Source organism: Schistocerca gregaria, chromosome 5, assembly GCF_023897955.1.
Source record: "Schistocerca gregaria isolate iqSchGreg1 chromosome 5, iqSchGreg1.2, whole genome shotgun sequence".
NCBI classification, from domain to species: domain Eukaryota; kingdom Metazoa; phylum Arthropoda; class Insecta; order Orthoptera; family Acrididae; genus Schistocerca; species Schistocerca gregaria.
Window position 1 is genome coordinate 185,873,256 of NC_064924.1, and position 72,089 is coordinate 185,945,344.

General features: G+C 43.9%; 1 protein-coding gene across 1 annotated transcript; it reads left to right on the plus strand.

The window, feature by feature from the left end:
- The first annotated feature begins 5,820 nt into the window (after window positions 1–5,820).
- LOC126272942 (trypsin alpha-4-like) lies at window positions 5,821–20,822 on the plus strand. The gene is made up of 2 exons (XM_049976241.1): window positions 5,821–6,228; window positions 20,221–20,822. The coding sequence occupies exons 1-2, from the start codon at window positions 5,854–5,856 to the stop codon at window positions 20,617–20,619; spliced, it is 774 nt and encodes a 257-aa protein (XP_049832198.1). The 5' UTR covers window positions 5,821–5,853; the 3' UTR covers window positions 20,620–20,822.
- The last annotated feature ends 51,267 nt before the right edge of the window (window positions 20,823–72,089 follow it).

Genomic DNA, 72,089 nt, shown 5'->3' on the forward strand with positions numbered 1-72,089 from the left:
TCAAGCCTCCGTCCTCTCCCCCCTTCTGTACCTTTTGTATATGGCGGACATGCCGCCGCTGTCACCCTTGTCCACCTTCTCCAGTTTGCCGATGACACCGCCTTCCTTGCCCTTGACCCCACCCTGCAGCGCTTCCAACACCTTCTCCAAGCCCATCTTGACCGGTTCACCGCTTGGTGCAACCATTGGTTGCCCAAAGTCAATCCCTCCAAAACCCAGGCGATCATTGTAGGCAAAACCATCCCTTCCTTCCGCCTCCTTGATTTCTATCTCACCGTCTATGGCTGTACTATCGCCATCACTCCCACCCTCAAGTACCTTGGCGTCACCCTCGACTGTCGCCTCTCCTGGACCCCCATCTCCAGACAATCCAAGACAAGGCACAATCCCGACTCCATCTCCTCAAGCTCCTTTCGGGCCGTACGTGGGGTCTGGACCCCTCCACCATCCTCCACACCTATAAATCCCTCATCCGCCCTGGATCTCCGCCCCCCTACCTTTTATAAATCCCTTCAAATCCTTGAATGCCATGCTCTCCGCCCGCCTATCGCATCCATCTCCCCTCCCCCACGCAGATCCTGTACGATCTCATTCCTTCCCCCCACCTCCTCCTTTTCCTTGAAAGGATACTGATCCTGTACACCTCTCGCTAACTCGACCCTCCTCACCCGCTTGTCTCGCCCATTGTCTCCCACCCCCGCCCACTGCTGCGCCTGTATTCCCAAGTCCCACCCGGTCTCCATCTCTCCACCCTCCTTACCCTCTCCCAAGGGGGCTTCCGCCAGCTCCCCCTCCGTGATGATGTCCTCCTCTCTTTCATCTACCCCTCCTATCAACTTTGATCCTCCCCACCCCCACTCCCGTGTCCTCTCCTCTTGGCACACTCCCTCCTTTCTCTTTCCTTTTCCCCAGTCCCCTTACTCCACCCCTCTTCCCCCAGGCTCCCTCCTTTTGTCCTCCGCTCCTCCTATCTCCCTTGCCCATGGCCTCTGCCCTCCCCTCTCCCTGTCCCACTCCCCTTCATCCTCCCCCTCCCTTGGCAGGTCCCCGGACTCGCACACGCTCAGTGAACATTCGCGCGTCGGAGCTCGACACCTCGTGTTTCTGTGTGTGCCGTCGTTTTGTGCTTAAGTGGTTCAGTGTTACTCGTTTTGTGCACCTACGTTCACGTGTGACTATTTCTCGTTTATGTCTGTGTCCAAGTATCTGAACACCTATTATCTTGGACTCTACACCTGTGAACGGCTCCATGTATTTTAAAAAGTGTTTGTCTCCGTTTATATGTCCACCATCTATTTATCTCACATTGTCATCATTTCTGTCTTGTATGTTTCTCTGCGACCGAACAGCGGCGTAGTATGCTGCTGCAGGCCTGCCTGTAAACAGGCTTAAAATAACAATAAAGGAAAAAAAATTCAGCCACATGTGTAACGTCAACCACAACGTGCAACAAATGATGATGCCCAAGTAGGTGTTTTAGCTGCTGTCGCGGCTAATCCGTACATCAGTAGCAGACAAACTGCGCGAGAATCGGGAATCTCAAAAGCATTGGTGTTGATAATGCTACTACATCTATATCGATTGCAACAGTACTATATTTCTATGTACCAGGAACTGCATGGTGACGACTTTGAACGTCGTGTACAGTTCTGCCATTGGGCACAAGAGAAATTACGGGACGATGGCAGATTTTTTGCACGCGTTCTATTTAGCGACGAAGTATCATTCACCAACAGCGGTAACGTAAACCAGCATAATATACACTATTGGGCAACGGAAAATCCACGGTGGCTGTGACAAGTGGAACATCAATGACCTTGGCGGGCTAAGTAACAGTAATTACGAATAATGTACAGACAATAACATCTGAATACTTCAGAGCGTAGTAAACAACTGAAAAAGAACCCAAAATTTCACTGTGTAAAATACGAAGCGTGAGCCCATGTTCACCACAATTGTTCATACACTGATCAGCCAGAACATTATCACCACTAGTACAAACCAGTTGAGGCGACAGCAGCGTCACATGTCGAGGAATGACTGGTAGTCAGACACACGCACGGCGAGCGTGCTTTCCAAGTATAGAATGGTGAAGGGGTCCGAACGAGGACAGATGGTGATGACCTGAAGGACTGCACAGCTTGTCGGGTGTACGAGAGAGCTGTGGTGAGAAGATGAAACCAATTCAGACGTCCTGGGGTTGGATGGCCACCCCTCATTACAGATCTCGGACGTCGTAGGCTGAGCTGACTGGTAACACAGGGCAGGCGGCGAACTGTGGCCGGACTAACATGGCCATCCGTGGGTCCAATGGAGGAGTATCGCACATTGGTTGCAGACCGCGTACACTCCTTCACGACCATCATGTTTCCCGACGGCAGTGACATTTTCAAGAAGATAATGCTCCATTTCACAAGGTCTGGAGGGTGATGGAGTGTTTGGAGGAACTCGGTGGCGAGTTCCAGGTGATGTGCTGGTCCCCAGCTCGCCAGATCTGAACCCGATCGAGCACATATGGAATGTGGTTGAACGTGACGTCAGAGCTCATAGCACCCCGCCCCGGAATTTAAGTGCATTAGGTAACATATGTTTGCAGATATGGTACCAACTCTTTCAAAGAATTGCCAAGGCCTCACTTCTTCCATGCCACGGTGCACTGTCGCATCCGTGCCAACACTGGACGTATGTGCTATTACGTAATACGTGATAATGTTCTGTCCAATCACTGTAGACATCTGAGTTGCGCAGTTTATTTAAAAATAAATGTCTGGCTTAAACCAGAGAACAGTACAGTTTACAGTCATTAAATAATAAGCAGCTGATATAAACCCCGTTAAGTTAATGTTGATAGTGCCACGTCCTCAGCGGCACTAACACTGCATTTGAGAACACTTTGAAGTTACTGCAGCTATTACTACATAAATCACTGCATTTTAACATTTCATTAATCAATGGAAATAGTCAAATGATCATCAGGTGGCATTTTCAAGAACTATCTCGACTAGTACAACAAACAGGCACTGTTCCAGTTAGTTCATAAATGGTAGAAATTAACTACAGAACCAGTACATATCTCTCTTGGTGAAATGCCTGTCTCTCAAAATAATGTTCTCTGTATCTATAGATTAACACTGATACATTGCACTGTATTAGATTCACTGGAAGAATATGTTCATTAAATTACTGAAAGTGAAGGTGTGAAGTCTTTTTCAGTTAATACTAACACTTATTACACGGTCGAGTTAAATACCTGATCAAATATCGTCAGTTAACTTCCAACAGGGAGGTCAGTAGTAACAAACCTACCGTCTGCCCTGTATGTTCAATGTTGACTTTTACTCGATCCTCTTCCTACTCTGCTCAGCTTCTTCTTCTAAAAAGGATACCCATTTACATTACTTCGATTTCACATTTTGTTGCTTATAGTATATCCATCACAGCACATCTGGCTACTTCTTCACCCCATGATCAAGCTATATTCGTGCCAAACCATTCTCGACAGTTCTTTGTGTTCGGTATCGTTGAGATTTCCTGCCAATTACCGTGCAGTAAATACTCCTTCACATTCTTTATTGTTATTTGATACCCCCCCCCCCCCCTCCTTCCCAATGTGTGGAAGCAGGCCAGGCTGTCAGGGTAAGTTCAAAACGCTCTTCAGCGAAGGACAAGTAACATGAACTAAGATAAATAAAGCACTAAATTAAATGATGAGATATTTACAATAATTTTATAAATTTCCGAACATAAATTTTATGGGTTTTCTTCGTTTTAAATTTAAAATAAATTTAAAATAAATAATAATAAAAATGTAAAACGAAAACAGTAGGTAAATGTTTAAGAAACGAAATAAAAGACTCAAGGGTGTGTGAGCTGTCCTGAGAAACTCAGTTGTTGAATGGAAAAATAGTTGGGCATTGAGGAGGGTAGGTCAGAGTGGATGTAAATAAGGAACGCTGATGGCTAGTGTCTATGGAGGAGGAGCGGATGTTGTCGATGTTGTAGGTTTTACAGAGGTGTTTAGCGTGAGTGAGAAGCAGAATCTGGTGAGAGGTCATGTGAGAGGATAAACGGATACGTAAACCTCAAAGATACTGAATGTTAATTTTTTTCTTTTATTGTTATTTCATCGCTTCTCACCCCCAAGCGGTGGCGTTAGGAATGTGCTGGGGGGGGAGGGGCAGGGTCTGGCAGCGGTAGAATCAACACACCTGTCAGCCGGTAGACATTACTCACTAAATTAGATACTAAGCGCTAAACAAGGAGACAGATTTACCATGAATTTAATGTTTTAAATGCGATGTTAATGGGAGAATGTAAGAAATAATGCTTTCTTCCTGAATAGTTTAAAAACAGTGATTGATAGGTATGTGGACGTAGAGTATAGTTAAAACCACATGAAAATCATTGAACGTGACAAACAGTGACGGTTGAAAGCAGAGCACCGTACACTTCCTCTAAAACTGGAGAAAGATCTGACCTGGAGTGGTGGATTCCTGGCGAAAAAAAAAGACGTATTGAGGGAGAGGAGTGGTTATGAGGACTGATAGTGGGTGGTGATGAGATAGGGCTGGTAATTGGGAACAAGGAGAAAGCGATTGATGGTTTTGGGATGGCTAGATTTCAAAGCAGAATGGGGTGGGGAGTGAGAGTAAAGGGGAAAAGGAAGAGGTGTGATGTGGGAACGAGAATGTAGCTCTTGCGGCGTGGGGGTGGGGGGGGGGGGGTGGTACTAGAGTTGGTACGATGTGTATATATAATTACTGAGTTCGTGACCTGGGAGACAGTTGAAATCCCTTTGGAAGAGGACGTGAAAATGGTTGTGGTATAGCGTTTGTGGAATGTGTAGGCTGAGGCGCGGCATGACATTAGGGTTCGAGAGGAGAAGGAACACAAGAGGACTGTTGTCGAGTAGCGGATGGTGTACGGTATTCGGAGCTATAAAATGGGTGTGAGAAGAGGTGAGATGTTGTTGAGTTAATAATGCATTCTCTAGGAGAGAAAGGTAAACGGGTGGGGGAAATGAGGTGGGCAGCCTGGCGTTCGAGGATCCTGCATTCCCTGCAGAGAAAATTCTTATACAAAATGTTTTTCCAAACATCTCATGCAAGCTAAAACCTTCTGAAAGTTATATCTCTTGTGTTACGCGTAATTAACCGCAGTTTTCTTACGAAGATTAAAATATATACAATGTGTTCAGATTACAGACTACAAAAGGGCGTAAATAAAGTTTACGCATATTAATATAAATTATTGCTGTCTCAATCTTAGGGAAAGTGATGGATTGAGAAGTTTGAGCAGTAGTGCCATCTGGGCGTAGCAGGCGAAATTACGAACTGCGCTGGTTCGCCAAGAGATAGCGCACGTATCAAGCAAGTTGACGTTTGAATACCGTATCCACTCGTTTAAACTACTGAGCACAGACGCGTTACAAGTTAGGCTGACTCAGCGACGGATGGCGATGCGCTACAACCACAGTCACTTCGCACTCATAATTCGCTCTTACTGGATACACAGATGCGTTTCAAAAGAAAAGGCTATCAACTACCGCAACATGAGAACAGCGAAGTTATGATTCGAATGCCTTCTAAAGACTGACGACCTCAGTCCAATAGTGCTTAGAGCCATTTTAACCGTTTTGCTTTCTAAACGCGAACTGCTCGTCATCTAGGATAAGGTCATACTACCTGTTTTTCAAAACTGTGGGCCACTCTCCGAGAGATAAAACGCAGCAAGTAGCCACTTCTTGGGCGTCATGATAGCAGATCTTAGCCGAGCAGTTTGGAGGACGGAGATAACAGTACGAAGCGAGCAGACATATACGACTTGCTCGCTCACTGGGACGTGAGACCGGCAATGACAGGCATCCAGCTGGCCGCGCTGTGGCTGCTGGTGACTGCGCAGCTGCAGCTGGTGGCGCCGCGGGCGCTGCGCCTGCAAACGCGGGACCACGGCCGCATCGTCGGCGGCTCCGAAGCCACTATCGAGGACTTCCCGTGGACGCTGGCCCTGCTCTACGCCGGCGGACAATCGTGCGGGGCCTCCATAATCGGCTCCCAGTGGGCGCTGACCGCAGCCCACTGCTTCGTGTTCCCGCAGGTCGAGGTCTACAGCGTGCGCGCCGGCTCCTCCAGCCGCGGCAGCGGCGGCACCGTGCTGTACCTGGCCGAGCTCTACGAACATGAACTACACGACGACACCTCTGGCGACTACGACATCACAGTCATACGGGTGAGTGATCGTTAACAACGCTAATGAGACGTCACGTAAGTCCGTATACCTATTTTTAATTTTTTTTTTTTTTTTTTTTTACTGAAAGCGGCTAGTTTCGGACCACTACGTCCATTTTGAAACCATGGCCTGCAAAACATTTTATGTTGCATAGGTAAAATAACAAGGTACTTCCACAATTCTACATATCTACATCTACATGATTACTCTCCAATTCACATTTAAGTGCTTGGCAGAGGGTTCATCGAACCACAATCATACTATCTCTCTACCATTCCACTCCCGAACAGCGCGCGGGAAAAACGAACACATAAACCATTCTGTTCGTTCTCTGATTTCTCTTATTTTATTTTTATGATCATTCCTACCTATGTAGGTTGGGCTCAACAAAATATTTTCGCAGTCGGAAGAGAACGTTGGTGACTGAAATTTCGTAAATAGACCTCGCTGCGACGAAGAAAGTCTTTGCCTTAATGACTTCCATTCCAACTCGCGTATCATATCTGCCACACTCTCTCCCCTATTACGTGATAATACAAAACGAGCTACCCTTTTTTGCACCCTTTCGATGTCCTCCGTCAATCCCACCTGGTAAGGATCCCACGCCGCGCAGCAATATTCTTACAGAGGACGAACGAGTGTAGTGTAAGCTGTCTCTTTAGTGGACTTGTTTATCGTGTAATCGAATTCCTACGGATTCCATGTGGGTCACCTCACACTTTCCGTTATTTAGCGTCAACTGCCGCCTGCCACACCATACAGCAATCTTTTCTAAATCACTTTGCAACTGATACTGGTCTTCGGATGACCTTACTAGACGGTAAATTACAGCATCATCTGCGAACAACCTAAGAGAATTGCTAAGATTGTCACCCATGTCATTTATATGGATTAGGAACAGCAGAGGACCCAGGACGGTTCCCTGGGGTACACCTGATATCACTTCAGTTTCACTCGATGATTTGCCGTCTGTTACTACGAACTGCAACCTTCCTGACAGGAAATCACGAATCCAGTCGCACAACTGAGACGATACCCCGTAGGCCCGCAGCTTGATTAGAAGTCGCTTGTGAGGAACGGTGTCAAAAACTTTCCGGAAATCTAGAAATACGGAATCAAATTGAGATCCCCTGTCGATAGCGGCCATTACTTCGTACGAATAAAGAGGTACCTGCGTTGCACAAGTACTATGTTTTCTGAAACCATGCTGATTACGTATCAACAGATTGTTCCCTTCGAGGTGATTCATAATATTTGAATACAGTATATACTCCGAAACCCTACTGCAAACCGATGTCAATGATATAGGTCTGTAGTTCGATGGATTACTCCTACAACCCTTCTTAAACACTGGTGCGACCTGCGCAAGTTTCCAATCTGTAGGTACAGATCTATCGGTAGTAGAGCGATTGTGTATGTTTGCTAAGCAGGGAGCTATTCTATCAGCGTAATCTGAAAGGAACCTAATCGGTATACAATCTGGACTTGAAGACTTGCCCATATCAAGCGATTTGAGTTGCTTTGCAACCCCTAAGATATCTACTTCTAGCTAGCAGCCGTTCGTGTTTCAAATTCGTCATCCCTGGTGAAGGAATTTCGGAAAACTATGTTCAATATCTCCGTTTTAGCGGCACAGTCGTCGGTAACAGTACCATCGGCACTGCGCAGCGAAGGTATTGACTGCGTCTTGCCGCTTGTGTACTTTACATACGACCAGAATTTCTTCGGATTTTTCGTTGTGGAACCTATTAAAGGCACCTCACATTGAAGTCCGTGCCAAATTTCACGCGTCTGTAAATTTTAGCCAACATATAAGTTGAACGTTACATAAAGCATTATAAATCGCACTGATCAACCACAACATTATATTTTACACAGAGTACGCGAAGGAACTTGCCCCTCTTCTTGCAGCGGTGTACCGTAGGTCTCTAGAAGAGCGTAGCGTTCCAAAGGATTGGAAAAGGGCACAGGTCATCCCTGTTTTCAAGAAGGGACGTCGAACAGATGTGCACAACTATAGTCGTATATCTCTAACGTCGATCAGTTGTGGAATTTTGGAACACGTTTTATGTTCGAGTATAACGACTTTTCTGGAAACTAGAAATCTTCTCTGCAGGAATCAGCATGGGTTTCGAAAAAGACGATCGTGTGAAACCCAGCTCGCGCTATTCGTCCACGAGACTCAGAGGGCCTTAGACACGGCTTCACAGGTAGATGCCGTGTTTCTTGACTTCCGCAAGGCGTTTGACACAGTTCCCCACAGTCGTTTAGTGAACAAAGTAAGAGCATACGGACTATCAGATCAATTGTGTGATTGGATTGAGGAGTTCCTAGATAACAGAACGCAGCATGTCATTCTCAATGGAGAGAAGTCTTCCGAAGTGAGAGTGATTTCAGGTGTGCCGCAGGGGAGTGTCTCAGGACCGTTGCTATTCACAATATACATAAATGACCTTGTGGATGACATCGGGAGTTCACTAAGGCTTTTTGCGGATGATGGTATATCGATAGGTTGTAAAAATGGAAAATTGTACTGAAATGCAGGAGGATCTGCAGTGAATTGACGGATGGTGCAGGGAATGGCAATTGAATCTCAATGTAGACAAGTGTAATGTGCTGCGAATACATAGAAAGAAAGATCCCATATCATTTAGCTACAATATAGCAGGTCAGCAACTGGAAGCCGTTGATTCCTTAAATTATCTGGGAGTACACATTAGGAGTGATTTGAAACGGAATTATCGTATAAAGTTGATCGTCGGTAAAGCAGATGCCAGACTGAGATTCATTGGAAGAATCCTAAGGAAAAGCAATCCGAAAACAAAGGACGTAGATTACAGTACGCTTGTTCGCCGACTGCTTGAATACTGCTCAGCAGTGTGAGATCCGTACCAGTTAAGGTTGATAAAAGAGATAAGATCCAACGGAGAGCAGCGTGCTTCGTTACAGGATCAGTTAGTAATCGCGAAAGCGTTACGGAGATGATAGATAAACTCCAGTGGAAGACTCTGCAGGTGAGACGCTCAGTAGCTCGGTACGGGCTTTTGTTGAAGTTTCGAGAACATACCTTCACCGAGGAGTCAAGCAGTATATTGCTCCCTCCTACGTATATCTCGCGAAGAGACCATAAGGATAAAATCAGAGAGATTAGAGCCCACACAGAGGCATACTGACAATCCTTCTTTCCACGAACAATACCAGACTGGAATAGAAGAGAGAACCGATAGAGGTACTCAAGGTACCCTCCGCCACACACCGTCAGGTGGCTTGCGGAGTATGGATGTAGATGTAGATGTAGACCCACTTAACAGGCGGTATGTCCACTTTTGGCACGGAAGCTATGGGGCCTTGGGACGTCGCCCGAGGGAGCTGGCAGCACATCTACATACCTAAGTCACTTCATTCCGGGAGGCGATGAGTTCTGACCCTCCGTTCAATCACATTCCCTATGTGTTGTTCGGTTTGTGGGGGTGTTGAACTGCGCAGTTATCAGCGCTAGTACAAAGTCCTAATCTTTACAAAGTCACTTTCACGAATGATGATGAAATGACGACGACAACAAAAGCACCCAGTCCCCCTGCAGAGAAAATTCGCAACCCGGCCTTGAATCGAACGCAGGACCCCGTGATACGGAAGCAGCAGCGCTAGCCACTACACCATGAGCTGCGGACACATCCCATATGAGTTCGATCTGGTTTGGATCTGGCGAGTTAGCAGGCCAGTACACTATTTGGAAATCGCCGTTGTGTTCCTCTAACCACTCCATCACACTCCTGTCCTCGTGAAGTGCCGCATTACCTTTTGAAAAATGCCACTGCCGTCCGCAATCATGATCGTCATGAAGGTGCATGCAGTGTACGATACTCCTTGGGCATCATGGTGCCTTGTACGAGCTCTGCTAGCTCCACTGTTGCCCACGTGAATGTTCGCTGGAGCGTAATGGAACCGCCGCCAGCTTGTCTCGGTCCCGAAGTACTGATGCCAACGAAGTGTTCCCCTGCACGACGACGGATTCAGGCTCTCCCGTCGGCATGATGAAGGGGGTATCTGTATTCATCAGACCATGCAAGGCCCTGCTACTTCTCCGCTGTCCCCTCCCGGTGGTCATGTACCCATTTCGGTCGTTTGTGCCGATGTAATGGTGTTAAAATTGGCACATGCATGGGTCATGAGCTATGGAGGCCCATCGTTATGAGTATTCGGTGTACTGTGTGTTCCGACACACTTGTACTCTGTGAAAAGCTAAGGTCAGATGTTGCTCCCGCCACAGTTCAGTGCGACATCTATAGTGAGTGGTGGCCGCCGGATGTGGCTTCACCTTGGTTTCGACAAGTGTTGGAGAACTCACCATGGCATTCCTTCAACACCCGACAAATTGTGCAGATGCCGAAATGCCCGTGCCGAATCTTTCGGCCATCACAATTTGCACTCTGTCATGCTGAGGTATACTGCGCGTTATCCCCATTCTACACACGGATAGCACGATCACTGATACTACATGCGCCGTGCGTGCGTCTGACTAGCAGTCATTCCTTGTCATGTGTCGCTGCTGTCGACTGGATGGGTTTATACACTCCTGGAAATGGAAAAAAGAACACACTGACACCGGTGTGTCATACCCACCATACTTGCTCCGGACACTGCGAGAGGGCTGTACAAGCATTTATCACACGCACGGCACAGCGGACACACCAGGAACCGCGGTGTTGGCCGTCGAATGGCGCTAGCTACGCAGCATTTGTTCACCGCCGCCGTCAGTGTCAGCCAGTTTGCCGTGGCATACGGAGCTCCATCGCAGTCTTTAACACTGGTAGCATGCCGCGACAGCGTGGACGTGAACCGTATGTGCAGTTGACGGACTTTGAGCGAGGGCGTATAGTGGGCATGCGGGAAGCCGGGTGGACGTACCGCCGAATTGCTCAACACGTGGGGCGTGAGGTCTCCACAGTACATCGATGTTGTCGCCAGTGGTCGGCGGAAGCTGCACGTGCCCGTCGACCTGGTACCGGACCGTAGCGACGCACGGATGCACGCCAAGACGGTAGGATCCTACGCAGTGCCGTAGGGGACCGCACCGCCATTTCCCAGCAAATTAGGGACACGGTTGCTCCTGGGGTATCGGCGAGGACCATTCGCAACCGTCTCCATGAAGCTGGGCTACGGTCCCGCACACCGTTAGGCCGTCTTCCGCTCACGCCCCAACATCGTGCAGCCCGCCTCTAGTGGTGTCGCGACAGGCGTGAATGGAGGGATGAATGGAGACGTGTCGTCTTCAGCGATGAGAGTCGCTTCTGCCTTGGTCGTATGCATGTTTGGCGCCGTGCAGGTGAGCGCCACAATCAGGACTGCATACGACCGAGGCACACAGGGCCAACACCCGGCATCATGGTGTGGGGAGCGATCTCCTACACTGGCCGTACACCTCTGGTGATCGTCGAGGGGACACTGAATAGTGCACGGTACATCCAAACCGTCATCGAACCCATAGTTCTACCATTCCTAGACCGGCAAGGGAACTTGCTGTTCCAACAGGACAATGCACGTCCGCATGTATCCCGTGCCACCCAACGTGCTCTAGAAGGTGTAAGTCAACTACCCTGGCCAGCAAGATCTCCGGATCTGTCGCCTATTGAGCATGTTTGGGACTGGATAAAGCATCGTCTCACGCGGTCTGCACGTCCAGCACGAACGCTGGTCCAACTGAGGCGCCAGGTGGAAATGGCATGGCAAGCAGTTCACCGGACTACATCCAGCATCTCTACGATCGTCTCCATGGGTGAATAGCAGCCTTCATTGCTGCGAAAGGTGGATATACACTGTACTAGTGCCGACATTGTGCATGCTCTGTTGCCTGTGTCTATGTGCCTGTGGTTCTGTCAGTGTGATCATGTGATGTATCTGACCCCAGGAATGTGTCAATAAAGTTTCCCCTTCCTGGGATAATGAATTCACGGTGTTCTTATTTCAATTTCCAGGAGTGTATAACAGGTCGGAGTTCATAATGATCTCGCTGATCAGTGTGTGAATACTGACCAGTTCCTAACAATGGGCCTCCGCAGCGCAAGATCCGTGGATGTGCCAATATGAACACCAGGCCATCTACTATTAAAATTGGCAAGTGACCATCGACCCTGGACGTTGGAGCTGTGTCAGTGTTTTGCATTGTCTGATGAATCCCGATACCATCTTTATCTTGTCGATGAGAATGCGCGGAACCGCCGTCGTCCACGGAAACAGCTCTTTAACACCTGCGGGATAGAGACAAGCTGGCGGCGGCTCGATTATACTCTGAGGAACATTCGCATGGGCATTCATAGGTCCACTGGGGCTCGTGGAAAGACCATGGAGGCCACGGAGTATCATACACATGTTGCAGACCACGTAAACCCCTTCATGGCGATCATGTTTCCCGAGAGCAATGACATATTTTAGCAAGATTGTGCGCTATGTCACAAGACGAGGAATATGATGGAGTGGTTCTAGGAACACGGTGACGGGTTCAAATTGATGTTCTGGCACACAAAGTCACCAGAACTGGTCCTGATCGATCACATGTGGGATGTGATTAAACGTGGCGTCAGAGCTCATTGCTCCCCTCCCCGGAATTTTCAAGAATTATGTGACGTGGGTGCAGGTGTTTTGCCAACAAACTTCAGTGACGTACCAGTGACCATACCACGACGCGAAGCAGCTGTTATTCGCGCCAAAGGTGGACATACCGTCTATTAGTTTGGTCAGTGTATTTACAATGAAAACTTAATTTTTTACTGCCGTATGTAACTGTAAACAAGAATCCGTGCATTTTCCATGATAATTACAATCAAGGGAATTTTATATTTATATGATGTCGGTATTCGAACTGAATGGAGAAACTAAAATGACCGAAACAAGACGTGAAACAGCAACTACCAGTCTTGAGTGCTAACGACTTTTTTCGATCATCATGTACTTCACTCTCCACGGAAATTCTCTTTGCACTTGCACCTTCCTTTAGAAGCTGAGAAGGGCATGTTATCGAACCTAGGCCCACCCACATGGCAGGTAAGCATCCTGCTCTGTGTCACACTGCCCGTAAAAACATCGGTCTTACTTTATTGTATTAAAGACGCTTGAAAATCCTCAAAGTTGATTTTCTCCAGAACTTTTGAGAGTCCAAACGAACTGTTTTGCGAACTTCATATTTTTGTTCTGAACTTTACGTACCGTCAGCATAAAAAAATGGAAAATTTCGGTTACCATGTGGTCTCCTTGTCAGAGAGAACGATGACAAGATATCTATATGCACTCAGTAATATTGTTATATTTTAATACAGGGATTGTTACTGAAGCAGATTGCTTACAAAACAGAAATTTCATACGAGTAGTTGTACCTCGTTTGACGTATGTACCGTGAGACTGATCGTATAGAATCCTCAGTGAAAGCGGCTCAGATACGTAACTAACATTATTACGGAGAAGGTCATTTTACAAACAAACATCAAAGCTGTAAGTCAAACATCCAAATTTTGGTGTCATTTAAGGCATTTACTAGCAAAGAAACCATGCTTCTCCAATGACCTATGTCGCGTATAAGATTAAAAGTATTTGTCTCACATTTTTCCTTATTAGACTGATTTCGGAAGATCTCTTGTTATTTTACAGGCAAAATTACGCATTACACATTACGCATGCAGTAGCATTGTTACATTTCGGTACGATATTGCAGTTACTGTGTTGTTCAGTATTAAGATGCCATATTCCATCGGACATGCAGTCTGCATTCGTTGTGAAATGTATGAAATGTTTTCGTAATTGCGAGTATGGACATCAATTGTATAATAGAATGACACCGATAAAAGTTTGTGCCGGAGCGGGACTCGAGGACGCATTTGCCACTTATCATATGCGGTCGCTTTACTATTAAGCTATCTGAACAGGCGACCTGACCCTAAATTCCATACGCCGTCAGCCATGTGTCTACGGCCAGCACTCGTACATCTATTATGTATACTGCCGTGCAGGGGAGACATTTTATTTGAAAGTCGCATGCTCACTGTCGGCTGATAAATACGATACAGCGTTATTCGACGGGACTTCCATTTCTAAAACCAGCCTTTCGTCTCTCACTTGATGATGTTTTTGCAGTCTGCTGCCAAAGAGTCATTCTCATTACAGCCGTAATCTGGTTACAGTCCTATCCCTTGGGTTCCACCTGTGTGGTCTGGCCACATGCAAAACATCGGACAACCGACCCCTTGAAACGCAGCTACTTGAACGGTGAACAGCCGGCCATATAGCCTTAGCTTTCACCTTCTAGTCTTCATTACCTCGATTAACTGCAAAAGATACGTGCCCACCGACAACCAGGTGTTCACTGCTGATAGCTAATTGGAGATTTTGTTAAGATATGAGTGACAAGCAAACTCCTAAGAGAACCAGTCGGTGCTGCGTGTGCTGATTCCAAGACCCCAAGAACCTTATTCATTTATTTTTCTCGTTGCTTTTTGTTCTAATAAATTGTGTTCTGAGTTCGCCTCTCAACATTCCGATGTTTTGCACTCATCCACAGAAGGGAAACCCTTTGGTCTCATTAATATTAATCATGCCTAGCACCCAGCAAAAAAAAAAAAAAAAAAAAGATTATCATGCTGTAATTTAGGGATTTATTGTTTTACTTAGTATTCTCCCTGAAATTCCTTTTGTATACCTATCAACTTTTTGATGATTACTTTCTGTGCGTCTCATTACCACTACCTTTCCTCCAGTTACAACATTAATGCATTTCTAAATGATGATGTCATTACGTCAACTTGTCGAAGCCTTCCTTAGCCTTCCTTATATGTTGTTACACCATCAATACTGTGTTACTGGTTCTAATTGGGATTTTCTCCCGAGTCTTCCTTCCACGTTCTATATCACGAGGACGAGATATGCAACACTCGCGATTGCATTGTACAATATGTATAATTTATGGGGGGGGGGGGGTGTATTTTGGTGTTGTTAGTAATTTGTTAGCTTCCAATAACAACTTTGGCTAGTAGCAGCTTACAGTTGTTCAACATTTTTCCGTAAAATACGTAAAAGTAGGAGAGAATGGGTGTTCCCGCTGATATTCTCCCCCCCTCCCCCCCCCCTGCATGTGGATTTCAGCTTTGGGATCAGAGTTCTTATCTCAATCAGTTCTTTCTTAGTTTTGCATTATTTAAAGATTTTGCCAGAATGAAAGGCGTGTAGAGACGAATGGGTGTGAGGTGAGGTTGTTGATACAACGAGACTAGAGGTCACGTTGTTTTTGGTGTCACAACTTCATAGTCAATGTGCAAGTAGTTATCACGTCATACAATATTGTCAAGCGGAAACAGCCACAAGAAGTAACACACACACATATGAGCGTGAATCACATAACGTGCGAGGAGTATGGTACGAGACACTAAGATCGATCGTGGTAGCGTGTTGGAGAGCCAAAGTTGAGGCTGCCGGTCACAGGAAGTGGGAAATCCGGGTTCTAGTCCCAGCCTGGTACGAATTTTCATGTTTTTCTAGTAAATGATACAGCTGACGAATCGTCATATTCGCCATTTACGCATAAATTTCAAGTACCTGTTAGAAATGACATTTAACTAAATAGAAAGATGGGGTGTGTAACAGCTTGCTTGCGTCATTTTGTTTAAATTGTTGCCCTTTTGCCCTGTGATATTAAATAAAGAGACACAGTAGTTTTTAACATTTCCCTGTGATATCAAATTTAGGGACTCGGTTATTTTCAAAATTGGAACTGGTCATCGGTATACCTATCTCTACCGACATCATCGTCCCTTATACTAAATCAACACATCTATTGAAATAGTTGTTTTCACAAAACAAAGTAGATGAAACAAAGATTTACCATTTAATAAATGAGTATGGTTGGTGGGTTTGCAGTATAATGGTATTTATCTGTCTCTTCCCTGTTGAGATAGGATCAAAAAATGGCTCTGAGCAGTATGGGACTTAATTTCTGAGGTCATCAGTCCCCTAGAACTTAGAAATGCTTAAATCTAACTAACCTAAGGACATCACACACATCCATGCCCAAGGCAGGATTCGAATCTGCGACCGTAGCGGTCGCGCGGTTCCTGACTGTAGCTCCTAGAACCTCTCGGCCATCCAGGCCGGCCGAGATAGGTGTTTCTATCTCTCTGTCACGGTAGAAAACTTCCACGCTCAGATAACCTGCAAATATAAAACTGTACTTTGGAATGTCCATTGAGGAATGTAATAAGCTATTGTGAAATATGAGGAAGGATTTACATTTAACTTCTAATGCGCGTAAGTTACAGATGATATTATGGCTGGTACTGAATATGTGTGTGCTGAGTAACGGATACCTATTTGAGGAAAAAAGGTTGCTCTGGGTGTTTGTACAGATTGCAGGTGTGTTTCAACTTGTGACCTTTCCATTGACCACAATGACCTTGAGTACGGAACCACAATGACCTTGAGTACGGATTGTTTGCGTCTTCAGTCCGAAGATTGGTTCGATGTAGCTCTCTATACTAATCTATCCAGTGAAACCCTCTTCATCTCTGTCTGACAGCTGCAACCTGCATCAACTTAAAGATTTTTACTAGTCAGGTCTAGGTATCATACTATCATACGACTTACCACCCTACACTTCCCTCTCTAACCAAGTTGACTGTTCCTCGATTTCTCGTGACGCGTCCCTACCAATCAATCACGAAGAGAAACAACACAGTTTTCTCTCCAGCTACGCTGGACATAGGGAAGACACACGACACAGATCTGTAAGTCCACAGTAGTGGTGGTTAGTTGAGAAAACCTTGCCGAAACACATGTGCTACAAAGTGCCACTGTTTTCTGCGCATGTACCCCAACATCAGTATGGGATATGATCACAATGAGAACGTACACAGGCCGCAAAACGTGTTGGCATACTCTGTACCAGGTGGTCGAGCAGCTGCTGGGGTACAGCCTCCCATTGTTGCACCAGTGCATTTCGGAGCTCCTGAAGTGTCGTAGGGATACGTCGACCGAGAGCATACCAGACGTAGTCGATGGGGTTTAGGTCTGAAGAATAGGCAGGCCACTCCTTTCGCCTGATATCTTTTGTTTCAAGGTGCTCCTCCACGATGGCAGCTCTGTAGCGCCGTGCGTTATCATCCATCAGGAGGAAGGTGAGACCCACTGCACTCCTGAAAAGGCGGACATGCTGGTGCTAAATGGCATACCGATACACCTGACATGTTCCTCTGTCAGACGTGCAGGTTTGTACGTGCGCCAATCATAATCCCACCCCACACCATCAAACCACGACCTCCATACAGGTCCCTTCCAAAGACATTAAGGGGTTGGTATCTGGTAACTGACCTTACGACTTATCTTAGAATAAAGATTAAGGAAAGGCAAAAAATGGTTCAAATGGCTCTGAGCACTATGTAACTTAACATCTTAAGTCACCATTCCCCTAGAACTTAGAACTACTTAAACCTAACTAACCTAAGGACATCACACCTGCGACCGTAAGGAAAGGCAAACCTACGTTTCTAGCATTTGTAGACTTAGGGAAAGCATTTGACAATATTGACTGGAATACTCTCTTTCAAATTATAAAGGTGGTAGGGTTAAAATACAGGGAGCGAAAGGCTATTTACAAATTGTACAGAAAACAGATGGCAGTTGTGGGAGTCGAGGGGCTTGAAAGGGAGGCAGTGGTTGGGAAGGGAGTGAGACAGGGTTGTACCTCTCCCCAATGTTATTCAATGTGTATATTGAGCATGCAGTAAAGGAAACAAAAGAAAAGTTCGGAGTAGGTATTAAAATCCATGGAGGAGAAATAAAAACTTTGAGGTTCGCAAATGACATTGTAATTCTGTCAGAGACAGCAAAGGACTTAGAAGAGCAGTTGAACGGAATGGACAGTGTCTTGAAAGGAGTATATAAGATGAACATCAACAAAAGCAAGACAAGATAATGGAACGTAGTCGAATTAAGTCGAATGATGCTGAGGGAATTAGATTAGGAAATGGGACACTTAAAGTAGTAAATGAATTTTGCTATTTGGGGAGCAACATAACTGATGATGGTCGAAGTAGAGAGGATATAAAATGTAGACTGGCAATGGCAAGGAAAGCGTTTGTGAAGGAGAGAAATTTGTTAACATGGAGTACAGATTTAAGTGTCAGGAAGTCGTTTTCGAAAGTATTCGTGTGGAGCGTAGCCATGTATGGAAGTGAAACAAGGACGATAAATAGTGTGGACAAGAAGAGAATAGAAGCTTTCGAAATGTAGTGCTACAGAATAATGCTGAAGATTAGATTGGTTGATCACATAACTAATGAGGAGGCATTGAATAGAATTGGGGAGAAAAGGAATTGGTGGCACAACTTGGTGAGAAGAAGGGATCGATTAGTAGGGCATGTTCTGAGGCATCAAGAGATCACAAATTTAGCATTGGAGGGCACCGGTGAGGGTAAAAATCGTAGAGGGAGACCAAGAGATGAATATACTAAACAGATTCAGAAGGATATAGGTTGCAGTAGGTACTGGGAGATGAAGAAACTTGCACAGGATAGGATAGCATGGAGAGCTGCAACAAGCCAGTCGCAGGACAGAAGACCACGACGACAACAACATGTCGTTTCTGGTTCACGTCAGATGAAAACCCGGCGAGAATCTCTGTTCCGACTATATTTGGACCCGACCGTGAACATAACCTGGGACCACTGTTCCAATGACCATGTACTGTGATCTTGACACCAGGCTTTAAGGGCTCTCCTGTGACCAGGGGTCACTGGAATGCATCTTGCAGGTCTGCGGACGAATAAACAATATCTGTTCAGTCTTATGTAGACTGTATGTCTGGAGACAACTGTTCCAGTGGCGGCGCTAAGGTCCCGAGCAAGGCTACCTGCAGTACACCGTGGCCGTTTGTGAGCACTAATGGTGATATCGATGTTCTTGTGGTGTTGTACACTTGGACGTCCCGTACTATGGCGCCTGGACACGTTTCCTGTCTTCTGGGGTCGTTGTCATAATCTTGAGATCACACTTTGTGGCACACGGTGCTAAGACCGGCTGTGTTAGATCAGCCTCCAGTCGCCCTAGTATTCTGCCCCTCTGAACATCATCAATATGTATTCTTTGAGCCATTTTCAACACAAGCACTCACTATTAGCAGGTCAGGAAACGTCTGCTCACTTACTCGCTGAACCGTACTCTTCACATGCACCAACACACCTCTGCTTATGTGGACTGCTGCCAGCGCCACAGTGTAACGACCACAGGTCAAATGCACAACACTGTCGTACCCCGAGATGATTTATAGCTGCAAACCGCCCACCAGACCGTTGTTTCACCATGTATCACCATTATCCTTAATTTATGAGCATGATTGTATAATGCCTCTGAGCGCTATGGGACTAAACGTCTAAGGCATCAGTCCCCTAGAACTTAGAACTGTTTATACCTAACTAACCTAAGGACATCACACATCCATGCCCGAGGCAGGATTCGAACCCGCGAATGTAGTGGTCGCGCGGTTCCAGACTGAAGCGCCTAGAACCGCTCGGCCACACCGGCCGGCCATTATTGTATATTCAAGACTGTATCCACCACATTGAAATAATCTTCCATGTAGTTTAGCGTCTCTGAAAGCAATATAATATCTTCTGATCTCGTGGAAACTTTCATTTCTGTTCCCTGAAGTTTCATTCATTACCAGATAGTGTCCCTTGGCGTTCTTTACTGCTTAATTTACAGATTGAATGAGATGAGGGATTAAATTACAATTACCGTCTCCATTACTTCGCTGTTACTGTTTCGTCTTTATGTCCTCCGATTCATAACTGCGGTCTGGATTCTGTACAGGTAAGAGACTAACTTTCCGTCTCCGTGTGTTATCGCTGCTACCTTCTGTATTTCAAAGAATGTATCCCTATCGACATTGATTACATCTAGAAACGCAATAAACATAGCATCGTCTTTCTTCTGTCCAGCTAACGCTTAATTTTGCAGACTGCCGATCCGTTCCCACTGGGCACCAACGTGGCTGTCGCGAACCTTCCAGAGGACGGGTACGACCCTCCAGCCGGCCTCGCGGTCACAGTGACCGGTTGGGGAGACACGGAGACGGGCGACACACCGGACACGCTGCGCAAAGTGGACATCAGCGTCATGGACCGCTCCGCCTGCGACGGTATTTCGCCCATCGGTCGCGAAGTGACCCCGCGCATGCTGTGCGCCGGTGAGGCAGGCAAGAGCGTGTGCTACGGGGACTCCGGGAGTCCACTCGTAAGCGGCAGCACGCAGGTGGGCATAGCGTCGTGGGGGAGTAACGACTGCGAGGCTGCGGGCGCTGTCTACGTCAACGTGGGCAACTTGCGCTCCTGGATTACCAGTATCTCTGGCGTCTGACAGCCTGAACAGATCACTTCGAAACTGACCCAGTCAGAGCAGTAGCTTCGGGGGTTCGCTCTCACATACTGAAATATAACTGAAACAAAACAATGGTTTTCGACAGAAACCATTTCTTTGTCAAATTTGTTACACTAACAAATGAACAAACACTAAGCTGTTTTGTTACCTGATCATGTTAGTAAACTATCTTCTGTTGTGGATTTTTCGTAACTAAAACTGTACCCGAAGTCTGTTCTACTGTACTGTATTGAAATGTTCGGATGTCCATCAAGAGAATCCCAATTCTTGACTTCCACAATAATTTCTAGTTTTGTCCTAGTCACGCTAGAACGTGAGCGAGATAGGACGCCCGATACCATTACAGGAAGTGTCCTTGGTACCACGAGCCATCTGCAGCTTCAAATATGGGATCAGTATCGATTACTGAAGCAAAGTCGATGGCGACACCCAGCAAGAGACTCTGTCACATTAACCTAAAATTATACCACGTAAATTCTATTTCTTTGTACGTAAGACATTGCTGACTGCTAGCTGAGTTCATAGATACCACAGAACCCTTCTAAAATTATATTTTATAATTGCTGTAGTAAATGTGTATTACCATTGGTGATACCAATTAAATGATCAACCCGTATTTTGTTACTGAACTATCTGTAGCAAATAAAGACCACAAACATTTGGCTAATTCTAAAATTGTATCGCGTAACATAAAAGTAAGCCTGGCTGCAGTATCAAAATTCAGTTAAACGACTAGTTTCAAGAGTAATAATCATTCAGCTGATGGAAGACACTAGATAATGTTTTGCATCTTCAAACCAAGCGCTTCAGCTGCATTAATATAACTCATATATGTTAATAATGATACAGTATTAAAATCTCCTTTCTTTCTCTTTTTGGTTATCTGTCTTCTGACTGTTTTGATGCTGCCCGCCACGAATTCCTCTTCTGTGCTAACCTCTTCGTCTCAGAGTAGCACTTGCAACCTACGTCCTAAATTATGTGCTGGAAGTATTCCTACCTCTGTCGTCCTCCACAGTTTCTGCCCTCTACAGCTCCCTCTAGTACCATGGAAGTCATTCCCTCACGTCTTAACAGATGTCCTACCATCCTGTCCCTTCTCTTTAATAGTGTTTCTCACATGTTCCTTTCCTCTCCGATTCTGCGCAGAACCTCCTCATTCCTTCCCTTATCAGTCCACCTAATATTCAACATTCTCAAATGCTTCGGTTCTCTTGTGTCCCGGTTTTCCCACATTCCATGTTTCACTGCCTATACAATGCTGTACTCCAGATGTACATTTTCAGAAATTTCTTCCTCTAATTAAGGCCGATATTTGATATTAGTAGAATTCTCTTGGCCAGGAATGCCCTTTTTGCCGTTGCTAGTCTGCTTTTGATGTCCTCCGTGCTCGACCCGACATTGGTTATTTTACTGCCTAGACAGCAGCATTCCTTGACTTCATCTACTACGTGAACATCAATACTGATGTTAAGTTTTTCGCTCTTCTCATTTCTACTACTTCTCATTACCTTCTTCTTATTCCGATTTACTCTGTCCATACTGTGTACTCATTAGACTGTCCACTCCGTTCAGCATATCATGTAAATCTTATTCACTTTCACTGAAGATAGCAGTGTCATCAGTAAACTATAACACTGATATCCTTTCACCTTGAATTTTAATTCCTTTCCTAAACCTTTCTTTTATTTGCATCATTGCTTCCTCAATATACTGACTGAACAGTAGGTGCGGAAGGCTACATCGTTGTCTTACACTCTTTTTAATACCAGAACTTGTGTGTTGATCGTCCACTCTTATTATTCCGTCTTGTCTGTCTCCTCAACTACGGAAATATTGCAAAAACTCAAAGACCAATTACGGAGTCAGCGCAGAAATCCCCTTAAGACGAGACATGTTACACAAATTTTCACAATCATTTTAAAATTCATAAAAATTAGATTTTATTTTCTCAAGACCTCAGAACGGGTTACACAGGGTATTTTAAATTGCTTCAGAATTCCTAAAATACTTTATTTATAAGTGAGGATAACTTCACATGTACAACTCGGTGTAGATATTGAGATTTATGTGAAACAGAATCCTCCACTCACAAATAAATTTTTCACCCTGTGATTTGTACCGTAGGGTATTGTTTTATTTAAATTAACAGATCATATCTGATGGCTTATAGTTAGATAGCCTTTCCCGTGTTCATACTGTGTGTCTTCCTTCTACTGAATGGTTATACTTTGGTTCCATTATGACGATCCAGTGCAGCAAGGCGATACAGACGGAGGACACGGTGAATGGTTTCCTTCTGCGCTACCAGTAAATTCTTTATCGATTGTTAAATTTTAACGTATTAGCGAAAGGATCCACTTCAACATCGTTGGAACGAAATTTCTTTATCTTTTGCATTCTTTGAGACATTTAAGTGAATTTTCTTTACTCGTGTTTTCTGGTAAATTATTTCTGAGTATATTTTGATGAAAAAATATACAGATCAAAGTTTGATATTTGTCGTCGGTGCGGTTGGTGACGCTTGACGGAATAGGTAAGTTAATATTCTCACATACATAAAATATTTTGTAACAGATTGTGGGACTTCGTAAATGCAGGTTAACTCTTAAGAAAATAAACAGCTAACGACAGAACACTAATGCCGCCCGATCGTGGCATCATGAAACGAATCTCCTCCATATCAGTTAAAACACACCAAAATGGATAAAATAATGTCAGTTAACACAGCCAAAAAGAACTGCCACAATATAATTAGTATGTAAGGGATAATCGGTGCTTACATCTCAGTTAAAACACACCAAAATGGAGAAAATAATGTCACTTAACACAACCAAAAAGCACTACCATAATATAATTAGTATGTAAGGGATAATGGGTTTTTTATTTACTGGAATAAAAATGGTTTTAATTTAAATACATTATTATTCACAAAACTGATGTAGTACAATGAACTTACATCGATGTCAGTCGACGTCCATAAAGGGATGAAAGATAATTGAAGAACAATCTAAGATCGATTCCCTGTCTTATAAATAAATTTCACTTGGAAGGGTAATTAGTATAACATTTACTTTACTTTAATAATATGACATTACACTACACATATTCTGCATCGCAATAATATTCGAAATGAGAGGAATTACGGCGAAGAAACACTCTACTGCCTTCTTGAATGTAGGAGGCACTGTTATGTCACTTCTGACATTAAATTACTCTTAATTCCCTGGAATAGTAGAGAGATAGTATGACTGTGGTTCGATGAACCCTCTGCCAAGCACTTAAATGTGAATTGCAGAGTAGTCATGTAGATGTAGGTACAAGTGTTGGCGCAGGATTTTAAAACTGCACACTGCATATTGCTGTTTGTTCTAACATATTCTTAAATATATCATATATCATTCTTAAGTATACCATATAACATATTTTTAAGTATACCATATAAAATTCTGCTGAATCGAAGTTTTGTTAAGTTCCATTGTAGTCAGGTATTCTTGGCTGTAGATTTATATTGTCGTTTAAAAGTTTGTGACGAACATGATCATTTTGACATCAGATAAAGAGTGATTATACAGTATCCTTAAATATTCTATCATATCTCATTGCTTAGGACTAGATCTGACATATTACTACTCTACTTAGTCGAAATTCGAAGGAAGCCTGATCTAAAATTTGGACAGAGTCTTCAGACTTTATCATTATTATTGTGTGTAAAATATACATGTGATACATAACAGTAATTGTATGTCACATGGGATTTATGGATTAATTACTCATATACACTCCTGGAAATTGAAATAAGAACAACGTGAATTCATTGTCCCAGGAAGGGGAAACTTTATTGACACATTCCTGGGGTCATATACATCACATGATCACACTGACAGAACCACAGGCACATAGACACAGGCAACAGAGCATGCACAATGTCGGCGCTAGTACAGTGTATATCCACCTTTCGCAGCAATGCAGGCTGCTATTCTCCCATGGAGACGATCATAGAGATGCTGGATGTAGTCCTGTGGAACGGCTTGCCATGCCATTTCCACCTGGCGCCTCAGTTGGACCAGTGTTCATGCTGGACGTGCAGACCGCGTGAGACGACGCTTCATCCAGTCCCAAACATGCTCAATGGGGGACAGATCCGGAGATCTTGCTGGCCAGGGTAGTTGACTTATACCTTCTAGAGTACGTTGGGTGGCACGGGATACATGCAGACGTGCATTGTCCTGTTGGAACAGCAAGTTCCCTTTCCGGTCTAGGAATGGTAGAACGATGGGTTCGATGACGGTTTGGATGTACCGTGCACTATTCAGTGTCCCCTCGACGATCACCAGAGATGTACGGCCAGTGTAGGAGATCGCTCCCCACACCACGATGCCGGGTGTTGGCCCTGCGTGCCTCGGTCGTATGCAGTCCTGATTGTAGCGCTCACCTGCACGGCGCCAAACACGCATACGACCATCATTGGCACCAAGGCAGAAGCGACTCTCATCGCTGAAGACGACACGTCTCCATTCGGCCCTCCATTCTGAGCAGCATTTGTGCACCGCCGCCGTCAGTGTAAGCCAGTTTGCCGTGGCATACGGAGCTCCATCGCAGTCTTTAACACTGGTAGCATGCCGCGACAGCGTGGACGTGAACCGTATGTGCAGTTGACGGACTTTGAGCGAGGTCATATAGTGGGCATGCGGGAGGCCGGGTGGACGTACCGCCGAATTGCTCAACACGTGGGGCGTGAGGTCTCCACAGAACATCGATGTTGTCGCCAGTCGTCGGCGGAAGGTCCACGTGCCCGTCGACCTGGGACCGGACCGCATAGACGCACTAATGCACGCCAAGATCGTAGGATCCTACGCAGTGCCGTAGGAGACCGCACCGCCACTTCCCAGCAAATTAGGGACACTGTTGCTCCTGGGGTATCGGCGAGGACTATTCGCAACCGTCTTCATGAAGCTGGTCTACGGTCCCGCACACCGTTAGGCCGTCTTCCGCTCACGCCCCAACATCGTGCAGCCCGCCTCCAGTGGTGTCGCGACAGGCGTGAATGGAGGGACGAGTGGAGACGTGTCGTCTTCAGCGATGACAGTCGCTTCTGCCTTGGTGCCAATGATGGTCGCATGCGTGTTTGGCGCCGTGCAGGTGAGCGCCACAATCAGGACTGCATACGACCGAGGCACACAGGGCCAACACCCGGTATCATGGTGTGGGGTGCGATCTCCTACACTGGCCGTACACCTCTGGTGATCGTCAAGGGGACACTGAATAGTGCACGGTACATCCAAACCGTCATCGAACCCATCGTTCTACCATTCCTAGACCGGCAAGGGAACTTGCTGTTCCAACAGGACAATGCACGTCCGCATGTATCCCGTGCCACCCAACGTGCTCTGGAAGGCGTAAGTCAACTACCCTGGCCAGCAAGATCTCCGGATCTGTCCACCATTGAGCATGTTTGGGACAGGATGAAGCGTCGTCTCACGCGGTCTGCACGTCCAGCACGAACGCTGGTCCAACTGAGGCGCCAGGTGGAAATGGCATGGCAAGTCGTTCCACAGGACTACATCCAGCATCTCTACGATCGTCTCCATGGGAGAATAGCAGCCTGCATTGCTGCGAAAGGTGGATATACATTGTACTGGTGCCGACATTGTGCATGCTCATTTGCCTGTGTCTATGTGCCTGTGGTTCTGTCAGTGTGGTCATGTGATGTATCTGACCGCAGGAATGTGTCAATAATGTTTCCCCTTCCTGGGACAATGAATTCACGGAGTTCTTATTTCAATTTCCAGGAGTGTATTTGATGACAGGACAATGGCTGGAGAGGATGGGGCCGTGATCAGCAGGACAATGGTTCTGCACATGATTAGAGCTCTAAGGATAGATCGGTTGTATCCCAAAGAGACGTCGCGAAGCTCATCAAAGATTAAAACATGAAAAGCTTACGGTGGCGTCAGTAATAGTAATATAAAACTTACGTTACTTCATTCTGAAATGAAATCTTTTTAGTATATACATAAAGTATATTGTATATATATAAGTCTACTGAACTTATGTCCGGAAAAACTTGGTTTCCGTGCTAGTGACCATTTATTCAGCCATACATTGTTACAGAGACTGCGGTCTAAGACGCACTGTACCACGCAGCCACAGAAAAATGGTTCAAATGGTTCGGAGCACTATGGGACTTAACATCTTAGGTCATCAGTCCCCTATAAATATTTAAACCTAACTAACCTAAGGACATCACACACATCCATACCCGAGGCAGGATTCGAACCTCCGACCGTAGCAGTCCCGCGGTTCCGGACTGCAGCACTTTGAACCTCAAGGCCACCGCGGTTGGCACGCAGCCACAGATACAGTACGTGTGGAGAGTGGTTTCCATGTGCCTCAAATCTTGCGTGTGCCCGCCGTAGATTTTCTGCCTCACACGTTCACATCGGCCAGGCTGAATCCAGAAAGAGGCTGCTTGAATGTACTGCTCCAGTGTCTCCACATCTGGAATGGGCTCTTCAATACACGGTATTTCTTAGACGGCCTCATAACCAGAAATGTTACAGTTTGAGATCCGGTAAATGAGCAGGCCCTGCAACTGAACCGCTTCGTCCGGTACATCGACCAGGGAAGACACGATTCAGATGCGTTAACGGCAAAGTGGGCTGGAGCACCAGCATGTGGCAGCCACATAGCCCTGCAAATCATCAATGTCACTTCTTCCAGCAAGGGAGGCAAAGTCATCCGCAAGAAACGCCTATAATTTCGACGCATTAGGTGACGTCGGAAGAAGACTGGTCCCAAAATACGGTCGTCAATTATCCGGCCCACAAATTTTATCTGCACCCATTCTGATACTTCGCTTTCTACATAATATCCCACAAATGACTGTTATGAAAGCTGACGGTACCACTCCGCGTAAAGGTTGAAGATACCACTCCACGTAAAGGTGGCCACATCAGTGTATAGAATGAATAACAAATATCCCGGTGAAGCAACCAGTGGAAAAACTGCTCCCGATTTGGAGAGTCTGACGCTAGTTAGCCCTGCACACGCCCAAGCCCTGAACATGCTGTATGTGATAAGGGTAGTAACAAGTGTCATGGAGAATGTTCCACACGGTTGTCTGGCTTACCCTGTACTGGCGGGCCAACTGATTGGTAGTGACACGGCGGTTGCCTTCCACATTGTTAATCGCCTTTGTTCCATATCCGATGTCCAGACATTTCAGGTGCGACCTTCATCATATCCTGCTTCCTAAAGCGACCATGTCTCAGACAAACGGCGAAATGCTGTTGCAGACCTTGAATGCTTTGGTTGTTGTAGGCGGTGATGGGTCTTGTGGCCTGCCACCAGTTGCCATTTGTCATGTCGGCAAGCTCTCTCTCTGAATACTGATCCATTGTGAACAACGCTCTATCACGTCCCCTTCAAGGTGAGTCATCAAGAGAAGTGGATCGGGCACAACATTACCAATTACTGTGGGAGACGAGGGTGCCACAGCATAACGTATGAGGAACAATACCACCCTCTGGGAGAAAACCGTGGATACTGTAACTGTGGCGGCATGGTACTGCGCGTATTAGACCGCAGACTCTATAACAAAGTAAATGGTCTGTAGCATGTAAAACATGCATTTCAGGACGTTAGTTCACTAGACATTTCTCGTCCCACATCTTCTTATTACTGAATTCCTAGAGTTTGTACACGGTGGGAAACATATGTACATATACAGGCATATCTATGTTCCTTCTTTCGTGCTTCATTCACCTGTAGCCCATTGAGCTAGGTATTTTATTAAGTAGTTTAAATTAGTTTCTCTCTACCGCACTGGCTGTACACATTTAATTCAAATGCAGCAGGAATAGTGTTAAATATTTCCGTGCGGACTGCTTGTGCAAACTTTAAACGCAGTAAACGATATGTATCTTGACATGTGTTGTTGTTCTTTCCTAAAATAAGTTTTCCATTTCTCCAATAACTAAAGCTGAGAAACCAGAGCGTTTCGGCATCATTGCCTACATCAGGAAAGGCCAAATATGTAAGATTAAAATAGGTAAGGAAATAGGTAAGTACAAAACGCCCGGAAAACAGCATACTTTACTTATATCAATAACAAAATCCCATTTCTCATTCATTTCTCATCGGGACACACACCATTTTGCGACAATATTTGACCAAAAACAACTGTTGAATATTTCGTGAATAAAACTGTTAGCGTATACAATAAAATTTACATATAGTTTATAGTTTATGCCTAACTCGGCCACAGGATCTCCAATTTTCTATCTCTAATTTAAAATGAAAATATTTCTTATTTCAATTTATCTTAAAATGTGATCGTAGCGGATTTTATAAAATACGAACAAAAGGGAACCATAGGCCACAAAACTGCACAGCGCTCAGCTATAATGTCGAGTGTAGCATGTCGTTGTTCATCGCTCCCATGTTGTTGTTGTGGTCTTCAGTCCTGAGACTGGTTTGATGCAGTTCTACATGCTACTCTATCCTGTGCAAGCTTCCCAGTACCTATTGCAACCTACATCCTTCAGAATCTGCTTAGTGTATTCATCTCTTGGTTTCCCTCTACGTTTTTTACTCTCCACGCTGCCCTCCAATACTAAATTGGTGATCCCTTGAAGCCTCAGAACATGTCCTACCAACCGATCTCTTCTTCTAGTCAAGTTGTGCCACAAACTTCTCTTCTCTCAAGTCCTATTCAAACCTCCTCATTAGTTATATGATCTACCCATCTAATCTTCAGAATTCTTCTGTAGCACCACATTTTTAAAGCTTCTATTCTCTTCTTGTCCAAACTATTTATCGTCCATGTTTCACTTGCATACATGGCTACGGTCCATACAAATACTTTCAGAAACGACTTCCTGACACTTAAATCTATACTCCATGTTAAGGGGACACTGAATAGTGCACGGTACATCCAAACCGTCATCGAACCCATCGTTCTACCATTCCTAGACCGGCAAGGGAACTTGCTGTTCCAACAGGACAATGCACGTCCGCATGTATCCCGTGCCACCCAACGTGCTCTGGAAGGCGTATGTCAACTACCCTGGCCAGCAAGATCTCCGGATCTGTCCACCATTGAGCATGTTTGGGACAGGATGAAGCGTCGTCTCACGCGGTCTGCACGTCCAGCACGAACGCTGGTCCAACTGAGGCGCCAGGTGGAAATGGCATGGCAAGTCGTTCCACAGGACTACATCCAGCATCTCTACGATCGTCTCCATGGGAGAATAGCAGCCTGCATTGCAGCGAAAGGTGGATATACACTGTACTAGTGCAGACATTGTGCATGCTCTGTTGCCTGTGTCTATGTGCCTGTGGTTCTGTCAGTGTGATCATGTGATGTATCTGACCCCAGGAATGTGTCAATAAAGTTTCCCCTTCCTGGGACAATGAATTCACGGTGTTCTTATTTCAATTTCTAGGAGTGTATTTTATCCTCTGCTGCCTTCACTACTTCATCTCTCAAAGCTACCCATTCTTCTTTTACTGTATTTCTTTCCCCCATTCCTTTCATTTCTTCCCTTATGCTCTCCCTGTAACTCTGTACAATCTCTGGTTTAGTTAATTTAACCTGATCCCATCTCCTTAAATTCCCACCTTTCAGTTTCTTCAGTTTTAATCTCTCCCATACGTCATAATAAATCACGTGTTTACCCATGAATGGAAAGAGGAATCGCTCTCTCTCTAGCGTTAGCAACAGTCTCGATATGTTGCCTTTATTCCGTATGCAGCGACCTATATCCTAAAAGCCGAATGGAACTTGACCAGCGACTACATTCTTCATTCCAAAGTTTTCGGAATATGTCTGGCGGCTTATTTATTTGGCAAGTATCACAGTAACTATGGACAATAACAGAAATAAAACCGTTTCACCATCAAGATGTGATATCAGACTACAATACGTCAAAAAATCTTTAAACCGGAGAGTTTCCTCTGAATCGAGTGAGATAGACTACACAGCAAAGAACATGTGCGAATCCATAAAGACTGGTTTTTGACTTTTGCGCGAAAAGTAAAAGTTCTACTGAGACGATATCTACAGAGATGGGTTGGTTCAAAAGGCTCTGAGCACTGTGGGACTTAATATCTGAGGTCATGAGTCCCCTAGAACTTAGAACTACTGAAACCTGACTAACCTAAGGACATCACACACATCCATGCCCGATGCAGGATTCGAATCTGCGACCGTAGTGGTCACGCGGCTCCAGACTGAAGCGCCTAGAACCATTCGGCCATATCGGCTGGCTACAGACATGGGCACAGCTTTGTTTCCTTTACATAAACCAATTTTTTGCACATCGGATGACTTCAGATTATTGAAAATAGTAGAGCGCCACTTGAACCTCACTGCAAGATGTCATTTCGGTGCGCCACTCATAACTGCTGTTGCGAAATATACAGGTAAATGGCGTGGCGCGGGCTCCAAGCGGCGCCGAGGCTGGGACGTGGTGCAGACTGGACGTGGCATGGACGGGATGTGAGCAGTTCACACTGACGTGGCACTCTCAGAGAGACGTGGGACAGGCGAACTACGAATGGATTTCAATATATCTTCATCAGCCGGAGGTATTATATACTGAAGCGCCAAAGAAACTGGTATAGGCATGCGTATTCATATACAGAGATATGTAAACATTCAGTATACGGAGCTGAGGTTGGCAACGTCTACATAAGACAACAAGTGGCTGGCGCAGTTGTTAGATCAGTTACTACTGCTACAATGGCAGGTCATCAAGATTTAGGTGAGTTTGAACTTGGTGTTATCGTCGGCGCACGAGCGATGGGACACAGCATCTCATTTTTAACTATAAATTGGACATTGTCCCGAACGACCACTACACGAGTGTACCGTGAATATCAGGAATCTGGTAAAACACCAAATCTCCGACATACCTAAGGCCGGAAAAAGATCCTGCAATGTCGGGACCAACGACGACTGAAGAGAATAGTTCAACGTGACAGAAGTGCCACCCTTCGGCAGATTTCAATGCTGGGCAATCAACAAGCGCTCAGCGTGGAAACCATTCAACTAAACATCATCGATATGGGCTTTCGGAGCCGAAGGCCGTATTTTTCATGCGATTTTTCTTTGATAGTAAACCTAAATATTGCTTCCAGAATGAGATTTTCACTCTGCAGCGGAGTGTGCGCTGATATGAAACATCCTGGCAGATTAAAACAGTGTGCAAGGTTCGCAGGAGAGCTTCTGTAAAGTTTGGAAGGTAGGAGACGGATACTGGCAGAAGTAAAGCTGTGAGTACCGGGCGTGAATCGTGCTTCGGTAGCTCAGATGGTAGAGCACTTGCCCCCCAAAGGCAAAGGTCCCGAGTTCGAGCCTCGGTCGGGCACACAGTTTTAATCTGCCAGTAAGTTTCATATCAGCGCACACTCCGCTGCAGAGTGAAAATCTCATTCTGGAAACATCCCCCAGGCTGTGGCTAAGCGGTGTCTCCGCAATATCCTTTCTTTCAGGAGTGCTAATTCTGCAAGGTTCGCAGGAGAGCTTCTGTAAAGTTTGGAAGGTAGCAGACGGATACTGGCAGAAGTAAAGCTGTGAGTAGCGGCCGTGAGTCGTGCTTCGGTGGCTCATATGGTAGAGCACTTGCCCGCGAAAGGCAAAAGTCCCGAGTTCAAGTCTCGGTCGGGCACACAGTTTTAATCTGCCAGGAAGTTTCTAAATATTGATGATTTTGTAATTGATGTTCACAATATTAAGAAACTTTTCCAAAATGTGATCTTCGTTATATGACACAGTTTCCTACCACGTGATAAACATTTCTCCCTTACAGAGGGGAACAAAATATCCTTTCACCCCGATAACTGGATTCCAGTCATTACCAACGCCAAAAATAACAGATCGTTCTGCGCAAGATGGAATCAGAGGATTTCTTACATTTCTGGTACTAAATCTAAGGTCACATAGAATCTCTTTCAAAATAACAGAGTATGTCTAGCTACACATCCCATCTGAATAACCTGCTATATTAAGGGAAACGAAAAGTCTTGACAATGAGCAGCTGTAGATTATTCAAAGAACTGTAAAGAAGGCGTGAGTTACTGGGAGAAGAATACTGGAATACGGCCGCTGAATAACATTTCAGTTTCCCTACTCTTGTGATAAAATTCTGCCAGTTATACGCGGCAAGAAGAAAGCCTTACTTGACATGTGACATTATGTTACAGGTGAAAAATGGAATTTCTGTGGGCAAGTACCTTGTGAATAGTGAATTTTCATATCGGTCTGGTATAAGACGTTGACTGAGTATATAAAATATAATGTTTGAGGTATGTGCTTAGTGTAATTGCAACAATAGTATTTTCCGTATCCTGTGCTGCTGCTTGTACAGACTTGTATTGGAGTACACGTTCTGTTTTGACTTCTGCTGTTGTGCTCTCTTGAAATAAGGTTTCTATTTCTGCAATAAGTAACACAGAAAAAGAAGAGTGTTTGATTACCATAACGTTGTAACTGCTCAGATTCAACCTTGTTGGTCAAGGAAAATAAATAAAATATTACAACTTGTTCCAATGATATCATAACGAATTGTATAATTACTAATATCCGCGCAGGTGCCCTCGTCGGAGGTTCGAGTCCTCCTTCGGGCATGGGTTTATGTTGTCCATACCGTAAGTTAGTTTAAGTTAGATTAAGTAGTGTGTAAGATTAGGGACCGATGACCTAAGCAGTTTGATCCCATAAGATCTTACCACATATCTACAAATTTACAAATTACTGTTACCAAAATATGCAAAATTGCGTTTTACGTACTAATCATTGTTTGAATGAAGACTGCTAAAAATTTGTAATCATAAAATAGGTAAGCAAATAGATAAGAATAAAACATCTATCAAATAGGATACTTAAATTGTATCAACTGCATAATAGCATTCCTCATTCATTGCTCATAGGTACACACCATTTGTTCGACAATATGTGAACGAGCATAGTTAATAAATCTTTCGTGAATGAAAGAAAAATTTACATATACAGTACCGGGTGGTTATAATTAAACTTTCCATATTTAACACCATATAACACGGAAACTAATTATCGTACGAAAACCAAACTTGGTACCATTAATGTCAAGGACATGTGGACGAGAAATAATGCAGAATCAGTTCAATTGTGACTCTTTTAATGTGCTACTACGATACATCATATCATTACATACCAGTACCATTACCGCTACAAAAGGGACTCAATACGGCGCCCATTAGTGCCCAGAAGACTCTGAAAGCGCAGGATTGCGTTCTCAATAGCAGAACGAAGCATGTCCGCAGGTATGCTGGCTACCTCTCTTGATATGATGCACTTCAGATCAGCACATGTGTGAATCTTCCCCTGGTAAACCCTGTCCTAAAGGTAGCCATACATCCAGAAATCACACGGAGGGGATCAGATGGTCGTGCCTGCAAGCATTTCGAAACGACTGACTGATGCTTCGATCGTTTCGACATATGTTTCGGAGAAGCAGGTGAATTTCACGAGCGATTTGCGGTGGGGCCCCGTCGTAAATGAAATCCGTTGACTTCAATGCGTCTCTTTCCTGTAAGGTGGGTATGACTTTCTGTCGAAACATATTGCAGTAACACTGGCCAGTTCAGATGGTTCAAATGGCTCTTAACACTTTGGGTCTTAACATCTGAGGCCATCAGTCCCCTAGCCGGCCAGAGTGGCCGTGCGGTTCTAGGCGCTACTGTCTGGAACCAAGCGACCGTTACGGTCGCAAGTTCGAATCCTGCCTCGGGCATGGATGTGTGTGACGTCCCTAGGTTAGTTAGGTTTAATTAGTTCTAAGTTATATTGGATTGATGATCTCAGAAGTTAAGTCCCTTAGTGCTCAGAGCCATTTTTGAATCATCAGTCCCCTAGACTTGAAACTATTTAAACCTAACATAAGGACATCACATACATCCAAGACCGAAGCAGGATTCGAACCTGCGACCGTAGAACCAGCGCGGTTCATGACTGAAGTACCTAGAACCGCTCGGCCACAATGCCTGGCCACTGGCCAGTCACTCTGCACATCTTTCGTCCATGAGTGCCAGCTTGTTCAGAAAACAATCGGAAAATGATGAATGTAGCCGTGGAGCAACACCATACGATGACAAGTGCACCATACAGAGCAACTTCATGCACAGTGAATGGAGATGAAGATCCCCGCATTCGGCAGTTCTGTGTGTTCAACTCACCCGTCAGAGAAAAATGGGCCTTGTCTGTCCATAGCATGGTCCCGGGCCACTCCTCTTCATCTTCAGTCCTTGAGAGGAAGTTAAGAGCGAAGTCAACATGTCGGTGTGCGTCTTGTGGTGGAATCTGCTGTATTATATGGACCGTGTGCGAATACCATTTGAGAATTGTTCCAAGCACCTTCCGTGCAGTGGACTACGGGGTGTTCAACTGTCCAGCCACAGCATGCGCGCTGCCTGACGATCGAGGATTGGATGCAGCGTTGTCTCCCATAGCAACAGCGATTTCATGAAACATCTGTAGAGCAACCGGTCGTCGGCCTCTTGCCCGAGCGACGCCCAGGTCCGCAGCTGATTCGATCGTCTTCATCATGTTCCGCTCAGCAGGTGGGAAAAGAGGACCCTTCCATAATCCTTTCAGCCGGCGATATTCTTGAAGTGCAGCTGCAGCATTACTGTTGATTTGATACTAGAGCTTCCTCAGTAAACCCTACTCCTTTGTCCAAGTTCATGATAACAAGTCAACAAGTGCACTGCGGCTATTCAGCTGTCTGAGACTACGAATCACAATGACTAATCTCGGCACCTCGTGGCCATATTTGGAGCTGGGCGGTGGCGCTGTGGAGCATGGAAATCATGCACCCCATACTCTGGACATTAATGTTACCAATGGTAATTAGTTTCATTGTTATACCGTGTTAAATAAGGGGAGTCTAATTATAAGCACCCAGTATACAGCTAACTCTGCTGCTGAATAAGTGATTGTGTACCTCTAGTTTTATAATGAAAATAATTTTTAATGCAATATTAACTTAAAATGTGACTGTAACTACTTCATAAACCACATAAATAAGAGCCACCAATCCGCTTATCGCGCTGTCTTAATGTCAAGTGTGGCGCACCGTAGTTCCTTGCGGCGTAGCATCAAAATACATCATTTACCTACTCGGTGATGGAAGCAGGTGTCACTATCCTTCCACTGTTAAAAACTGTTTCGACATGTTAGCTGTATTTCCTATGTAGGGACCTGTGTCCTAAAAAGCCAAATGTAAGAAATGTAAACAAGCCCACCATTGCTCGTGATGACTGGGTGTTGTGTGAAGTCCTTAGGTTAGTTAGGTTTAAGTAGTTCTACGTTCTAGGGGAAAGATGACCATAGATGTTAAGTCCGATAGTGCTCAGAGCCATTTGAGCAATTTTTGAACCCACAATTTCTTTCTTCACTGCAAACTTTTCAATATATGTCTCTTGGTTTACTTATTTAGAAATTATCACAATAACTATGGGAAAAACGAAAATATAAAAAACGAAAATATAACCAATTCATCATCAAGCTGTGATTCTAGAGTACAAAATGTCAAAAAAATAAATTTTTTCGCCAATTGTTTCCTCAAAGTCGAATGAGAAGTGGTCTTGAATTCTAAAACTGTGGTTTCTAATTATTTACGTCAAAAGTAACAATTTTACTGATAAACTATCTACAGATACAGATGTAGCTTTGGTCCATCCACATAAAACTGTTTCTCTGTGGTACATAACATAACTTCAAATTAATGAAAACAACAGTATGTCACTTAGATGTCTCCACACCACACCACTCGCTGCACTAGTCGTGGCGACAAAATTATGTGGCGCGGAACACGAAGAGACTCGCTCCCAACACACTACCTCTGTGCGAATTGCTCCTTTGTTAACGTGGAGGTCACACGAAACAGCGTGAATTCTATTAGTTACTCCATTTAAACAGGGAAGTTGATTCGATGGCATGGTATATTTGCACGCTCCCTTGTTTCGACCACCATGGATTATCTCTTTTCATAATTGAGGTAGTGATTTGTTAGTTGTTTAGCTCTGTACACAGTTCTGCGTAATGAATAGTTAATGTCATTCTGTTTACTTGCCGTGTTATGAGCGAGCTGTGCGCATCTTAATGCAGTCATCTAGATGGGGACAACTGATGATGGAATAATAATATATGAAGTGTCATTGTGAACATTTTTAATACGCCATCTGCATCATCAAACTCTTTTTCCCGTCGATTATCGTCAGAACTGACCACTGAGAGGCCTACTTTTCAGACAAACAAGGTACAGCTACAGTGAACTTGTTTTCATTTCCCTTGAGACGTACGAGATACAATCGCACCAAAAAGTATTGGCATACGGGCGAATTTATCGTTACTGGTTACAAACGCAGCACCTTCCAGTACACAGTACGTGCTACCTCACATACCAGGCATTACAATTCTGCCCACAATGCCTACCATTAACAAAGAAATGCAGTGTTAAGGTCAAACATGTATCTCCTCTGCACAGAAAATGTATTGGCACAGAGCATGGGTTCTCGGTATATTGCTGACGCAATAGACACTGCATGCTGTTGACAGCCTAGTCGCTAGTGTGTTGCTGTAGTGGTCAGCATGGGCCGAAGGAAAAGGAACATTCAGTGGCGTTGAGAGAGAGACTGGTATTGCTCCATTCACAAGGGAGAAGCTATCGAGAAATCAGAGAACAGGTGTCTGTTAGCTACACCATGGTATGAGCCATCACTCATAAATATGAAGGCCGGCCGGAATGGGCGAGCGGTTCTAGGCGCTACAGTCTGGAACCGCACGACCGCTACGGTCGCAGGTTCGAGTCCTGCCTCGGCCATGGATGTGTGTGATGTCCTTAGGTTAGTTAGGTTTAAGTAGTTCTAAGTTCTAGGGGACTGATGACCTCAGCAGTTAAGTCGCATAGCGCTCAGAGCCATTTCAACCATAAATATAAAGAGACTGCAAGAACAGTGAATAAGTGTCGTCCTGGACGTGCAAAAGAGCTTCGCCGTATCATTGAACTTGCTCGAAAGGGTACCCGCTACAAGTGCAACAACTATTGCTGAGGTTGTTCATACAACGTCCGAATGGACGGTTGGTGTTCAAACTATACGAAATGTGTCGAATGAGGCTGACATGCATGGACGTTCTCCCAGGAAAAAGCCACACATATCTGAAATTAACCGGCAGAAACGCCTGTAGTTTGCCAAGGACTACATCAGCAAGCCGACGGAGTGGTATTTAGTGCCAAATCGAAGTTCATTATGTTCGGATTTTATTCAAGGAAGAAAGTTTGGCGCAAGCCGAATACACACCTCGACATCAAACACACGCATCCCACAGTCAAACACGCTGGGGGCGGTATTATGGTCTGGGGCTGTATGGCGGCGTCCGGCGTTGGAAATCTAGCTGTAATCCATGGTACAATGGAGCATGTGAGATACATCGACGTGTTGCGAGGTAATTTACACGCTAGTGCATAGACATTGGGCCTTACTGGAGTGTTTCATTTCCACCCAGACAACGACCTAAAACATACCGCCATGAAAACCCAGGAGTGGTTACTGTACAATGCCCCCAGAAGGGTTCTAACACCACCTCAGAGCTCTGATTTGAACCCCATTGGGCTCATTTTGACACACAAGTCCGAAAAAGGCGTGTGTCAGGTAAAAACGACTTGGAGAAAGCACTTCTGGAGGAATGATCGATATCACTCAGAATTTAATACAAAGATTTCCTAGGCGTTTAAATACTGTTATAGATGCTAAAGGGATGCACACTAGCTATTAGAAGGTGAACATCAATGAAGAAAACGAACACACTGTCGATTCATACGCATGTGCCAATACCTTTTTGGTTGTAGAAGAACGATGTGTATTTTCATGACACTGAATGTTACTTTACGGACAGATGATTTGGACATATTTGTAACCTATGTGATGTAAGGTCGCACGTGTCTGACCATTGAGAGGCCTACTTTTCAGTCACACAAGGTACAGCTACAGGTAACTTGTTTTCCTTTCCCTTGAGACGTACGATATACAATCGCACCAAAAAGTATTGGCACACGTGCGTATTTATCGTTGCTGATCTGAAATTTATGTTTCGTTTAACCTACAACCACTAAAATGTAACTGTGCCAATACTTTTTGATGCGATTGTACATCCAATTGAAGACTCGTTATCTATGTTGAATATCATCAGAACCAAATCCTCCTACTCTACGCTGCACAGTATTAAAAAACCTTGTACTTACTCACATACCGCAAATTGCCCCACCGATGAAACTTTATTTGGGGATGTCTTGATCGATGGGATTGTAAAAAAGTGAACTCTTCCGGAAACTGTATTGCCACACAATTTCCACGGAAGAACAAGAATAATCTGCTATGCGCAGTGAGCGCATTAAGGCAACTTGTATATACGGAGGTACATTGTCAACTGTTCAAACACCATCGCCAAACCAACGCCAGTGCCATGTTTACAGTGGACGATAAGTGAACTACGAGCCCAAGTCTACAGCTATCGCCAGGATTTTATCGACGAGATAACAGCGCCACACAGCTGAAGTGAAGAAACAACAAACTCGCTAGTTTCGCTGTTATGAATACTTGATGAATACATGCAATTATTCACCATTCATCCACGAACACTCATTCTGCCGTGAAGGCAGGAAAGATTACATGCTACCTGAGTGCAATAAAATACAAATAGAATGTATGTTAACTGGCCCTAAGCAACAGACTACGACAAGCACATACTTGATAACAGAGAGATCCCTCCCAGTAAACGAGGAATATGAGTAAACTCAAATGTCTTTCGCAGATTAATTTTGCACATCTTTTCCACTAATTCTATATGCAAAGCTAATGAAGAATTTTACTACAGGAGGAACATCATTCTCTATTTGTCTAATACCTTTTGGGGAGGACTGCAACAAACGCATGACCACAATGCCTTTTCGCTGTTATTGAGCGGGGCTGTACTCACCCACCTCTGTCTATCCGACTTATAATTTCGTGTACCACATGCTTGTTACATACTACACCAGCTCGTTGTTAAACGCAGAAAGGTTTTCTATCTATCTAGGTGACGTTCTTACAAACGTTGCTGGTGGTTTTTTGTGGAACTAGGGCGAACGCCGGAATGGGGTTAACCTGGCAATAACCAGGGCATCAGAAGCAGCCGAGAAATAGATATCTGTAACCTCAAAGCTAACCAGGTAAATAACAATGTAAACGAATTTACGCGTGCCACGAAATAATAGGGAGTACATAGTAGTTTTTGATTTTTCTTTACCAATAGTCGTGGAGTCCATATGTAAATTCATATACTATATTTAAGTTCGATTCATACCCATTATAAGATGTTTATTCTATTCTTGTGTGTGAAAATTGATTTAAACTTACATACTTGTGACATGGGTGTATATTGATTGAAAAATGTAAAGGTTCGCTGTTGCGGACAAACATAATCGTGAATGATTCGACTATTTGTTTAGCCGATCCATATAGAGACACTGTAAGCCATACAGTAATTTTGCAGATTGAGTGAAGTTGAATTAGAACTTGAGATCTTTTTATGAACTGTCACCTGTCAGAACGACTTATAAACTCTTGAACATCATATGAACATTACTCGATGGACTAGTCTCAGAAAAATAACTTTTAAAACATTAGTGACGTTTCAGTACGATGTGTTAAACTACAATACATGAATTTCTACAGCACGGTCGGTGTGATTTTCGAAACTTATTTTTACTGCTACTACAATAACTGCTGAAGACGTAAAATCGCGTTAATATATTTGAGATAAGAGAACACCAATTAGATCCAACTTTTTCAGTCTTTTGGTTGCCAGAATCAATAGAGTTTGGACACGAGTGCGACTGCTCTTGTAACTATTCTACGTGGATCGCATTGTCAGCAGTATATGTGATTATTTTGAGATCTACATACGCGTTCAGTGACGTGCAACTGATGTAATTTTGATGTCACAGAAAAAAATTCACTGAATATAATAATTTTAGTCACAAATTTTCATTGTTCATTATTTATAATATTGGACCTTCAGATCACGTTACACAATATTTACTGCTCTATGTCAATGAAAGTAATGGCTATGACCAACTAGATTTGCGAGGTTTTCATGACTGTGACTCCAATCCAGTGTATTGGAAATGTTACATCCCATGACAGCACTTTCTATTATATTGTGGTCATTTGCAGAAAATGGTCTCTCAATGCACGTTACGGTATTTCGTCATACAAAGTACTCCACTCCAGAGTGTCAGTTTATGTTAGCTGACTATAATAATTCACCCTCAAACTATTTACTTTCTACTCGTATTCAATTTGATTGTTGCTCTTACATCTAACCCGAGTTGTGATTTTGGGTCGCATGTTCCTGTTGCTCTGAAAGTGATTGCAACGGGTTTGATTTTCCGTACAGACATGTTAATCAACGGTGCACGTAAAATTTTGCTAAATCACTTATCATATTTGTCAGTGCCAACATCCCAATATATGTCCCCGTACTGCGATTCTAATGTTATTGGCAATTAGGAATCCAGGTGAATCCAAAGCACAATTGATTATACTCCAACGTACTACTCAACAGGATGTGGAACGCTCAGACTATAAAAGTAGTTCACTATGTACCTCCTATACGTATGTGTCTAACTACTGGTGTACATATCTATACACATGGCTGTAATACCTACATCTTATTCTTGTATAGCATTCTCATGTGCTGTCTTAGAACTGTACTGGCATTCAGTTCTCTATCCGCAACTTTTGAAACAAATATTGCAGGACATGCAAGAGAACATTTTATTGTTAAATTCAATACATAATCATTAACATGGATCCATTTCCGAAAATCCCATCTGTGTATCAACTACCATTTATGACTTGTTTTTGTGTTACCAGTAGTCTTTTTATGGCAAACTACCTCTGTGTAGTCTCTGTTACATTTTGGTCTTGTTTAATAGTTTAGTACACTGTAGATGTAATACTTCTTTTATTTCAAGATATTTCCATTCTCAAGCTTATGTAACTTCTTACCAGGGTACGTCTTATGTATACTATGAACTTTGTAAACCAACTATTGTGTGTCATTTACAGTGTTTAAATGGCTGTAAGGGCTCGTTCCGAAAGCCAATAAGTTAGAGAAAACTCACTGAGTAGGAATTGTGCCGAAGATGCCAAGTAGGAAGACGAAGGGAGATAAGCTCCAAGAATGGCAAAGTTATACGGAGTAGTGTGCCAAACTCTTCACGCATGACCTTCTTGGACATCTCAGTGACACTGTGTTTCTTTGTTTTATCTTTAAGTAACGCCTTTAAAGGAAAAGGCTTTATTTGGCCTGTTTCACATTCCCCTGCAAGAGTAAAGCCAACAGGCTTCGTGTATAGGGTGGCCATAATCAAACGTTCGCGACTTGAGAAGGCCCCCCTGAAAAACGAGAAATCGCTGGATAATAAAATTTTATGGATTCATTTGCGTGGAGTGCGGGAGGGCAGTTACGCATAAATCATGGAAAGAAACATATTTTAACCTCCACATGAGGAAAGTAACTTTTGATAACTGTGTACCATGTTTATGTTCCATGCTACTAATGTTACGAGAGCACGCAACCACACTAGAGATTTAGTTTCAGAGTTGGTCGTTGCACCTTTCAAATGGTGGACCAGCTGCTGTGGCACAGTTCGTGCACAGTTTGGAGATCGCTCATTGCTTCTACCACAGTCAGCCAACGCATCAACAATTCCGTCAACAATTTGTAGCGCATGAGGAATTCCCAAAGATGTAGTTAATTCGAACTACCGAACCACGACCTTCAACCCCAGTGCGGAGAGAGTCTCTGCCGGCCGGAGTGGCCGTGCGGTTCTAGGCGCTACAGTCTGGAACCGAGTGACCGCTACGGTCGGAGGTTTGAATCCTGCCTCGGACATGGATGTGTGTGATGTCCGTAGGTTAGTTAGGTTTAAGTAGTTCTAAGTTCTAGCCGATTGATGACCTGAGAAATTAAGTCGCATAGTGCTCAGAGCCATTTCAACTATTAGAAACAGTCTCTCCATATTCCTTTAATGCGTCGATACTCGCCAAGGACAACAGCGCTACTGCTGTGCAGCCACGCAGTCAGGGGTGTCTTTTCGCTGTCCGGGTGGCTCCCCCCGTAAGAGGTTCGAGTCCTCCCTCGGGTATTTATATATATATATATATATATATATATATATATATATATATATATATATATATATATGTGTGTGTGTGTGTGTGTGTGTGTGTGTGTGTGTGTGTGTGTTGTCCTTAGTGGAAGTTAGACTAAGTAGTGCGTAAGCTTAAGGACCGATGACCTCAGCAGTTTCGTCCCATAAGACCTTACCACAAATTTCCAAATTACTGCTGCTTTTGTTTTGATAGAACAACTTTACGATTAAAGCTCTGATCACGTTGTTCAGATCCGTTTTGACTCTTTGCAGCTGTAATGCACACTGATGCTTGTGTTTCAACCCTATATCGCAGCACCAGTATCAGTACCTAACAGCAAGTCATGACACTAACACCACTATCAACGGAAGTACAACAGCGTACAGTCTAGACATCATTAAGAGAAACTTAATGGGGTTAACAGTTTTATTTCTGCACTGCCTCAAGTAGCGAACAATTAATTAAAACGGCCCTGTACTTCCATTGTAACGGTTCATAAAGCTGGTCGAGTAATATCTACAAGCTGCAGAACATACAACAGGAGAAGATGAAACTGTAGTCACCTGCGTCGCTAATAATTATTGTGCAGTGTTAAGGCTGATCGAATTGTATTATTTTTTATGCTTAGTTTGTCGCGAGACTGTAAACAAATCGATGTAAGTGTACCTGCCGAACTGGAAATATTTATCTAACAAGGTATTCACAACATTGAATATTTTATGAGTGAAAGTTTTGTATACTATGAGTGATCAACTGTGAAGTACACTTATTTAAACTCCCCAGTTTTTTGTAATATGCGACGAGAGAAAATAATGTGATAGAAAAGTTTAAAAGAAATTAAGTTAGAAGAATAGTGACGAATATCTCTCGAGCATTGATATCCGTGGACAGACTTGGGCCGGAAAATAATTGTGGCCACGGTGATGTAATTTTACCCAAACACAGGAAGAAAATAATCCGAATTATACATTCTTGTTTATTCATTTTTACGAAGACACAAGCAAATATAGTAATCAATAATGAGATTTATTGAAACCAAAAATCATTCATAAAATATTTAATGCACTGCAGTCACAGTGAAACATGTACACTGATAAGACAGAACGTTATGAGCACCTACCTAGTAGCCGGTACGTACACCTTCGGCACGGATAACGACGGCGATGTGTTGTGGCACGGAAGCAGTGATGCCTTGGTAGGTCGCTGGAGGGAGTTGTTGGCACATTTTCACACACAAGTCAACTATTTCCCGGAAATTCCGGGGAGGGCAGCGATGAACTCTGATGCCACGTTCAATCACATCCCAGACGTGTTCGATCGGGTTCGAATCTGGCGAGGTGGTGCCCAGCACACCAATTGGAACTCCCTACTGCGTTCCTTAAAGCACTCTGTCACGCTTATGGCCTTGTGATATGGCGCATTATCTTGTTGAGAAATGTATGTGTCGTCGGGTAACATGATTGTTATGAAGGGGTGTGTGTGGTCTGCAACCAGTTTACGATACTCCTTGACCGTCGTGGTGTTTCACTGGCCTCTTGGATTCTCATGTGAATGTTCCATTGGGCATAATGGAGCCGCCGCCCGCCTGTCTCCGTCACGCAGAACAGGTGTCAAGGAGCTATTGCCCTGGAAGACGAAGGATTCGCTCCCTCCAATCAGCATGATGCAAAAGGTGTCGTGTTTCATCAGACCATTCAACGCTCTACCACTGTGCCATCATCCAGTGCCGTAGGTCACGTGCCCATTTCATTCATAATTGCCGACGTTGTGATGTTAACATTGGCATACGTATGGGGCATCAGCTGGCGAGGTCCGTCGTGGGATGTTCGGTGAACTGTGTATTCAGACACACTTATACTCTGCCCACTATTAAAGTATAATCTTAGTTCCGCCACTGTTCGACGCCTTTCCTGTTTTACAAGTCTGCCCTGCCTATGACGTCCGGCATCTGTAAAGAGGGGTGGCGGCCCAACCCCACAACTGGACGTAATTTCACTTTGATTTCGCAACGTTTGGAGGACCCTCATCTCACCAATAAGTCGTGAAGTTTCAGAAATGCTTTTGGCGAGCATCCACGTCATCGCAATCTGCCCACGGACAAACTCAGATAGATCGCAGACCTTCCCATTCTACACATGGACAGTACTTCATTGATAATATATGAACCATGCGTGTGTCTCACTAGCCAGGACGGTTTTGTATCAATAGTAAGTCGTTGGTCATAATGTTCTGGCTCATGAATGTACACAATATCGATACTCACTGCTGTGAAATTTGTTACCATCTGTCAGCAGGAACAACACTAGCGCCCCTAGCGGCGAGAAAGCAGTCGAAACATAAAGTTTGCTTTAATTACTTTTCTTCTTAATCAGAAAAATAGTTAGTTATTTAAGTATTGCAGTCAGACCATTAATAAGTTATCGAGAGACATGAATCATCGTGACATTAATGTAAAAACAGCCGAATCTCACTGATTCAGTGCCATGAAATACGCATTCATCTGGAGGAATCATTTAGAATAGGTGAATAACTGCAGCTTACACCGCTGAAATCAAAACAGTATAAATTCATATTTCTTGAAATTTTGTGTCGGGTCTGATGATTCGCGCTTCCCTTATCCATTACACGAATATTTTTGTAAATGTAGCAGTTTTTATGTGGAAAAAGATATCGTTGAAAATTCTTGCAGTCTGTAGTGCACGTCAGATTTAGCAACGAGAGTGGAGTTTGTTTGTTCTTCGTTAGGTAACAATTTTTCTGGTTTTGATGTTGTTTTATCACGTCTGTGTGGTTTTCTCTTCAGATACAGTTATGGTGGTTTACTTAGTACGTTACATAACATAGGTATTGCTTTTCATACATGTTTTCTACGTTCCAAATTCACTGACTGATTCGAAGTGCAGTGCAAAAACTTCACGGTGTTCAGCAGATATACGAAGTCTTTTTCTAACTACTTCTTTGTTCTTAAAATAAAACGACATTATTCAATAAATAAGAGTTCCTGAAAGAAAGGGTTCTGTGACGTACCTCCCAGGGTCATTAGGAAACTGAAAAAACAGAAATGTCGTGTCATTTTTAGTTATTGTCGAATTTATGTTACTACATAGGGCATTGTAAAAGCTATGCTGCGAATCAGTATAAACGATACTATCCGCACTCATCCGTTATCGTATCACCGGCCGGAGTGGCAAAGCGGTTCTAGGCGCTACAGTCTGGAACCGCGCGACAGCTACGGTCGCAGGTTCGAATCCTGCCTCGGGCATGAATGTGTGTGATGTCCTTGGGTTAGTTAGGTTTAAGTAGTTCTAAGTTCTAGGGGCCTGATGACCTCAGAAGTTAAGTCCCATAGTGCTCAGGGCACTGTGGGACTTCCCCAGAAGTGTTTCTTACAGTCCGCTTGGAGCGCCGCTGTCGCAGAGTATAGCAAAAGTATGCAGGGGTTTCGTGGTATTAGTTATTGACTGTGGGGCGTTAAATAATCTGTGTAATATCACTTGACCAACATGGCAGACAGTCGCTTCACGTCTAACAAGCAGTAAACTGAATACGACTAACTTTTTATTCCTTTATATAACAGGAATTTTTCTCGTTTCATTATCTTAATTCTAAATCTTTAATACTGGGTGAAGAGAACACGTCGCAAATATACTGATGATGAAGTTAAGCTAAAAGTACACAATTAAAAAGAGAATTATAGCACATGTTGCGAACACACGAAGAGAGTTTCTATCCACTCCTGTTGCCTTTTATGACATACTGCTACTGCGAGTGTAGCAGGATCTGATAGCATGCTAAAACCGTAACGCTACAATGCGTGTGTTCCGCAAAAATACGGTGCTGGAGACATGGCCCAATTAGACGTTGACATAGCTATAATGTATGAACGTAGGCTGTATGCAGACTACTGCACTACAAGGAGCTGCAATATATGGAGCAAAAGTAGTTTGTTGGAAACGTTGTCTTAACAATGAAGTAACTTTTGATTATTATTGTTATTTACAAGGATAGTGCCTCACCTAGCTCATCATCATACACGTAGCCGTGAAAATTCCTGTTCAACAGTATCAGGAGAAATCACATTTCGTCGTTTACCCGCAGGTCACATTACCACGAGGTTATCATTTTAGAGAAACCCTCACAACATCAGCAACAAAACGTCTGAGTTTCAACCAGCGGTATAAAATTATGAAACGCCTTATCATCTACGATGAACAGCAGGTTTGTGTTCTTAGAGTCTTGGATGATGTGCCGTTATGGAAATTACCACCCATTCACTAGAGCGAAAATACTGCCATTTCCTCCTTTACTTGCACGTCATGCCGGAACAAGTCCTCCTTTTATACTAAGCAGGCCTACTCACTTAAGACAAACTGTTAGTTGATTGGTTGATTTGGCGAGGGGATCGAACAGGAAGGGGAAGGAAGTCGGCCATTCTCTATCAAAGGAACTGTCCCAGAATTTTCCTGAAGCGATTTAGCGGAATCACGTAAAAAGCACATCTGAATCATTGTCCACCGGAATGCGAGTCCAGTGACCGTACAACTGCAGTGCCTCACTTGCAGAGAAAATGTCAGAATGTGTATTGCTATACAGTACGATATGATAACGTCAGTCTATCAGCATAGCTCACGTGTTATTTCTCAGAGTAATAGTACACGTGGTGTTAGGGCTCTAAATGCAGAGATTTTTATTGGTATCTGAAGACAGTGTACTGCATAACGCTGCATCAATATTTAGCGCATTTTCCGACTAATTGTTATAGCTATTTGAAGTACTATGTGTTTAGATTGGTTAGTACCTAGACGAGTATGTGACGAGAGCATGCAATTAATGATTTTATTCCCCTGTGCATCAGGCCAGGTATTGAGGTGTGGACACGGGGGCTCAAAATGGTTATCCAGTACTGACAGGTGTAGTCCACACAAATGCCTTGCATTCAAGCATGGCTCTGAATACTATGGGACTTTACATCTGAGGTCATCAGTCCCCTGGACTTAGAACTACTTAAACCTAACTAACCTAAGGACGCCACACACATCCATGCCCGAGGCAGGATTCGAACCTACGACCGTAGCAGCAGCGCTGTTCCGGACTGAAGCGCCTAGAACCGCTCGACCACCGAGGCCAGAAAGGAACATTGCCTTGAACAATACATACGCACGGATAGCCAAAGCGGTTAATGACTGCTCGCTTAAACTGGGAAATACGTGTTTGAGTCCAGGTATGGCACAAATTGTCATTGAAATCCGGCTCCGAGTCCAGGTATGGCACAAATTTGCTTTTGTTACTAGTAAATGTAGTGGCATGGAATCAAATTTTCAGTTTACGAATACTTTTCGTAATGGGTACTCGCCTAAGCAACGAAATTTACCTTTCGTGTTTGTGCAGGTTGTAAGTGGAATCCACAGTGCGCAATTTATATCAGCTGCGAAAGACCACAATGATCATGAGAAAACATGTTTCGACCCTCGGTCCTAAGACTGCTTTGATACAGCACTGTGCTACAGTCGAAGTCACATGGAGCCACACTATTCTTTTCTGTCCAGTTCGATTCAGTACATGTTTATTTGTTATTCAATCTACGCAACTACCCTTCCACATTTTTCAGCAACATCATATTTCAAGAACTTCATTAAGATTCGTTTGTATATTGATGAACGTCGGCATTTCACTTTTGTATAAGACCACTTCAGACGAATACTTTCGGAGAAGACTTCCTATGTCTTACAAGGGTTGCGCAGAAGTAATGCTCCGCATATTTTTCCTCCAACAATACGTTATTGAAGATAATGAGAATTACACACACAAATGAATGGTGTATTATCTACTCATCCATTCCGTTTATGGCCTTCCTCCAATACGCAACAAGGGCGTGTATGGCCTGTCGGTACAAACCTGGTCCTGATGGCGGAGCCAGTAAATCACTGTGTGACTCACCTCCTCTTCATCCTCAAAATGTTTTCCACGAATGGCATTCTTTAACGGCCCAAACAGGTGGAAGCCCGAGGGGGCTAGGTCAGGGATGTCAAGTGTGACAGCCGTGGATGGCCTCTCCGACCGCTGCAAATCGTAGAGCCTTCTGATGACCTCACCGTCCGTGCCCAGTTACTAACTGTATTTCCGTCGACAGCAAATGCTGCATCGATTCTGTACAAGCGTTTGTGAATATTCCTCACAGTTTCTTTATCTGTAGTGAGAAATTCAATGACGGCACGTTGCTTGTAACGTATATTACCTACAGACGACATTTTGAAACTCTCCTGTAGCTACGCTATCTGTAGGAAGTGACGGAAACATGGCGCGCTGACTCAGAGGACTTCAGATAATACATACGTTACGCTTCAGGTTCGCAAAATTGCCTTCGGTTTAGAAAGAAAAAAGAAATGCGGTGCATTACTTTCTGGGCTACCCTCGTAGATTTACAATAGATGTCAAAGTATTCTCTGTTTAAGAAAATCTTTCGATGGTATTACCATTCAGCCTTTGGTAAGCTCTCCACGTTGGACATCATCAGTTAGAAAAACTCCCGTACTACTTTTGGCATCTGTTTCCCTTATTCCGTTTTCATCAGCATCACCTAACTTCATTATAATATCCACTATTACTCTTGATTTACCTATGTTGAGGTTTCCTTATGATCGACTTTCCAACAAACTGAAATGACCTTCCATATCAGTTGATGTACCTAACAGAATTCAACTGCCATTGGCAAATTTTAATTTTTTTATTTGTCTGCCTTGACGTGTTAATCTACACTACTGACCCTTAAAATTGCTACACCAAGAAGGAATGCAGATGATAAACGGGAATTCATTGAACAATTATATTATACTAGAACTGCCATGTGGTTACATTTTCACGCAATTTCGGTACATAGATCCTGAGAAATCAGTACCCAGAACAACCACTTCTGGCCGTAATAACGGCCTTGATACGCTTGGGCATTGAGACAAACAGAGCTTGGATGGCGTGAACATGTACAGCTGCCCATGCAGCTTCAACACGATACCACAGTTCATCACGAGTAATGAATGGCGTATTGTGACGAGCCAGTTGCTCAGCCACCATTGACTAGACGTTTTCAATTGGTGAGACAACTGGAGAATGTGCTGGCCAGGGCAGCAGTCGAACATTTTCTGTATCCAGAAAGGCCCGTACAGGACCTGCATGATGCGGCCGTGCATTATCCTGCTGAAATGTGAGATTTCGCAGGGATGGAATGAAGGGTAGAGCCACAGGTAGTAACACATTTGAAATGTAACGTCCACTGTTCAAAGTGCCGTCAGTGCGAACAAGAGGTGACCGAGACGTGTAGCCAATGGCATCCCATACCATCACGCCGGGTGATACGTCAGTATGGCGATGACGAATAACGCTTCTAATGGGCGTACACCGCGATGTTGCCACAGGTAGTAACACATTTGAAATGTAACGTCCACTGTTCAAAGTGCCGTCAGTGCGAACAAGAGGTGACCGAGACGTGTAACCAATGGCATCCCATACCATCACGCCGGGTGATACGTCAGTATGGCGATGACGAATAACGCTTCTAATGTGCGTACAACGCGATATTGCCAAACACGGAAACGACCATCATGATGCTGTAAACAGTACCTCTGTTCATCCGAAAAAAGTACGTTTTGCCATTCGTGCACCCAGGTTCGTCGTTGATTACACCATCGCAGGCGCTCCTGTCTGTGATACAACGTCAAGGGTAACCGCAGCCATGGTCTCCGAGCTGATAGTCCATGCTGCTGCAAACGTCGTAGAACTGTTCGTGCAGATAGTTGTTGTTTTGCTAACGTCCCCACCTGTTGACTCAGGGATCGAGACGTGGCTGCACGATCCGTTACGTCCATGCGGATAAGATGCCTGTCATCTAGACTGCTAGTGATACGAGGCCTTTGGGATCCAGCACGGCTTTCCGTATTACTCTCCTGAACCCACCTATTCAATTTTCTGCTAACAGTCATTGGAACTCCACCAACGCGAGCAGCAATGTCGCGATACGATAAACCGCAATCCCAATAGGCTACAATCCGACCTTTATCAAAGTCGGAAATGTGATGGTACACTTTTCTCCTCCTTACTCGAGGCATCAGAAGAACGTTTCACCAGGCGACGCCGGTCAACTGCTGTTTGTGTATGAGAAATCGGTTGGAAACTTTCCTCATGTTAGCACGTTGTAGGTGTCGCCACCGGCGCCAAATTTGAGTGAATGCTCTGAAAAGCATATCACAGCATCTTCTTCCTGTCGGTTAAATTTCGCTTCATCTTCGTGGTGTAGCAATTTTAATGGTCAGTGTGTATTTAAAATCTTCCCCAATGGCTTCCTTTACTACTTTCTTAATGTGCATATAGAATTGGAAATATGCTACATTACTGTCTCAATAGCTTCACAACTTCTTCCCTTTCATGTTGTTTTACTCTTATAATTGCAGTCTGGATTCTGTATAAGTTACAGTGAGCAATTTCCTCACTGAAGTTTGTCTCAGAATTTCAAAGAATGTATTACAGTCGACAGTGCCAAAAGCATTGTCTCATTATATAAATGCTGTAAACATAAAACAGCGTTCCTCCATGCTAGCCGACGTTTAATTTTGCAGATTGCCGGTGCGTTCCCATTGGGCAACAACTTGACAATCGTGAACCTTCCAGAGGATGGATACGGCTGACCAGCGGGCATCGTAGTCACTGTGACTGTCTGGTGACAAATCGACTCGGACTACCCTACCAACATCCTGCGGCAAGCGGACATCAAAGTTACGGATCGCTCCGCGTGTGACTGCCCTCTGAAACAGGTCGCGAGGTGACCCCGCGGATGCTGTGCGCCGGAGAGCCAGGTGAGAGCGTGTGCTACGGTGATTCTGGAGGTCCCCTGGTGAGCGGCAACTTGCAGGTGGGCACCGTGTCGTGGGTAACAGATGTTTGTGCACTGCTGGCGCCGTATACGCCAACGTGGGAAACCTGCGCTCCTGAATAACCAGGGTCACCAATAGCTGACAGCTATAGCAGAACACCTTAGAACAACACCTGCCAGATCTGTACCTCCTATATTTCACCCCCATACGCCGTTGAAATAAGATGATGATTATCGGCGGAAACCATTTTTAACAAATATATTAAACTAAGAAATAAATGAATATTAAGCACTTCCGATACGAACTGACGTCAGTAAATTGCCTTTTTTACACAGTTGCTCGTAAGCATGCAGCTTTACTGTGTGGTTAAATGATGATGGCGACCTCTTGGGTAGAATATTCCGGAGTCAGACTTCAAGAAGAATATAATAATTCCAATCCCTAAGAAAGCAGGTGTTGACAGATGTTAAAATATCCGAACTATCAGTTTAATTAGCCACTGCTGCAAAATATTAACGCGAATTCTTTACAGACGAATGGAAAAACTGTTAGAAGCCGACCTCGGGGAAGATCAGTTTTGATTCCATAGGAATGTTGGAACACGTGAGGCAATATGACCCTACGACTTACGTTAGAAAATAGATTAAGGGAAGGCAAACCTACTTTTATAGGATTTGTAGACGTAGAGAAAGCTTTTGACAATGTTAACTGGAATACCCTTTTTCAAAGTCTGCTGGTGTCAGGGATAAAATACAGGGAGCGAAAGGCTATTTACAATTTGTACAGAAACCAGATGGCAGTTGTAAGAGTGGAGGGGCATGAAAGGGAAGCAATGGTTGGGAAGCAAAGGATCTGGAAGAGGAGCTGAACGGAATGGACATGGGCTTGAAAGGAGGATATAAGACGAGCATCAACAAAAGAAAAACGAAGGTAATAGAATGTAGCCGAATTAAGTCGGGTGATGCTGAGGGAATTAGATTAGGAAATGAAACACTTAAAGTAGTAAAGGAGTTTTGCTATTTGGGGAGCAAAATCACTGATGATGGCCGAAGTAGAGAGGATAGAAACTGTCGACTCACAATGGCAAGGAAAGCATTTCTGAAGAAGAGAAATTTATTGACATCGAGTATAGATTTTAGTGCCAGGAAGTCGTTTCTGAAAGTATTTGTATGGAGAGAAGCCATGTATGGAAGTGAAACATGGACGATAAATAATTTAGACAAGAAGGGAATAGAAGCTTTCGAAATGTTGTGCCACAGAAGAATGCTGAATATCAGATGGGTAGATCAGGAGGTATTGGATACAATTGGAGAGGAAAGAAATTTGTGGCACAACTTGACTAGGAGAAGGGATCGGTTGCTAGGGCATATTCTGATGCATCAAGGGATCACCAGTTTAGAATTGGAGGGCAGCGTGCAGGGTAAAAATCGCAGAGGGAGGTCAAGAGACGAATACACTAAATGGATTCAGAAGGATGAAGGTTGGAGTAGGTACTGGGAGATGAAGAACCTTGCGCAGGATAGAGTATCATGGAGAGCTGCAACAAACCAGTCTCTGGACTGAAGCCCACAACAACAACAACATCTCGTAAGTATAATTGTAACCGAAGCTTCTAATACTAAAGTAACGTGAAAATTCAGACTCCAACTGCTTGACATCCAGCTAAACCCAAGTTGCGTCTTAGCCACGTTTCAATGTGGGCTACATGCGACACATGCCATTCTTACAAGGTGTGCCCTAGCTGCCAGGAGCCATTCTGACCTTAATAAATACAGTATGACTATAGATCAGTGAAGCACAGTCGACTCAGACACCTAGTAACAGAATCTTTGACCATAACCTAAACTGATGTCACAATTATTCCAATTTTTTATGCGAAAGACATTGCTGATTTGACTTTGTAGTCTTTCCCGCCGTAATAATTCTAGACAATTTCCTTCGGTTTGCTACCGGATTCTGAAATGAACATGACACGAGACATATTGATTTTAGGATCAGGCAGCAAACCCGAGGAGACCAACGTGATATTGCTGACTGATGATTCCATAGAGGCCACATTACCGTTTCGAAATTGTATTTTAAGATTCCCATAAGAAATTCATAGTTTCATTGGTAGTACTAGTTAAATTCTGCAGTCAATACTTTTCCACAGTTAATTGATGATCTTTAGCAACTACAGACGATATTTGGATAATACACTACTGGCCATTAAAATTTCTACACCAAGAAGAAATGCAGATAATAAACGGGTATTTATTGGACAAATATATTATACTAGAATTAACATGTGATTACATTTTCACGCAATTTGGGTGCATAGATCCTGAGAAATCAGTACCCAGAACAACCATCTCTGGCCGTAATAACGGGCTTGATACGCCTGGGCATTGAGTCAAATACAGCTTGGATGGCGTGTGCAGGTACAACTTCAACGCGATACCACAGTTCATCAAGAGTAGTGACTGGTGTATTGTGATGAGCCAGTTGTTCGGCCACCACTGACCAGACGTTTCCAATTGGTGAGAGATCTCCAGAATGCGCTGGCCAGTGCAGCAGTCGAACGTTTTCTGTATCCAGAAAGGCCAGTACAGGACCTCCAATATGCATTATCTTGCTGAAATATAGGGTTTTGCAGGGATCGAATGAAGGGTAGATTCACGGGTCGTAACACATCTGAAATGTAACGTCCACTGTTCAAAGTGCCGTCCGTGCGAACAAGAGGTGACCGAGACGTGTAACCAATGGCACCCCACACCATCACGCCGGGTGATACGCCAGTATGACGATGTTGAATACACGCTTCCAGTGTGTGTTCACCGCGATGTCGACAAACACGGATGCGACCATCATGATGCTGTAAACAGAACCTGGATTCATCCGAAAAAATGTCGTTTTGCCATTCGTGCACAGAGTTTCGTCGTTGAGTACACCATCGCAGGCGCTCCTGTATGTAATGCAGCGTGAAGGGTAACCGCAGCCATGGTCTCCGTGCTGATACTCCATGCTGCTGGAAACGTCGTCGAACTGTTCGTGCATATGGTTGTTGTCTTGCAAGCGTCCCCACCTGATGACTCAGGGATCGAGACGTGGCTGCACGATCCGTTACAGCCATGCAGATAAGATGCCTGTCATCTCGACTGCTAGTGATACGAGGCCGTTGGTATCCAGCACGGCGTTCCTTATTACCCTCCTGAACCCACCGATTCCATATTCTGCTAATAGTCATTGGATCTCGAACAAAGCGAGCAGCAGTGTCGCGACACGATAAACCGCAATCGCGATGGGCTACATTCCAACCTAGTCGGAAACATGATGGTACCCATTTCTCCTCCTCACACGAGGCATCACAATAACGTTTCACCAGGCAACGCCGGTCAACTGCTGTTTGTGTATGAGAAATCGGTTGGAAACTTTCCTCATGTGAGCACGTTGTAGGTGTCACCTGCGGCAACAACCTTGTCTGAATGCTGTGAAAAGCTCTTCATTTCCATATCAGAGCACCTTCTTCTTGACGGTTAAATTACGCGTCTGTAGCACATCTTCATGGTGTACCAATTTTAATGGCCAGTAGTGTAGATTTAGGAGGAATTACTCATTTACCTAGGTCTAAATTTTTGTGCTGATTAAGAATGTAAGATTCGTTTTTATAACCTCATATCGCATTAATAGAAGAGGAGAGGGCTGTCTCTAAATGGACTTTAAAGGGATGTCAAAAAAGGAGTTCAGAGTGAGTTAATATTGTGGCAAATTACGTCGACCTACAATACTCCCATTTCTGTGAACGTATTCCAAAAGTAGGTTTGTAAAAGTGCGGAAATGTGGTTGACATCTATTGTTACTGTGGAATTATCTTGTGACTTGTTTTTACGTTATAAATGCAGTGGAATGAAGAAATATTTTGACTTTTTACTATGTAATGGCGGAGAGCTCATGGCGCAAGTGAACTCTTGCATTATAACCCTGGAATGTACAACAAACTCTTCATTTGGTCACACTTGATTGATGAAATCTACACACTGATTACGTGGCATCGGTAAATGAGGGGCTCAGAATGTTATGTTTTGTCGTCCACAAGCATAAAAAGTGTCTCATAATTAATGCCGAAACCGAGACAGTCTAGACGGAACTTCCTTCGGTTGGTACTGTATCTTCAGACTGGGACCATAACCACTACATCTTCAACTTCAGAGCGGGTTGTGAGCTAGATGTTCTTTAGCAACTAGCCATTGTCTTTAAGCGTGGTGACACGAAGGCTCCAAAACTTCTGAAATGTAAAAGATTTTGGTAGTATGAATTCTTCCGTGATAAATACAGTGATCTCCATTTGTAGCTTCACTAGTGCCGATGATGCACAGTGCTTTATGTACAGACCTGCTCAGTAGTCATTAGGTTCTCGTTTTACACGTCCAGAACTGTCTGCTTGAGGGTAAGAAGTGTCGCGGCCTGAGCTTCTTCATGTAGTACTTCACCACAAGGCAAAGAATATGTGAGCCAGCCACCGCCATACTTCTGTGTATGAGCGCTGTGATAGTCCTAGAGTGATGTCCTTGCAACACGGAGCTCGGTCGTCTGTGATTGATTGTGTTGCTACTCGGTGGAGCACAGTAGCACAGTGTGACGTTTTCACAACATAGTACGTGAGGGGGCCAGCCAGCTATCTTAATACATCTACGTTTATATCCACATGGATACTCCGCGAATCACACTCAAATTCCTGGTAGAGGGTTCATAGAAGCCCTTCACGCTACTACTCTACTATTTCACTCTCGAATATCGCAAGGAAAAAGCGAGCTCCTGTATGTTTCCGTGAGAGCTCTGATTTCCCTTATTTTATTATGACGATTATTTCTCCCTATGTAGGTCGGCGTCAACAAAATATTTTAGCATTTGGAGGAGAAAATGGTTCAAATGGCCCAGAGCATTATGGGACTTAACTTGTGAGGTCATAATGCCCCTAGAACTTAGAACTACTTAAACCTAACTAAGGACATCACAAACATCCATGTCCTTGGAGGAGAAAGTTGTTGAGTGAAATTTCGTGAGAAGATCCCACCGCAACGAGAAACACCTTTTTTTTTAATGACGTACATCCTAAATCCGGTATAATGCCTGTGATACTCCCTCCCTAGTTTTCCTATAGTAAAAACGTTCTGCCCTTCATTGACCTTTCTCGACATACTCCGTTAATGCTCACAGGTAGGGATCCAAAAACCGTACTCCAATGAGAACGGAAAAATGTAGTATATGCAGTCTCTTTGGTTGATCTCTTGTATCTTGTAAGTGTTTTGCCAATGAATCACAGTCTTTGGTTCGCCTTCCACACAAAATTTTCTATGTGTTCTTTAAAATTCGTTCGTAATCTTAATTCCTATGTATTAGTAGAATCTGAGGCCTTTAGATTTGATTGATTTATCGTGTATTTAAAGTTTCTCCGATTCCTTTTAACACTCATATTGATGACAACAAAGTTTTCATTATTTACGGTCAATTGCCAATTTCCCCACCATACAGATATCTTATCTAAACAGTTTTGCAATTGATTTTGATCTTCTGATGACTTTATTAGACGATAGAAGCCAACATCATCTGCAAACAGCACAGGACAGCTGCTCAGATTGTCTCCTAAATCGTTTATAGAGATAAAGAACCGCAGAGCGCTGGAAATCACTTCTGTTTTACTCGATGACTGGCAGGAACTCACGAATCTACTCACATAATTGAGACGATATTCCATAAGCTCGCAATCTCATTACAAGCCGCTTGTGACGTGTGGTGTCAAAAACCTTCTGGAAATCTAGAAATACGGAATGAATTTGTAATCGTTTGTCGATAGCAGCCGGAGTAAGTATAAAAGCTCCCAGCTTAGACAATAGCGTCATTACCTCGACATGGTGCAATCAGCTGACACTCTCTCCTTGCTAATCGTGGGTAGGGTCTGTGGGTAAGCTGTTCCAGCCTGATCGAGCAGTATCAACGTCTAAACCGAAGTAAAAGCCGTCAGCTAGCCCCGATGGTTCCGTGCTTCGAACCAGATCCGCTGAGGCGATGACTAAAAGTGGGTGCCTTTTCCTGACTTTCCAGCCAGTCTAAGATAGTCCTTTCTATCGCCATCGCAAGGCGCCAGTAGCTCTTTGCCACCAACCTGACTAGGTATCTTTTATCAGCAAGTGCACTGCCGCTGTCACAGCTTACGTCACGTTCCGACTACTAGTCACGATGGACACCTGGGGCGTTACGTAGAAGCACCGTATGTAAGTACTACTCCTATAATATATTAAAGATTGACACTGTTAAGTAAATATTTTTGACGCTCCGTTCGCTACGGAAATGGAGAACCTAAACCACAGCTTCCTATACAAGTAATTCTGCAACCCTGTATCCTTGGAGCTGCGCTATAACAGAAGAAATCAATAATTCCGTTAAAGCTATTTCAGTTTTAATCGTTTGAAACAGATATATTTTCCAGCTGTGTTTAATTCATTTCTAATGTCATGTACTTTCAGAGGACGAAAGTAAAAATTAGCAGATAACTGTTCCGAAGTGTGGTTACTTCCAAGTGCGCTGACAGCGGCCAACTCTCGCAATAACTCATTTTCAGATAATCAGTTATCGGTTAATTTGTGAATGACGTAACAACTAGATCTTCATTCTCGAGTCAGACATCATCGTAAATACGCCACGGCAACGTCCTAGCAGTGACTTCATTAGATAACTGATTTACAGATTTGCACTGCCATTGCCATGTTTGCCTCTTTTTTAGCAACTTAGCAACAAGTTTGTACTTTCTTCATTCCAGTGGATACTAATGGCAGGAATTCTACGATTTAGTGTAAAATATTTTCTTCAGTTTTGAATCGAAGAGAATGACCTCTTCTAGATATAGTGTTTCATTATTTGTGATCTACTCTAGTTCAACTAAACTATCACTCACAGTCTACTTTACTCAGCTGGATGTTGTTCTTTCCCAAGAATGTATTTGTGTGCACCAGAACTGGTCTTTTGCAGGTGTGTGTCCAGAACCGAAGGAAAGTTTTCGAGGGAAGTATTTTCTATGTGCAGGCTATGTTTAACTTTGAAGCTGATATCACTTTCTTGGGCATTTTCAAGCTATTGTCTCACACGTGAAATACATATGTACTATTGTCTCACGCGTGAAATGCATATGTAAACTGGAAAAGCCACCATATTTATGCGGCTTTTCACTCTGTGTCACCATACAACACATTGAAATACATTATTGTAACAACTGACATTAAACTACATTTATATTTTTAAGATATTTAGCATATCGTCTGTGTGTACATTTCGGTTGTTACATTACCATATTGTAATTTGTTATATGCAAGTTCTTCCACAAAACCACCATAAGTTTTTAAAATTTTTATTTTCACTTTTTTAAAATATGTATTTCATGTCTCAGACAGTACCTGGGTAATGCACAAGGAGCAAACTTTGATAACTGCTCAAATGTGAAATATGATTTCTCGAAAGGCATTTTACAGTGATCTACAATTCCTGCAGCACAAAATTAATAGCTCAGGATGACACCATGCGTCTAACAATGTGCAAATCTTACAAGCTTCTTAGATACAGCATTCTTTACAGGCAACCATTTTTTCATACAATAATTCACGCTCAGCGCCCGGTACATCTTACTTTTATTAAATTATTTCACTACGTATGATGGCTTATAGTAATCATCTCTGCTATTGGCGCTATTAATGTCAGTTTACTTCTGCTGAAATATCACACTTCTGTTCCATCGGGAAGTACACAATTAGCGCGACTGTTGCAGTTGTAACAGTAACTATCGAGGTGTCCACCTACAGTCGGGTGGAGAAAGGATGGAGTATAGTACGGCGAGACAGACTGCGCGAGCGCTCAGGGCACGGCCAGGTTTCAGGTTCTGAATGTCGGCTGGAACTTGAGAGCGACAGGAATGATATGCATAGTGTGCGCTTGTGCGCATGAGTCACTCTCTCTATCTCTCTCTCTCTGTGCGTGTGTGTGTGTGTGTGTGCGGTTGATGGCCACCCTCACTGAAACTAGTAGAAAATGAACGTGGTCAGAACTTCGAAAATGTTGTAAGAGACGTGAGTCTCAGTCTCGCATAAACTGCACTAACACTTTCAAATTCTCAGTACACATAGACCGTATCTAACACCATCTTAGATTGCGTAAATATCGTCTGATGTTCTAAAACTGTCTATTAAAGGACGATTAACAAAAAAGCTAAGCTAATATAATGGATAAAAAAGGATCAGCCAGTCATGATGAAAAAATATTAAGATTTTAGGGAGTGAAACCGACTTTTTCACAAATTCAAAAGCCGTGCTACATTCGTATAATTGTTACGTAAAATTGCACGAAAATCGATCTGAATATAAAACACAGTCAACTAAAATGTGGCTAACTGTATTTTCACGTCAGAAGCACCAAACTGCAGGGCGTTTCGCCGGAGAAAAAAGGCCATGCGTCGTCAGCTGTGTTATATGAGAAGACGAATGGAAAGGATTCCATACCGTCCTTAAGGGTGGAAAGTGGTATTTAATGGACGAACTGTTGCCTTTACTAGTCACAGCTTACCGCCTGTTACTTCCAAGCCACTTGGCTTCGCATCTACGCATGACCATGTTCCTCAACAAAGAGGCGACAGTATGTCGGCCTATGGGACACTATCTAATTATCGCGACATGCCACCTAGGCTTCTGTATCTGTCATTTCATTTATCCTTATAGGTATATGCCCTGCCGTCGTGCTGAAAGACATCTCTATCGCCAGATGTGTTTACAAGCCAGAAGTTAATTTAGGGGTCGCTTCTGGATGGCGTAGCATTGATAGAACGGTGACGTTATACAGAATGCAGAGCACTAAGTGATAGCCATGTCTGACGAAGACTAAATTACAAATGCAGATGGTAAACGGTTATTCATTCGACTAATGTATTATACTAAACAGAAATGTAATTACATTTTCAGGCAATATGGATTCATAGATCCTGAGAAATCAGTACCCAGGACAACCACCTCTGGCCGTAATAACGGCCTTGATACGCCTGCACATTGAGTCAATCACAGCTTGGATGGCGTGTACAGTTACAGCTGCCCATGCATCTTCAACACGATACCACAGTTCATCAAGAATAGTCACTGGCATATTTCGACGAGCCAGTTGCTCGGCCACCATTGACCAGATGTTTTCAGTTGGTGAAAGATCTGTAGAATGTGGTGGCCAGGGCAGCAGTCGAACGTTTTCTGTATCCAGAAAGGCCCATACAGGACCTGCAACATGCGGTCGTGCATTATCTTGCTGAAATGTAGGGTTTCGGGGGGACCGAATGAAGGGTAGAACCACGGGTCGTAACACATCGGAAATGTAACGTCCACTGTTCAAAGTGCCATCAATGCGAACAAGAGGTGACCGAGACGTGTAACCAATGGCACCCAATACCATCACGCCGCGTGATACGCCAGTATGACGATGACAAATACACGCTTCCAATGTGCGTTCACCGCGATGATGACAAACACGGATGCGACCATCATGATGCCGTAAACAGAACCTGTATTCATCCGAAAAAAGTACGTTTTGCCATTCGTGCACCCAAGTTCGTCGTTGAGTACACCATCGCTGGCGTTCCTGTCTCTGATGCAGCGTCAAGGGTAACCGCAGCCATGGTCTCCGAGCTGACAGTCAGTCCATGCTGCTGCAAACGTCGTCGAACTGTTCGTGCTGATGGTTGTTGTCTTGCAAACGTCCCAATTTGTTGACTCAGGGATCGAGACGTGGCTGCACGATCCGTTACAGCCATGCGGATAAGATGCCTGTCATCTCGACTGCTAGTGATACGAGGCCGTTGGGATCCAGCACGGCTTTCCGTATTACCCTCCTGAGCCCACCGATTCCATATTCTGCTAACAGTCATTGGATCTCGACCAACACGAGCAGCAATGTCGCGATACGATAAACCGCAGTCGCGATAGCCTACAATCCGACCTTCATCAAAGTCGGAAACGTGATAGTACGCATTTGTCCTCCTTGCACGGGGCATCACAATAACGTATCACCAGGCGACGCCAGTCTACTGCTGTTTGTGTATGAGAAATGAGTTGGAAACTTTCCTCATGTGAGCACGTTGTAGGTGTCACTGCCGGCGCCAAACATGTGTGAATGCTCTGAAAAGCTCATCATTTGGATATCACAGCATCTTCTCCCCGTTGGTTAAATTTCGCGTCTGCAGTAAGTTGTCTTCGTGGTGTAGCAATTCTAATGGGAAGTTGTGTACATCTAATTGCAGCCTCTCGTCGATGGTCATATGCTGAACAATTGCCGAATTGTGCTAGGTGTAACCCGGTTTTCCATATATTGTCTGTCGTAATGTATAGGATTAAAATAACGTGATTTTGGAAGCCACTCGAATTCTGTGCCTGATTATTCTTCAAACTGAAAACAAGTGGGTGCATCCCTGTGAATGCGCTGTTGCCTTCTTCAAAGACGAGAGTGTGCAAGGCTCACACGTCAGAAAGATGCAGAAAAAAGGACAACATTTGGCCACCGAGAATCATGAAGCAAAAAATCCTAGTTAAACCTGACGGTAATCTGACTGAAGGACCACGCAAAATATCCCTAAAACATCACTCAGACTCCTACAGTCTGTTCCAATCCCTTCTCAAGCGGTTGAATAAACGCCTCTATTCAAAGACGAGAGTGTGCAAGGCTCACACGTCAGAATGATGCAGAATAAAGGACAACATTTGGCCACCGAGAATCTTGAAGCAAAAAATCCTAGTTAAACCTGACGGTAATATGACTGAAGGACCACGCAAAATATCCCTAAAACATCACTCAGACTCCTACAGTCTGTTCCAATCCCTTCTCAAGCGGTTGAATAAACGCCTCGTTGTGCCGCCCGTGCAGTCGAACCCTTGCGTCATAGGAAGAAAGTCAAATCGTGACTCGTTAGACCAAAACTGCACGACTGCAGTCAGCTGCTGTCTAATCTCCTCGTTACGTGGCCCACTGCAGCTGTGAAACTCTATTTTGCGCTGTCAGCAGTGGTCTGTTGCGAGGAAACCGAGCAGACGAACCTGTTGCATGCAGTTCCCTTCGCAGTCTCCACGCGGAAAATAGTCGAGACAGACATCAATTCGGTGTCAGTAGCAATTTTTGACGTGTCTGAAGCCTACTGCGGTAGACACGTTCCGTTATTCGCGTCTGGTCCCTTTCGTTTACGATCTGTCCACGAGCCGTTTTACGTGGCGGCGAGTGGGACATCATTTGTTGTGGATATGCTGGACAGTACATTTCGACAAAAAATACATGAAAAAGTGGAGCAAGTTCCTTCACGGCTTGGTTATCGACACAAGAAATTATAATAGCTCCTTTCTGTCACTCAGCGACGTCTCCCCGTCGAGTTTTACTGCTATGTTTAGTCCGTACAGCAGACTAGCGCATTTACACCATTTCGTTACCATGCATTTCTTCAACGGTGTAGGGTTTCATGACCACATGATGCCAGTTTTGCCGCAAAATGTGACAAATAATTTGTCTGGATATATTAATGTCACTTTGCCTCGCGTTGAGACCATAAAAATAGATGCAATTTTTATAGATATTCACTGCAGCTAAGAGAAGCAACACTATAACAACGGATGTAGCTAACTTTATACAGTATTTTAGGAATTCAGCAAAAATATGGAAGAAGACAAACGTAACAATTAACATCATACTTTCTCCACAAAACGCTTATTCCCATACTACAAATAACATTCTAATACGTGACATTCACAAGAGCCTTATCTTTCTGTATTTACACTGAAGCTCTAAAGAAACTTGATAGGCATGCGTATTCAAATACGAAGAGATGTATACAAGCAGAATACAATGTTGCGGTCGGCGACGCCTATATGAGACAACAAACGTCTGGTACAGTTCTTAGATGTGTTACTGCTGCTGCAATGGCAGGTTATGAAGACTGAAGTGAGTTTGAACGTAGTGTTTTAGAAGGAGCACGAGCGATAGGGCAGCATCTCTAAAGTTACAATGAAGTGGGAATTTTCCCATACGATCATTTCACGAGTGTTTCGTGAATATCAGGAATCCAGTAAAACATCAAATCTCCAACATCACTGTGGCTGGAAAAAGATCCTGCAAGAACGGGACCAACAAAGACTGAAGAGTTTCGTTCAACGTGACAGAAGTGCAACAATGCAGTAGGGTTTTGGAGCATACATTGTATTCAAACATTATGAATCACCTCGAAGGGAACGATCTATTGATACGTAATCTGCATGGTTTCAGAAAACATCGTTCTTGTGCAACGCAGCTAGCTCTTTATTCGCACGAAGTAAAGGCCGCTATCGACAGGGGATCTCAGGTTGATTCCGTGTTTCTGGATTTCCGGAAGTCTTTTGACACCGTTCCTCACAAGCGACTTCTAATCAAGCTGCGGGCCTATGGGGTATCGTCTCAGTTGTGCGACTGGCTTCGTGTCTTCCTGTCAGGAAGGTTGAAGTTCGTACTAATAGACGACAAATAATCGAGTAAAATTGAAGTGATATCAGGTGTTCCCCAGGGAAGCGTCCTGGGACCTCTGCTGTTCCTGATCTATATAAATGACCCTGGTGACAATCTGAGCAGTACTCTTAGGTTGTTCGCAGATGATGCTGTAATTTTCCGTCTAGTAAGGTCATCCGAAGACCAGTATCAGTTGCAAAGCGATTTAGAAAACATTGCTGTATGGTGTGGCAGGTGGCAATTGACGCTAAATAACGAAAAGTATGAGGTGATCCACATGAGTTCCAAAAGAAATCCGTTCGAATTCGATTACTCGATAAATAGTACAATTCCCAAGGCTGTCAATTCAACTAAGTACCTGGGTGTTAAAATTACGAACAACTTCAGTTGGAATGACCACATGGATAATACTGTGGGGAAGGCGAGCCAAAGCTTGCATTTCATTGGCAGGACACTTAGAAGATGCAACAAGTCCACTAAAGAGACAACTTACACTACTCTCGTTCGTCCTCTGTTAGAATATTGCTGCGCGATGTGGGATCCTTACCAGATGGGATTGACGGAGGACATCGATAGTGTGCAAAAAAGGGTAGCTCGTTTTGTATTATCACGTAATACGGGAGTGAGTGTGGCAGATATGATACGCAAGTTGGGATGGAAATCATTAAAGCAAAGACGATTTTCGTCGCGGCGAGATCTATTTACGAAATTACAGTCACCAGCTTTCTCTTCCGAATGCGAAAATATTTTGTTGAGCCCAACCTACATATGTAGGAATGATCATCAAAATAAAATAAGAGAAATCAGAGCTTGAACAGAAAGGTTTAGGTGTTCGTTTTTCCCGCTCGCTGTTCGGGAGTGGAATGGTAGAGAGATAGTATGGTTGTGGTTCGATGAACCCTCTGCCAAGCACTTAAATGTGAATTGCAGAGTAATCATGTAGATGTAGATGTAGCAACCCTTCCGCAAATTACTGCAGATTTTAATGCTGAGCCATCAACAAGCCGGCCGCTGTGGCCGAACGGTTCTAGGCGCTTGAGTCCGGAGAGGGGCTACTGCTAATGTCGCAGGTTCGAATCCTGCCTCGCTCATGGATGTGTGTTAAAGTTAAAGTAAGTTTTTGTCTAGGAGACTGATGACCTCAGATGTTCAGTCCCATAGTGCTAAAGACATTTGAACTATTTTATTTGAACCATCAACAAGTGTCGGCATGCGAACTATTCAACAAACATCTTCGATATCGGGTTTCGGAGGCGAAAGCCCACTCGTATCCTTTATGAATGCACGACACATGCCTTTTCGCCTCGCCTGGGCCCGTGAACACCAACATTGGTCTGTTGATGCCTGGAAACGTGCTGGCTGGTAGGACGATTGTGGTTCTCATGAATTCACGGACCTTGGATTTCATCAGGGGACTGTTTAAGCCCGTGAAGGCTTTGTACTGATGTGGGGCGCGGTCAGTTTGAGTGATATGGGCCCCCATCACGTCTAGATACGACTGTGACAGGTGACACTTACGTAAGCATCCTGTCTGATCACCTGCATCCATTCATATCGATTGTGCATTCCGACTAACTTCGGCAGTTCCATCACGACAATGCAGCACCCCACACGTCCATATTTGCTACAGATTGGTGCCAGGAACACTCTTCTAAGCTTAAATACTTCCGCTAGCCACCAGATTCCCCAGATGTGAACGTTACTAAGTATATCTGGGATGCCTTAAAAATGCTGTTTCGGAAGAGATCTCCGTCCCCTCTTACTCTTACAGATTTATGGACAGCCCTGCAGGATTCGTGTTGTCATTTCCGTCTAGCACTACTTCAGACGTTATTCGAGTCCATACTGCGTCGTGTTGGGGCACCTCTGCGTGCTTAAGGGAGCCCTACACGATATTACGCTAGCATACCAGTTTCTTTGGCTCTTCATTGTAATATGTTTGACATTAGCACCGCCGGCCGGGGTGGCCGAGCGGTTCTAGTCGCTACAGTCTGGAACAGCGCGACACTGCAGTCGCCGGTTCGAATCCTGCCTCGGGAATGGATATGTGTGATGTCCTTTGGTTAAGTTAAGTAGTTCTAAGTTCTAGGCGACTGATGACCTCAGAAGTTAAGTCCCTTAGTGCTCAGAGCCATTTGAACCATTTTTGACATCAGCACCTGACTACACCGCACGACTCACTTGTTCGAAACCCCGTGAATTAATCCGACTGCGTCTCATAAGTTTGAAATATGGCTCGAGGGTGCCTACAACATTGTATTGGTGCAAACGTTTTAAGCTGAGTTAATAATGGCACATTGATACAAAATTTCACCATAATTCTGCCAAACACCGCCGTAAACGTGTTACTCGATGGGAAGGGCGTCACATTCTCTCTTACCCACATGTCACGTTTTTTTTTTTTTTTTTTTTTGTTGTTGTTGTTGTTGACATGTTTGAGATGGAGGTCGGATCCACAATACCCAGCATTGAAATCACGCGGATTTCTTCTGGGTAGCCAACGAAAACCGCCGCTCGAAATCGACACCAAGAGTCTTCAGAGGGTCACATAAAGCGCGTCAATGAAACAACCTTGTGGAGTTGATTGCCATGCATTTCACTATCGAAAACGCTCGTTCACAGTGTGATGAGCAACAGACAGATGTTCTTGACAACTTTTGACACTGCTGACCCCGTCGGACGTTTCGAAACTTCTCCAAGGACAATGTGGGTCGCATCCACACTGAACGTGAACACACCCCACTGGAGTTTAGCGGAATCGCCATTTTCGGACTCGTGTACAGGTTGGAACCACTCAGGCCTACTAAATTTGAAGGTGATCCGAAGCGTAAAATGGAATGTATGCTTTTCCAGCGCTCCTGTTTTCCGCCCTATTCTGGCGTGATCTTGCAAGATGGCAACATTAACCTGTGCGTGAATAAAACAGCAATGGTACACTTAATACCTACGAGGTTGGCAGCACCCTCGGTGCCATCACTCAAAACTATTTTGATCGCGATATAAATGTACCAGTCCGGAGCTGCAACACGAGCCAGACGACTGCTCTGGCATCTGACGGTAGGCGAACTTGCGAATGGGTTGCCTAATTTTTCAACCGCTAGAGCAACCGCCTGGCTGTCAGTGTCGAAAACGCCCCAAGGCAACTAATGGTTTTATATACGCTTTTATGCCACTCTTTGACATCTTTTCGCGTTGTTTCGGAGTGGTGAAATGTCTGAAATATAATACCCATAAGTAATCTGGGTGCCACGGTTCTGACTTCCTACGCAAAGACTTCGAAAGAAGTTGTGAAATATGAGTAAGAGGGATGTGAGGACCTTCTCATCGTGGGACACGTCCACGGAGGCATTGGGCAGAATTGTGGTGAAATTTGGTAACAGTGTGACATAACTAGCTCACCAGAACTTTTGAGGTGAGGCCTTTTTCTCGTACGTGTGGACACTTCTCAGTTTAAAGCGTTGCCGAGATAGACGATGATGTCATGGTGGCACGCCCTCGCACCATAACAATGGAAGGTTTGGGCCAAATTTCAATTATCTATGGATCATGCCTTATAACTGGACCGATACGACCCATCACGAATTACTCTCCTGAGCCAACCTCTTCATCTCGGAGTGGCACTTGCATTCTACATCCTCAATGATTTGCAGGATGAAATTCAATCTTTGTCTCCCTCTACAATTTTTACTCTGTACAGCTCTCTCTAGTACGATGGAAGCTATCCCCTGATGTCTTAACGAAAATTGTATCCCTTCTTCTTCTCAGTCCTCCCATATACTCCATTCTTCGCCATTTATCCGGAGAACCTCATAATTTTTTACAAGTTCACCTAATTCTCAACATTGTATAAGCACCACATCTCAAATTCTACGATTCTCTTCTTTTGCGGTTTTCCCCTGGTCCATATTTCACTACCATACAACACCGTGCTCCAAATGTACTTTCTCATAAATTTCTGCCTTGAATTAAGGTCTATTTTTGATAGTAGTGGACTTCTCTTGGACAGGAGTGCTTTTTTTGCAGTGCTACGATGCTTTTTATGTCCTGCCTGACACGTACTTCATGGGTCATTTTGCTGTCTAGGTAGAAGAATTCCTTAAATTCATCTACTTCGTGGTCGCCAATCCCGATGCTAAGTTACTCGCTATTCACATATCTGCTACTTCTCATTACTTTCGTCTTTCTTAGATGTACTCTCGGTCCATGTTCTGTACTCATTAGAAGGATTATGCCATTCACCAGCTCGCGTAATTCTTCTTCACTTTCACTGAGAATAGCAATTTCATCAGCGAAACTTGTCAATGATATTCTTTCACCTAAAATTTTAGTTCAACTTTTGAAGTATTCTTTTATTTCAGCCATTGCTTCTTCGTTATACAGATTAAGCACTAGGGGCAAAAGACTACGTCCTTCCAGTACGTTCTCTGTCCTCCACTCTTATCGCTCCATCTTGACTCTTGTGCATATTGTATGATACTTGTCTTCTCTATAGTTTACCCCTATTTTCCCCAGAATTTCATACATCTTGCTCAATTTGACATTGTCGAACGCATTTTAAAGGTCGATAAATCCTTTGACGTGTCTTGATTTTTTCTTAATCTTGCTTCCACTATCAACGTCCACGTCAGAATTACCTCTCTGGTGCCTTTAAAAGTGGTTCAAATGGCTCTGAGCACAATGGGACTTAACATATGAGGTCATCAGTCCCCCAAAACTTGTTAAAACCTAACTACCCTAAGGACACCACACACATCCATGCCCGAGGCTGGATTCGAACCAGCGATCGTAGCGGTAACTCGGTTTCAGACTGAAGCGCCTAGAACCGCTCGGCCACACTGGCCGGCTGTGGTGCGTATACCTTCCATGAACCAAACTGATCGCCATCTAACAAATCCTTATTTTATTTTACATTTTTCGGTATATTATTCTTGTCAGCAACTTGGATGCATGAACTTTCAAGCTGCTCTTCGAACAATTTCCGCGCTTGTCTGCTCTTGCTATCTTCTAAATTGTGTGGATGACGTTTTCCCGAAAGTCAGATGGTATGTCTCCAGTCTCATACATTCTGCACACCAGCGTGAATACTCGTTTTCATACGACACCCTCTCACGATATTAGAAATTCTGATGGAACGTTATGTATTCCTTCTGCCGTATTAGAGATTAGGTTTTCCAGAGCTCTGTTAATCCTGATTCTAACATTGGATCCCCTATCTACTCCCTATCAATTCCTGTACCTTCTTCTATCACGCCAAGTCTGATCCCTAATAGAGGCCTTCAGTGTACTTTTCCCGCCTATATGCTCTCTCTTCTGCATTTAACAGTGGAATTCCCGTGGTAGTCTTAAAGTTTTCGTCCTTGCTTTTCATTTCAGCGAAAGTTGTTTTGACATTTGCAGAGTAAATCTTTGCGACAATCATTCCTGGTTTTCATTTCTTTATAGTTATCATGCAAGCATTTCGCCTTAGATTCCCAAAACATACTGTATATTTCATTCCTAAGTGACTTTCATTTCTCTATTTGTCAATCTCTCTGAACATTTCTGCTCTTTATATGTTTTTTGTCCCCAACTTCTGTGATTTCCCATTTTAGAAGTATCAATTCCTTTTCAACTGTACTGCCTTCAGAGCTATTCCTTATCGCAGTATATGCAGGGTGATCCATTGATAGTGGCCGGACCAAATACCTCTCAAAATAAGAATCAATGGAAAGAAAATACAAAGAACGAAACTCATCTAGCTTGATGGGGGAAACCAGATGGCGATATGGTTGGCCATGTAGATGGCGCTGCCAAAGGGCAAACGGGTATCAACTGTTTTCTTTTAAATAGGAACCACCACGATTTTTAATACATATTCGTTTAGAACGTAAAGAAATATGAATGTTTTAGTAGGACCACATTTTTCGCTTTGTGATAGATGGCGTTGTAATAGAAACGTATAAGTACGTGGTATCACGTAACATTCTGCCAATGCGGACAGTATTTGCTACGTGATAAATTACCAGTGCTAAAATGGACCGTTTACCAATTGCGGAAAAGGTCAATATCGTGTTGATGTATGGCTATTGTGATCAAAATGCCCAACGGGCGTGTGCTATGTATGCTGCTCGGTATCCTGGACGACATCATCCAAGTGCGCGGACCGTTCGCTGGATAGTTACATTATTTAAGGAAACAGGAAGCGTTCAGCCACATGTGAAACGTCAACCACGACCTGTAACAAATGATGATGCCCAAGTAGGTGTTTTAGCTGCTGTCGCGGCTAATCCAACATCAGTAGCAGGCAAACTGCGCGAGAATCTGGAATCTCATAATCGTTGAGAATGTTACATCAATATCTATTGTACACGCACCATCTTTCTGTGCAACAGGAATGGCATGGCGACGACTTTGAACGTCGTGTACATTTCTCCACTGGGCACAAGGGAAGTTAGTAGACAATGACAGATTTTTTTCACGCGTTCTATTTAGCGACGAAGCTTCATTAACCAACAGCGGTAACATAAACCGGCATAATATGCACTATTAGGCAACGGAAAATCCACAATGACTGCCACAAATGGAACATCAGCAACCTTGGCGGGTTAATGTATGGTGAGGCATTATGGGAAAAGGATAATTGGCCCCCATTTTATCGATGGAAATCTAAATGGTGCATGTATGCTGATTTCCTATATAATATTCTACCGATGTTACTACAACATGTTTCACTGCCTGACAGAATGGTGATGTACTTCCAACATGGTGGGTGTTCGGCACATAGATCGCGTGCGGTTGAAGCGGTATTGAATAGCATATTTCATTACAAGTTGATTGGTCGTCGAAGCACCATACCATGGCTCGCACGTTCACCGGATCTGACGTCCCTGGATTTCTTTCTGTGGGAAAAGTTGAAGGATATTTGCTATCGTGATCCACCGACAACCCCTTCACAACATGCGTCAGCGCATTGTCAATGCATGTGCGAACATTACGGAAGACGAACTACCCGCTGTTGAGAGGAATGTCGTTAGACGTATTGCTAAATGCGTTGAGGTTGACGGAAATCATTTTGAGCATTTATTGCATTAATGTGGTATTTACAGGTAATCACGGTGTAACAGCATGCGTTCTCAGAAATGATAAGTTCACAAAGGTACATGTATCACGTTGGAACAACCGAAATAAAATGTTCAAACGTACCTAAATTCAGTATTTTAATTTAAAGGACCTACCTCCTACTAACTGTTCGTCTAAAATTGTGAGCCATATGTTTGTGGCTATTACAACGCTATCTATCACAAAGCGAAAAAAGTGGTCCCACTAAAACATTCATATTTCTTTACGTGCTACACGAATATACAATAAAAATGGGGTTTCTATTTAAAAATAAAAAACGCAGTTGATATCCGTTTGACCTATGGCAGCGCCATCTAGCGGATCAACCATAGCGACATCTGGTTTTCCCCTTCAAGCTAGACAAGTTTCGTTCTTTGTAGTTTTTTCGTTTGACGCTTATTTGGTCAGATATTTGGCCCCGTCACGATCAATGGACCATCTTCTGCAGCTGGGACGCCCGGCTACCCATGCGGTCTAATGTGCTGTTTTCCGAGCGGGAAGGCGTGCCGGCGGATTAGTGTCGAGGTCCGGTGTGCCAGCCAGCCTGTGTATGGTTCTTCAGGCGGTTTTGCATCTGCCTCGGCGAATGCTGGCTGTTTCCCCTCATTCCGCCTCAGTTACACCATGTCGGCGAATGCTGCGGAAGCAATGTCTCCACATAAGCGTACATCATAATTACTCTGCCACACAAACATTTGCTGTTATACTCGACTGGTATGAGAGGCGTTC

What these genes read in the sequence shown, in the direction of transcription:
- LOC126272942 (XM_049976241.1), top strand. Translation starts at nt 5,854, where the DNA reads ATGACAGGCATCCAGCTGGCCGCGCTGTGGCTGCTGGTGACTGCGCAG. An exon ending in ACGACATCACAGTCATACGG is followed by an intron (nt 6,229 to 20,220) that starts GTGAGTGATCGT and finishes TTAATTTTGCAG; the next exon opens with ACTGCCGATCCGTTCCCACT.